This window comes from Prunus dulcis, chromosome 1 (assembly GCF_902201215.1).
Source record: "Prunus dulcis chromosome 1, ALMONDv2, whole genome shotgun sequence".
Taxonomy (NCBI): Eukaryota; Viridiplantae; Streptophyta; class Magnoliopsida; order Rosales; family Rosaceae; genus Prunus; species Prunus dulcis.
The window spans coordinates 17130945-17197509 of NC_047650.1; the positions used below are offsets into that span (position 1 = coordinate 17130945).

Genomic DNA, 66565 nt, shown 5'->3' on the forward strand with positions numbered 1-66565 from the left:
AGAAGACGAAGGAATCTTTTGGCGAATATTCTTTTGGGGGAAATTTACTCCCACAAATTGGTGCTTTCATTGAGAGCGCGAGATATATTCAAAGCGTGCTCCAAATCCATCTTTCACACATTTTTTCAAACAACCATGGTTGATACAAGACGTACGACAAGTAACGCCACCACGATGGGCCCATCTCATGGTTTCGTGGTGGAAACCTCAATGCAACAGCACGGAATCGTAGCTGCCAACGCCTTGCAGTCATCCTCTAGTGCTTTGCAGCCGCCCTCAGCTGCCGGAATTGCAGAACAGCCGCCACATGACCCTGGGACCTCCACAGCCTTGCAGTTGCCAGCGCCGATTACCGGAGCTGCTTTGCCTCGCTGTCCTACCGTCGGAGCACAGCAGCAGCCACACCACTCAACTACTAGATTTGCTGCGCAACCCCATGGCTACTCCGACGTCGTCCCAGTCTTGGAGCAGATCCATTCTCTCCCTCCTCTGCGATCACACTTGGCATATGCACCTGTGTACGCCTCTAATGGAGCCCTAGCCCATATGTCGTTGGGCCCGATGCACAACACTCTACTTGACCCGCGCAGTCAGGTGGACCTTAACTCACGGGTCGATCAACTCACACAGAAGGACGATGATCAGAACAACCTGATCGGCCAGCTACTCAGGCAGATCAACTTGAATCAAGGCCCAAACCTTGGACCCAGGGACGAGGAGAGAAGGGCACACCAGCACGCCGGCGAGCAGTTCGAGAGGTCTCAAGCTGGTCAGACAAGAGCAAACCGGCAGAGGAGAGATCGAGATCGAGCAGATGAGATGCAGACAGCCGCAAGCCGTACTCTGAGCCGTTCGGGGCTCAGACCAAGGACCAGTGTGCTCGAGAGGCTAGGCCCCCGACCTAATGTCCACGCCCGCTTGGGCCCACAAGGAGCTCGAGTTCGTGAGCAGTCGCATGACGAGCGTAACGACCGACGCCCACCGACCCGTTCGAGGGCCAACACACGGTGGCAAGCTGTAGAAGAATCCTCACAAGCTCAATCTCCTCATCTGCCCCTTGGGCAGGGTACCCAAGGGGATCGACCCTTGGGAACCGAGGAAGGAGTTAGCCAGTCACGCTCGAGACGCCAAAGACGTCGACCTGAGCGACCCTCCTTGCAGGCAGAAGATGATGATCGACGCCCACCAACCCGCTCGAGGACCAACACGAGGCGCCAAGATGTAGAGGAATCCTCACAAGCTCAATCTCCTAATCTACCCCACGGGCAGAACACCCAAGGGGATCGACCCTTGGGAACCGAGGAAGAAGTCAGCCAGTCACGCTCGAGACGCCGAAGACATAATCTACCCCACGGGCGGAACACCCAAGGGGATCGACCCTTGGGAACCGAGGAAGAAGTCAGCCAATCACGCTCGAGACGCCGAAGACATAATCTACCCTACGGGCGGAACACCCAAGGGGATCGACCCTTGGGAACCGAGGAAGGAGTTAGCCAGTCGTGCTCGAGACGCCGAAGACGTCAGCCCGAGACTCCAGTCCTGCGAGCAGAGGACGTCGAGAAGCTAGTGAATGACCGACTCAAAGCTCTCCAACTTAAAGGAAGCATGGAAGAAGCCCTGCACAAGGAAATTGATCGAGTTGACTGCTCGCCTTTTACCGACAAAGTGGAACGAGCTCCTCCACCGAAGCGGTTCACAACGCCATCCATCACTCCATTCAAGGGAGACTTTGACCCTGAGAGCCATTTGAGGCACTTCAAGAGCGCCATGATCCTGTACAAGGCAGACGATGCCCTGATGTGCAAAGTGTTCGCGATGACCCTGCGAGGAGCAGCTCAAGACTGGTTCCACACTCTACCGTCCGCGTCGATAGGAAACTTCAAGGAGTTGGCCCTCATCTTCACAAAGGAGTATACCTCCTACAAGACGGTCAGAAAGCATGCGGACCATCTATTCAACCTGCGCAAGAAGCCAGATGAATCTCTACGAGACTACCTAAGACGGTTTAAAGCTGAAAAGGCTAACATCATAGGATGCAATGACCAAGTTGCATCCTCAGCTTTCAAGAAGGGCTTGCCAACCGAGCATGAGCTATACCGGGAGCTGGCCATAACACCAAGTCAAACCTTGGCAGAAGTGTTCGCGACGGCAGAACGCTACGCACTTTGGGACGATGATCGAATCGCCGCAAAGAAAGCTAGCAAGCACGTTGATCCCCCGACGAAGCAGGCAAGCCAAAAGAGCAACCAGTTCGAGCAAAGAGCCCGAGATAAGCGCAGATCGTGGCCCCAAGAGGGAAGCTCAGAAATAGGGACCTTCACTGAGTTCGCTATCCCAATTCATCAGATCCTGGCTCAAGTGAAGGACAAGCCGTGGGTGAGGAGACCGCCACCCATGAAGGGAGACCCCTCTAAGAGGGACACCAGTAAATACTGCGCATTCCACGGGGAGCACGGACATTACACCAACAACTGCAATGCTTGGAAAAGGCATCTTGAGGAGCTGGTCAGAGAAGGTCATTGCACAGAATTCGTCGCAAAGAGGGCCATTCAGCAGATCGAGGATCGTGATGCGGCTGCCAAGGAGCCTCCCCAAAAGGTCATTCGAATCAACACCATTCTAGCTGACTCCCGGGAGCCGGGCTGACCACCAAGGAGCGCAAGAGGAAGATCGCGCAGGCGACTTATGTCTCCCAAGTCACAACAGGAGTACCAGTCATTGTGGATACACCCATCATTGGTTTCCAGAAGAAGGACTTGATCGGGCTTGACCTACCGCATAATGACGCGCTAGTCATCTGCATTCAAATTGAACAAGCTGTGATCGAGCGAATTCATGTGGATGAGGGCAGCGCAGCTAACATCCTGCAACTATCTGTCATCCAATAGATGGGATTGGAGCCCAAGATTAGCAAACTTGCCAGGTCGCTTACCGGCTTCAATGGGGCCACATCAATCACTGTCGGAACGATCGACCTTGACGTCCACTCCCCCCCAGTGCTCTGCTCGCAAACCTTCATGGTCATCAACGAGATCTCCCCCTACAATGGAATCTTGGGCCGACCGTGGATCAGCAAGATCGAGGCCATCACATCTGCTCTGCACCAGAAGATTCGATATCCCATCCCTGGAGGCGGAATCGGGCAGATCAATAGTGACCAAGCCATGGCAAGAAGATGCACAGCCCAAGGGCTCAAGAAGAGCAAGCAGTTGCAGTTCACACCAGTAATGCAAGCTGCTAACGAGGCACGAAGCGTTCCCAGCAAACAAGCAAGCTCGAGCGAGAAGGGAGCTGTTACCCCACAATAGCAATTAATGAGCCAGGATCAAGGCGAGGGAATCCGCCCGGAAGACTCCCCTGAAAAGGGTTGGAAGCCTGAGGATGACGTCGAGTTAGTACCCCCTGATCTTGGCCAGCCAGACAAAGAAGCGCAGATCGGCTCGTGCCAGAATCCAAACAAGAAGGATCGAGAAGAGGGAATCCGCCCGGAAGGCTCCCTTGAAGAAGGTTGGAAGCCTGAGGAAGACGTTGAGTTAGTACCCCTCGATCCTAACCAGCCAGACAAGAAAGCGAGGATCGGCTCGCGCCTAAGCCCAGACGAGAAGGTGGAGTTGACCATCTTCCTCCAAAACAACAAAGACATGTTCGCGTGGTCACCATCTGACATGCCCGGCATCGACCCAGACATCATCTGCCACCGTCTCCATGTCAATCCTGCCCGCAAGCCCGTGGTGCAGAAGAGACGCAACTTCGCTCCCGAGCGAGTCGCGATCATTGAGGCCGAGATCGACAAGCTTCTAGCTGCCGGATTTATTGAAGAAGTCTCCTACTCAGAATGGCTGGCCAACGTCGTTTTGGTGGCAAAACAAGAAAAGGGCAAATGGAGAGTGTGCGTCGATTATACCGACCTCAACAAAGCATGCCCTAAAGACAACTTCCCATTGCCAAGGATCGACCAGCTCGTGGATTCAACTTCCGGCAACCAGCTGCTCAGCTTCATGGATGCCTACTCCGACTATAATCAAATTATGATGTACGACGATGACAAGGCGAAGACCTCTTTCATCATCGAGAGAGGGACCTACTGCTACAAGGTCATGCCCTTTGGGTTGAAGAACGCTGGAGCAACATACCAAAGGCTCGTGAATAAGATTTTCAAGGAGCAGATCGGCAGAACCATGGAAGTCTACGTGGATGATATGCTGGTCAAAGCCCCCAAGCGTGGAGACCACCTCAAAAACCTCACCGAGGCATTCAGCCTGCTCCGCCAATACCGCATGAAGCTGAATCCAAGTAAATGCACGTTCGGTGTATCATCCGGCCGATTCCTGGGGTACTTAGTCACACAAAGAGGTATCGAGGCACACCCACGCCAAATTAAAGCCATCCTCGAGATGAAGTCACCTTCCACAGTGAAAGAAATACAAAGTCTGACGGGCAGAGCAGCAGCTCTCAACCGATTCCTCTCGAAGTCTACCGACAAATGCAGACCATTCTTCAAAGCTTTGAAGAAGGGGCAAAAAGACAAGTGGGACGAGGAGTGTGAAGTAGCTTTCCAGAGTCTAAAGACCTACCTTACTTCACCTCCCTTGCTCTCGAAGCCAATTCCTGGTGAAGACTTGTTCGTGTACCTGGCAGTGTCCGACTCAGCCATCAGCTCAGCTCTCATCAGAGAAGAACTTGGGGCCCAACATCCGATATTCTATACGTCAAAAGCTCTCCTCGATGCAGAGACTCGCTACCCAAAATTGGAGAAGCTCATTTTGGCCCTTGTCGTTTCCGCGCGAAAGCTGCGGCCTTATTACCAAGCTCACTGAGTCATCGTTATGACTGACTTTCCTTTGAGATCAATCCTCCACAGCCCTGATGCTTCTCAGCGGCTTATGAAGTGGGCAATAGAACTAAGCCAATACGACCTCCTCTACCGGCCAAAGACTGCTATAAAAGCCCAGGCCTTAGCAGACTTTGTTGCAAAGTTCACACCATCAGCCGAAGAAGAGAAGCTGGTCAGCAAAAAGAAGTAAAGTTCGAGAGCAGACAAGACCTCCGCGGAACCTGACCAACCCAGAGACATGTGGCAGCTACGCGTAGATGGAGCGTCGAACCAGAAAGGAGCTGGAGCAGGCGTCGTCATCGTCCCTCCAGATGGAACCCTGTTAGAGCAAGCTATCACACTTGGCTTCCCAGCTTCAAATAACGAGGCAGAGTACGAGGCATTGCTCGCTGGCTTGCGCCTGGCAAAGGAGCTATCAATCAAGAAGCTGGCCATCTACTCGGATTCCCAGTTGATCACAAGTCAAGCCTCAGGAGAATACATGGCGAAGCACCCAAGGATGATCTTGTACCTTGACAAAGTCCAAGAGCTGTTGAAGGCGTTTCCCACCTTCACCATCCAGCAGGTACCCCGAGCAGAGAACGCGCACGCAGATGCGCTGGCAAGCTTAGGATCAGCACTGGATACCCAATTCAGACGCTCCATCCCTGTCGAACACCTTGATCAGCCTAGCATAGAAGAGGCAGAACAACCAGACCTGATGCAGATCGACGAGGATCCTAGCTGGCAAGAACCCATCATCGACTACCTAGTGAATGAAAACTTGCCCCAAGACAAATCCGAGGCCAGAAAAATCAAGCAGAAGGCTGCAAGATATTACATGAAAGGCGACATGCTTATCCGCAGATCATACTACGGGCCTCATCTCACTTGCATCAAGTACCAGCAAACGCTCGAGGTTCTCTGCAAAATACACGACGGCGAATGCGGAAATCACGCTGGAGGCAGGTCGCTTGCTCAGAAGGCTCTCAGCATCGGCTATTTTCGGCCTACCATGCGTAAAGATTCCACGGAGTATGCTCGAAGATGTGATCGATGCCAACGGTACAAGCCAGTCCCTGGTTTGCCAGCTGAGGAATACCATCCGCAGAACAGCCCATGGCCGTTCATGCAGTGGGCCATTGACTTGGTGGGACCTATGCCGATAGCACCTGCCAATAAGGAGATGATGATCGTTGCCACTGATTACTTCACTAAGTGGATCGAGGCCGAGGCTTTGTCTTCTACCAAGGAAGCTGACGTTGAACGTTTCATCTGGAAGAACATCATCTGCAGATTCGGTTGTCCGCAATCGATAGTTACTGACAATGGTACACAGTTCGTGGGCAGGCAGATCACTGCATTTTTTACGAAGTATGGCATCAAGCAACACCTGTCAACTCCCAGATACCCGCAAGGCAATGGTCAAGCAGAGGCATCCAACAAGATCGTGCTGGACTGCCTAAAGAAAAGATTGGAAGGCGCAGAAGGAAAATGGGTCGACGAGCTGCCAGGAGTTCTATGGGCTTATCGCACAACCAAAAGGAGATCGACCGGAGAAACACCATTTTCCTTGGCCTATGGGACGGAGGCAATCATTCCCCCACACATCACAGTCCCTTCCATGAGCATTGAAGTGGGCAGTCTTGACCAAAACTGCAGGCAGATGAGAGTCAACCTTGACCTGCTCAAAGAAGAACGAGAAAAGGCCATTGTTCGAGTTGCCGCCTACCAGCAGCAGTTGGCATCCTACTACAATAAGAAGGCCAAGATCAGACAGTTTCGGCCTGGAGACCTTGTGCTCAGAAAGACTTTTATCACATCACCAAGGCAAGGATCAAAGAAGATGAAGCCAAATTGGGAAGGCCCCTACATGATCAGCCGATCTGGGGGCAGAGGAAGTTACACCCTCGACACTCTAGAAGGGAAGGAAATTCCAAGACAATGGAATGCCCACCCCCTTCGGAGATACTATCCATAAAGCTCTTCGCTTACCAGCTCGACTCCTAGCAGACGACGAGCCTCCCGTACTTCTATTAAAGGCAAACTGCTTTTGATGTTACCTATGTTATTAATTTCCTTTATTCAATAAAGCGATGTATTCACCCCAACATCAATACAAGAGCAAGCTTTTCAATAAAGTACTTTTTTCAAGCTTTATGTCCCACAAACATATACACAAAGGCGACAAGCCTTACCTCCATTGCAGACAAGCTGCTCCCCGGAGCACGAACTCAATGGAGTTCTTTTTAAGAGCTATGTCCCCGACATATGCTCACAGGCACCAAGCCTTACCAACATTGCAGACAAGCTGCTCCCCGGAGCACGAACTCAATGGAGTCCTTTTTAAGAGCTATGTCCCCGACATACGCTCACAGGCACCAAGCCTTACCTCCATTGCAGACAAGCTGCTCCCCGGAGCACAAACTCAATGGAGTCTTTTTTAAGAGCTATGTCCCCGACATACGCTCGTAGGCGACAAGCCTTACCTCCATTGCAGACAAGCTGCTCCCCGGAGCACGAACTCAATGGAGTCTTTTTTTAAGAGCTATGTCCCCGACATACGCTCGTAGGCGACAAGCCTTACCTCCATTGCAGACAAGCTGCTCCCCGGAGCACGAACTCAATGGAGTCCTTTTTAAGAGCTATGTCCCCGACATGCGCTCACAGGCGACAAGCCTTACCTCCATTACAGACAAGCTGCTCCCCGGAGCACAAACTCAATGGAGTCTTTTTTCAAAGTGCTATGTCTCCGGACGCACACTTACAAGATACAAAGAGAACTGAAGTTTGAAAAACAACTGAAAATTCAATAACAAAGCGGCCAATCAGCCAAGTTCAACAAGAAGTAAGATGGTCAACCAAAGACCACTTATTGAAAGAAAATAACAAAGTTAAAAAATAGCAAAAATGGACTACAACTACTAGGGAACTTCAGCAGGTGACCCTTAGCCGATCACATCCTCAACTGCGCTGGCAACAGCCTCATTCTGCCCAACTGGCACAACTTGCTCAACCGCCTCGGCTGCCTGTTCCTTCGCATCCGCCTTAGCCTCATCAGTTGACCCACCTTGGCGTTTGTCTTCCTCAGTTGCAGCTTCATCTGCTATCTGCTCTTCAACTGCTTCTGCATCCACAACATCCACCTGCTCACTCTGAGCTGGGGGCAGGTCAAGACCAGACTGCTCACGGTCATCGTCTTCGAAAGGGCAGCAAGGAGAAGCACCATTCTGGCAATCCAGGTATCCCAGCTTGTACGCGTTAGCAGCAATCTCCAGTTGGATGCCTCCGTGGCTTCCACATGGGTGTCAAACTTGACCAGCAGTTTGTCACGATCCTGGGCCAAAGCAGCATGCTTATGTTCGAGGCAGAAGTAGGCTTCCTTGCGTTCGAGCAGGGTAGCCATAAGAGACTTGAGTTCACCATCCTTTGGGCCAATAGAACTCTTGAGCACGGACAAACTCTCCTTCATCTTGGAAATCCTCGCGTCATGGCGAATCCGCTCGTTCGAGAGCTTGTCAGTCAGGTCGGCATTTTTCTTCACCAGCTCGTCAAGCAAGGCAGAAGAGGGGGCAACATCACGCGAGTTCCGCATGGCCCCAATAGCAAAAACCACTCATTTTTGAAGATGATACATGGTAGCTTCTTCTTGCTTATCCAAAGGAAGGTTCGAGAAAGCACAAAGGTCGCCGGCTCGATACACGTGATCAGCTAGCTTAGCGCAAACAGACGAACTTGACAGAAAGCCTGTTTTCAGCAGATCAGACACGGGCTCGCCCCCAGTAGAGCTATCACCAATTCCCAGACCAGCAGTTCGCGCGATTGGAGGACTCTTCGCTCGAGCAGACGACTCCTTAGCTCTTTTGGCTGCAACTTGCAACATTGAGTTAGCCCCGCGCTTGACTGTTCGTGGCCCCGCAGATGAGTCATGCTTGCAAGGCAGAGGTACGGTCATCTCAGCTTGATTCCCAGATCGGCACAGACGACCCAAACCTTGCTTCCCAGCAGCTTCTTTACATGGCAGATCACGGGTCTTAGGCAGTTCGGGCAGAGACTTGAGCAGAATATCCCAGACCTTATGCATTCTATTGACTTTCTTGTTGTTCGCGTTGACGAGGCGCTTGATCTCGGCAGATGAAAAAGGAGCAACTCCCATGGGGATCTTCTCAGCACATTAGACCCCCCATTAAAGAAGACTTGCTAGTGGCAGAAGGAGGAAGTTCGGTCGAGGACTCCACCTGCTCAGCTAGCAGATCATCTAGGCCCGAGCCATACAGCTTCCATCTTCCAACATCTCCGACAGGGGGCAGACCACCAACCTCCTTTCGATGTTTGCTCAGCAACCAGCGCCATTCAAGGAACCTGATAGGGATGTTCAGAGCTTACTGAACCTTGGTCATGTTCGGGCTGAGATCGAGTTTCTTGCATATGTCATTCTCTGCAAGCAGAAGATGGAAGTTAGTCAGATACACAACAAAGAATTCCATGGCAACTGTAGCATATCAAAAGGATGCAACTTACCATCACAGTTGGTGAGAAGAACGAGCGGACCGTCGCCAACCTTCTCTTCCTATCTGCTGCTGACTTTCAACACGTTCGTGCTTCGCACATGATCGCCTTGACTCATATTGATCCTAGTTCATGGCACAAAAAAAAGAAGGAATTGAAGCAATTTGGATCAGCCACAAAAAAGACGACCCAAACTGCCACCTGCTCCAGCAGCAGATCGCGCACCTCCAGCCCAGTTACAGCTGGACAGCCCGAGTAAAAAGCCTCCTCCACGCAGGAGCCCAATTCAAAGAAGGAAGCCCAGTTGCAGTTGGATGGCCCAACGGGTAATTCACATCTCCTACATGCCGCCACGCGCCATGCAGAAGCTGGGGGGCATTTGTGGGAACCTAATTAAATCAAAACCCTAGGTCAATTAATTAGGCTAATTAATTTGGGAATTATTTGACCTAATTAGGAGTTACCTAACCTAATTGGGAATTACCTAATCAAATTGGGGGTTACTTGATCCCCAATTTAATTAGGGATTTGGTTAAATCCATAATCCCTAAATGCACCAACCCCACCAACCACACCAACCTCACCAACTACACCAACCACACCAACCTCACCAACTACACCAACCCCACCAACCTCTCCAAGGCCACTATAAATACCTGGTTACGCACAAGGATGAGGTACGTCAGAATTCCTACTCAAACTCTGCATAAGTTGTTTCTTAAAAACCCTAGCAACCTCCTCTCTTTCTCTCTCTCACACAAGGCTCCGGCCACCACACACGGCTCCGGCCAACCGGTTTTCCTTGAATTACCCTACCTAACTTAGGCATCGGAGGGCCTTTGGCCAACACCCCCCGGGTGTGGTCTTTTACTCCGATCTGTTTTGCAGGGAGAAAGAGAGGCGGAGAAGACGAAGGAATCTTTGGCGAATATTCTTTTGGGGGAAATTTGCTCCCACATTCTTTTGGGGGAAATTTGCTCCCACAATGAGGATAATACATTTTGCCAAGCTTTATAATTTTTACTAAAATTAGTAGGGTCCTAATTCTGTTAGTTGACTATTTTTTCAAAAAATACATTCCATCTCTTAGTTCCAACTTCTCTTCAGAAACTAGACCCGTTAAGAAACTTTGCAGCTGTTGGAGAGTTTTGTCATAAGGAGGATCGGCTATGCAGAACATCTGCAGGAATGAATGTGTTAAGAAATCTATTTTAAACAGTAACTTTCTTACCAGATATCATGTTACTTGGCAGAAACCAAATATCACAGGGAGTGTTAAAATCATCCTTACCTTGAGAGTATTATGAGTTCAATCTAATGCCATGCTTCCAAAGTTTGTGAGCATCCCCAAGATAAATTTCTGCAAAAAACCAAATACCATTTGAAAAGCTGAGAACACAATGGCACCATGCATTTTTATCTGTTGACATATTTGAGATTGATACTCAAGACTGGACAAACTTAACATGGTTATTATAATTGGCAAGCTATGAATTATGTGTTTCCCTTCCCCTCCCCTTAGTGGGAAAAGAAGGGAGTTAAATTTCTACTTTACTTGATTATTTCAGCTATTGACAAGTTGGTAAAATGTGGAAGATAGTGTCATGAGCAGCAATTTTGTTCCTCCCTTTTGGTCTTTATAAAGAATATCCAGTATGAAAATGAAGATCCAGAGATGGAAAACTAGAACTTAAGGCCGTAGTACCTAGAGATGGAAATATACTAAAAGCAAAAGAAGATCCAGTATGAAAATGAATTGGTAGATCCTTACCAAACAACTCAAGCCATTGGGATGGATTTAAACGTATACAAGATGTGGTCAATCTTGCACACATCACATACCTCATACACAGTCATTTCCTTGTGCAGTTGATCCTCCACAGAGGCTACAGAGCTCTCCCCCTTTTCATCAGCAACTATAAGATCCTCGATGCTTCCATTCGTACCACCCTTTTTACCACTGTCAACCATACCTTCCATTAGTGGAAACACGTGGTCTTCAGAGTCCGCCCCAAATGATTCTGCAAGAATTCCCTTCAATAGTAAAAAAGAGGCAAACATATGAGTTTTCCTCTTGACTTCCAAAGCTTAAAACTTCAATAAATAACAAGAACCCATTTAAAAAACATTTAGCTCGTGGGGAACGTTTGACGTGAAATGACCTATTGTAAGCATCTTACCTTGACCGTACCAAGACTTTTCTTCCATAGCAGTTTACGAGGGGTCTTGATTTCATTAAACCTCTTTGCATAATCAGATAGTAGTTGGTCAACAGGTCCAGGTACATTAGGGCACTCATCCTGAAATTTGGTTTAAAGGTTAATCAACGTTTACTGAAATTTTGTTACAAATAGAATAGAAAATGTAGTTCTAATGACAATAACAAATGCTAATGAGATGTATACAGTATAACGGACAAAAGACATCAGTTTATGCACAAGGTTTAGAATGAGTCAAACATAAGTTGCCTAGATACTCATGCAGAGAATACGTCACCAACTGACTAATAAGTTTGGGGAAAGAAACAGTGGGCGAGGAAAATGCTGAAGTTAAGTGAATCAATAGGATAGGTGGGAAATTTTAAAAGAACTAAATTAAATTAAAATGCTGGCAAGAAATCATAACTAATGGGGGCCTCAAGGAGCATTAAGCTATTAAAGCCGCTCCTAAATGCAGAAGAAACAACTAAAGTCCAAGCGATTACATTTAAAACATAATCATGTTCATATGTGTTAGGGGTTACGTGAGTTACCATAGTTAAGGGTCTTCAATGACAATACATTAGTGTTTTAGCTGTTATGTTGCTAGTAGCCTTTATTAGAATATAATGGATTTTCCGTTTCATTGTAACCACTAGAAAGATATCTTATAGTTTGTGTATAAATATTGGTTGTAATATCTCAAGTATCATAAGCGAATATACAGTTTCTACATGGTATCAGAGCTAATGGCTAACGCCAACTAGCCATCCTCCAGTTGCCAACATTGAGAGTCGTTAGCGCTTCTCACTCCTCACCCATAAGGGTGTTTGTATGCATAGTGTTTTTTTTCCTCTCTTCTTCTCAAAGATGAATATGTTTTTTCTTTCCACCTTAGCTGTAGCCGTACCTTTATTTTACCACTACAACCCTTTCTTCTGTTAGCTCATTATTTTTGTGTCTCCACTGCACCGTCTTCATTGTGGATCGTCTCCTCCATCGAGCTCTCTTGTGGCAACACATGGTAGCTCCATTTATCTCCCTTGGCCATGATGGCCAGATTTCTGTTTCCTCTGCTAGCCTTGTTACCGCTCACCGAGTCTTCTCCTCACCGGCTTTTATCCCTCTCATGTCATGCTATCTTGCCGTTGTTGTTCTCTGACACAGCCATTGCATGTCCCTCTTTTGGCTTGCTAGCCCCTTGTTATCTATCAATGTTGGGCCACTTCTCTCTGTTGAAACAGAGCAAAAAAAAACTTTTCCTTTCCCTCAAAGATCACACCTCTCTATCGTTGGTTTCTCTACTTGAAATCTCTCTCCACTTCTTCGTCTCTCTCACTGAGCTGTCTCTCTTCCCTCCACGAGCCTTATCCTAGTCTGCAATCGTGGGTTCTCTCTCTCTCCTGTATTTATGATGGTTTCTCTTTCATGGTGTCCATACTTTCCCCTTCTTTGTTGATATTGTCTATCATTGCTCACCAAGCCGTCTCTCTTTCCTCCGTGAGCCTCATCAACGCTCGCCGAGCCTTCTCTGTCGTGCTACACTGCCGGTGTTCCCTTTGCACAACCCCTGTTTCTTCCTCTGTGTTGCGGACTTGGTATCGGCCAGTCAAGCCCTATCACTGTGTCGATGCCTTGGTATCAGCCTCTCACGCTCTATCTATGCTCAACCTTTGTTCTCCTCTCTTTCTTTCTCTCCTTTTTCCATCTTTTTTTGGAAAAAAATTTTAACTCTGTGTTTTGCCCACACTCTCTTTTCCTTTCTCTGTCTCACTTGGTTTCCTCCTTTATTTCTTATTATTGTTTTTTGGGTTCAATCATCCATATTTATTTTAATCTATATGGGCCTCTATCCTCTTGTGATAATCTTTTCTTTGTTGCTTCTCTGTTTCCTGGTGGTTTATAGTGCTTTGAAATTCAAACTTGCCCATGCTCTCGTTTTCTTTTCTTTGTGCCCCAAGTTGGTTTCACCTCCTATCCTCTACGGTTGTGCTGCACCCTCTCTTAACCCCTTTATTCCCTTCAAATATTCCTTATTTTCTCTCTATACACATCCCTTTCTGCTTTTCATGTGATGAATTTTCTTTTGTTTCCATTCCTCATCTTTATTATATTTCTTCTTTTCACATCTTATTTCCAAACTTGTCACCTCTCTGACGTCAAGTTTGCGGGGGAGTGTTAGGGGTTACGTGAGTTACCATAGTTAAGGGTCTTCAATGACAATACATTAGTGTTTTAGCTGTTATGTTGCTAGTAGCCTTTATTAGAATATAATGGATTTTCCGTTTCATTGTAACCACTAGAAAGATATCTTATAGTTTGTGTATAAATATTGGTTGTAATATCTCAAGTATCATAAGCGAATATACAGTTTCTACAATATGCATGGTATCACAGATTGCAGAGAAGTGTGCCAAGGAGATATTTCAAATTATGAGAATGTAAATCCTCGATCCGTCTTTTCCCTCTAACAGAAATTTCGAAATAAATGACATTACCACTGGCAACAATTCATTACCTGGATTTGGGGCCAGAAATTTGAAGAGATGATTGTTGCATCAAAAACATCCATGGAAACCCCGTTATCGCCCAGCTCAGAACCTAAGACATCCACCCCACGTTAGTGGAATAAAATAAAATAATTAGTCTTCTGGTAATGCTGGAGAGAATAGCCCAAAAGATCATTCAGCATAATTTCACATTTCTGCATGCTTCTCTCTCCAAAATGTATCTGAAAAATGATTGCAAACTATGAACATTAAGTTAGACAGTTTGAAGACTACATGAACAACCATTACACCCAACTGAACAAAGAAACCGCAAGCTTAAATAAATAAAAACTGCTTGCCTTGAGGATTTCGAGAGTGCGTATCTCTGTATCGATGTCATAGTCAGATTTGTTGGGAAGCTTTTCAGCCAGCATAACACGGTATTCATAAACTCCATCATGAAGATTAGAAATTCGGTTTCCTGTGGAAAAATTGAATTTGAAGAGCTTATGCTCGTAGATCGTGAAGAAGCTTACGCCCGTAGATCATTTCGAAGAGGCTAAGCTCAATTCCTTCGCGTTCCACAATATTTTGTAGCTGGCTCTGCTTTTCCACAGTCATCTTCTATGTGTTCGACAAAAGTTTCATGAGAGACAGCGGTTGATTTTAAAGAATAGAGACACAGTGGGAGTAAGAGAAGAGAGATCTACATATATTTATGAGTGATGCTACACTTACCACATTTTTATCGCACATTTCTATATCATATGATGTGGCCACGTCAATTAAATGAATGAAGTATATTTTAATAAATAAAATTAGAAAAACAGAAATTATTATTTTACTTGATGTGGTATGTACACATCAGCTGCCACATCATATGGTATAAAAATGTGGTAAGACTAGTATTATTCTATATTTATACTTACACAGAGAGAGTGAGATTAAATTTTAGAGGAATGTCAATAGATTTTGAAGAGTGGAAATGGAAGCTTGCCCACTACGATGTGAATTATTGGACGTTGCTGGGTATTGTGCTAAAATGTTAATATAGTTTGAATGTATTAGGTTAATTTTATTCTTCTCCATAAGGAGATATATATAAGAGTTTACAGAAGGAATGGGTGCAGTCCGATTCGGTCCAGTTCTCATCTCAAACCGAAATTGGAACCGGTATTATTTAACCTGTCTGGTTTAGGCAAAAAAAACTTCAAAAACCGGCCGGTTCGGTTTTGACCGGTTCTGATTTTGAACCGAATTATTAATTTATTATTTTAAAATTTTTTCCCCAAAAAAATTATAATAAATAACTTATTTTTTTGGCTTAAAAATTAACAAATAATCCAATTCATACATTTAGAAATTTTTTGAAGTTGAACTTGGAAAAATGGTGATTATTAAATTTAAAATATGGCATAGATTTTAAAATTTTGTAAAAATAAATATATATATATATATATATGACTGGTTCCGGTGCGGTGAGGTGTAAAATCGGAACCGAACCAAAAATTTTGTAAAAATAAAATATATATATATATATATATATGATCGATCTGGTCTGGTCTGGTTCCGGTGTAGTGAGGTGTAAAATCGAAACCGAAAACAGTTGGAATCGATTCTGTCCAATTTGTTGACTTTTTTGGTCAACTGATTTTTTTCCCATTTTTATTCACCGGTTCAGTTCGGTGTTCCGATTTTTCGGTCCCGATGCCCACCCCTAGTTTACAGGGTGCTATATAAGGAATTAGATACAGTAAAGAATTAGGAAAGTATCTCCTAATTAAACAATAATTATCAACTATATAAAAATAGGAAAGTAAATCCCTTAATTAATCAAGGAATTAAATCTCCTAGATTAATTAAGAGACTCACGTCAACACTCCTCCTCAAGCTTGTGCATATATGTCACCAATGCCCAACTTGGTAAGTGAGTCATAAAATACTCTTCCACAAATAGCTTTGGTTAAGATATCTGCCAACTGATTTTCTGATTTTACGAATGGTAGGCGAATGATCTTCTTCTCAAGTTTTTCTTTGATAAAATGTTTATCTACCTCAACATGTTTAGTTCGTTCATGTTGAACTGGATTATGGGCAATATCGATGGCTGACTTATTATCACAATGTAACTCCATTGGATTTTCTGGCTTGAACCCCAATTCTGTCAATAGTCTTCTGATCCATAGTAATTCACAAACTCCAATCGCTACTCTACTTCAGCACTAGATTTAGAAACCGCATTTTGTTTCTTACTCTGCCACGTGACTAAGTTACCTCCCACAAAAGTGAAGTAACCTGAAGTAGAGCGTCTGTCAGTAACGGAGCCAGCCCAATCAGCATCTGTATATCCAACAACTTCGAGATCTCTATTTTTGGAGAACGTCAACCCTTTCCCAAGTACTGACTTTAAGTATCTTAAGATTTGATCAACTGCATTCCTATGAGACACACTGGGTGAATGCATAAACTGACTAACCACACTCACAACATATGCAATATCTGGTCTTGTGTGAGTTAAATATATCAATCTTCCAACAAGGCGTTGGTACTGTTCCTTATTGGTTGGTTCTTGATCTATGTCTTCACATAACTTGTGATTCATCTCGATGGGTGTATCAACAGGTTTGCATCCAAGCATTCCTGTTTCAGTGAGCAGATCTAATACATACTTCCTTTGAGATAGAAATATACCAGTTGTGGATCTGGCTACTTCAATTCCTAGAAAGTACTTCAGATCACCTAAATCCTTCTTTTCAAATTCCTGAGACAAATACTCCTGCAGTTTCAGTTGCTCTCCTGTGTTGTTTCCAGTTACGACTATGTCATCCACATAAACAATCAATGCAGTAAGTCTTCTTCCATCGCGCTTTAAGAACAAAGTGTGATCTGCATTACTCTGTATATATCCAAAATTCTTCATGGATTTAGTCAACCTGCCAACCCATGCCCTGGGGGATTGCTTTAACCCATGCAATGACTTTCTGAGCTTGCAAACTTGATTCTCCTTGTCACGAGCTAAGTTACATCCTGGTGGTAAATCCATATATACTTCTTCTTCCAAGTCTCCATGTAAGAAAGCATTTTTGACATCAAACTGATGTAATGGCCAATCAAGATTTGCTGCTAGAGACAGAAGGACTCTGATAGTTTTAATCTTGGCTTCTGGGGCAAAGGTCTCTTGGTAGTCTATCTCATATCTTTGTGTGTACCCCTTCGCCACCAATCTAGCTTTATATCTTTCAATGAATCCATCTACTTTGAGTTTCACAGTATAAATCCACATACATCCCATTGTCTTCTTTCCATGAGGTAATGGCATGAGTTCCCATGTGCCATTCTTCTGGAGAGCTCGCATTTCTTCATTCATGGCTTCTTTCCATTTTGAGTCTTCTAGTGCTTCAGTTACACTGTTGGGAATGAGTATGTCTGCCAACTGCTTTACAAAGTGTGCCCATGACTCTGATAGTCTGCTGATGGATACACAATTGTTGATGGGTTTCCTTTTTGCATTAAGATCTGCTTCGTAGTGAACTGGAAGTTTTCCACGGTTCTTCCGTTTTGGAATCTGATATGCAGGCTCTGTGCCTTCTGAAATTAAATCATCATTGGCTATTTCATTAATGTTATCAGTTTCAGGAAAAGATGTTACCTGAATGACGTCCTTAGCAAGTGATTGGTGTGGAACTGAAGCTGAAGAATTCTCCTGAGCGGGCAAAAACTCTTCAATATTCTCCTCCTGCGTTTGACAGCAGGGAGATGACCGGTCGCTGTCCTCTGGTGATCGGTCGTTTTGAAGCAGATTTGAATTTTCGAGGGCGACCGGTCACTTTCAAGCAGAGTCTCGGGCGACCGGTCGTTTTCAGATAGAGAGTGACCAATCATTTTCAAGGAAAAAATCTTGAAATTTGAGAAGTGTTGGCATCGCGATGCTCCTCCTGTATGGCTGAAAAATATATGTCGTGTTCCCGGAACACAACATCCATAGAAGTCTGACTAAGAGGATGATAACACCGGTAACCTTTCTGATGAGGTGCGAACCAATAAAAACACACTTTTCGAAGCGGGGATCCAATTTGCTCCGTTGGTGATCATGTAAGTTGACAAAGACCACACAGCCAAAAATCCGTGGTTCTAGGTTTTTGGGAGGAGGTATTTGGATATGGTGGTAGAGTGTTTGAAGGGGGGTTTGGAAATTAAGGATACTAGAGGGAATCGAATTGATAAGGTATGCAGCAGAGAGGACGGCTTCTCCCCAAAAGGACCAAAGCATATTGGCACCAAAGAGAGAGGCACGAACCACTTCCAATAAATGTCTATTCTTTCGTTCAGCCACACCATTCTGTTGGGGAGTGTAAGGGCATGACTGTTGATGTATGATGCCATGATCTTGTAAGAACTGATTAAGATCATAGTTGAGAAATTTTCCGCCATTGTCAGAACGAAGAATCTGAATTCTGGTATGAAATTGTGTCTCCACCATTTGATAAAACTATTGAAACTTGGAACTGACTTCCCTTTTTGTTTGGAGAAGGAAAACCCAGGTCATACGTGTGTAATCATCGATAAACGTGACAAACCATCTAGCTTCCCCTAGAGTGGTAATTTTAGCCGGGCCCCAAACATCAGAATAAACAAGAGAAAAGGAAACCAAACTTTTATGGGAACTTAAGGGAAAAGGAACACGATGGCTCTTGCCTAGTTCACAGATGTCACACGGAAAACTGGAGATATATAACTGGGAAAATAAGGAAGAAAATAGCTTCCGTAAATATCCAAACGAAGCATGTCCAAGACGGCGATGCCATAACCATACTTCAGAAGTTTGCTTCTCAACACTAGTACCCCTAATTTTGTAAGCGTGACTGAGGCTGGCTTCACTGTCAGATGCCAAGTCCAGATAGTAGAGTTTGCCCCTCCTAATACCACAACCAATCGTTTTGCTGGTGAGAATGTCCTAAAAAACACAATGAGTAGGCCAAAAAGTTACAGTGCAATTCAAAGAAGTAGTAATTTGGGCAACGGACAAGAGATTATGATGTAAGGATGGAACAATCAATACAGAATCCAAACTGAGGGAGTCAAAAAGAGAAAGGGAACTGGGGAGGGGCTACCATTGTCATTAGACACCACCAATTGAGAAGACAGTGTATGAGAGGAAATTTGTCCAGGATCAAAGGTCATGTGATTAGTGGCTCCAGTGTCAATGAACCAGATGTGTTTCTTTGCAGAACTATGTAAAACATAATTGTGGGAACCTGTTGTGGTAATTTTGGAGGATGGGGAACTTGAGGCAGTGGTTTGGGAAGATGAGACGATATTCATGGCAGCGGAAGGATTTAAGAATAAGAGGAAAAAGATGTGTTTAGGGTTTTGTGTTAAGAGAAAAAATTTGTGTTTAGGGTTTTGTGATAAGAGGATATGAGGATTCAGGTATGAAGATTTGAATCTGAAGCTGTAAATATGAGGAATCTAATTTAGCGTTTGGGTGTGAAGGAATTTAATATGAGGATTTAGGGTTTGTGTTTGAAGAAAATTTGATATGAGAATTTAGAGACAACATAGGATCGATTGCTTTGATACCATGCTAAAATGTGAATATGGTTTGAAGGTATTAGGTTAACTTTATTCTTCTCCATAAGGAGGTATATATAAGAGTTTACAGGGTGTTATACAAGGAATTAAATACAGTAAAGAATTAGGAAAGTATCTCCTAATTAAACAATGATTTATCAACTATATAAAAATAGGAAAGTAAATCCCTTAATTAATCAAGGAAGTAAATCTCCTAGATTAATTAGGAGACTCACGTCAACATATTGCACCTCATCCAGATGAATCAGAACATTTATCGGACGTTGCAGAGCATGTACTCGATATGGAATGAAGTGAATTCAACTGAACCGAGCACTCACCATATGATGTGCTCCTTTCTGTTGGAGAGGTAAATTAAGCATGGTCTTGATCACTCTTTGCTGTTGAATAGGAGAGAAATATAGAGCTGAGCGAGGATGAGAATAAGGCAATGGACCTAGTACTTTTCCTGCCCGCTGAGCTAAGGTTCGCCGAGAGGTTGCTAACACCCAAAAGGCTAAAGAAAGTCAGATTGTTGACTATGTCTTCAAGTAAGTGATGTATCGTAATCGTGAGTGTGTTGTTTTCGCTGTTTTTTTTTTTTTTTTTTTAACATATCTAACCAAATTGCGTGTCGAGGATGAGGCCTATTTGTAATGACCTCGAGGCTCGGCCCAGGCTGAAAAGGATGGCATGTATGAAACTCATCCCCTCGTGACTGAGCAGATTTGAAGTGGTGGATTGGACCGATAAAGTGGCATATGACAAGCCTCTAGGTCCTAGTGGTGGGTTTGACTTCCAAGCATTCACTCAAAGGGATAAAAATGCAGTGGCCGACCTTCCCTATCGTCGAGAGAGGGCTAAGAGGCGATCCCAAGACCATTTGGGTCAGGGTTCGGGGAAGAGGGGGAGTTAAGTACTTTGGCGGCCCGACGGCCATAACATGGATGTGGGGGACAACAAAGCCTTGAGAGCTTTTAAGGGGGCTTGTCGTGTCAAGTTCCTAAACGTGTTAAGATTGCTCAACCCAAACTTGACCAGTTTAATAAAGGTGTCATGTCAAGTTGACCCGCTAATTTCCAGTATGGGTTTTGAGTCGTGTATCAGGTTGACCCGCAAAGCAGTAGCAAATAGTAACTATCGAGGTAAAAAATGTAGACAAAAAAAGAAGTAGGGAAAGAGATGACTATTCAAAGAATTTTCCATTATCACAATAATGTGAGAATTGGTTATGATGAAAAAGATATATGTGTAAATTACTAAAGACAAATAATAATTAAAAAAACAAATATCCACATCTCAAATTTACAAGATCATAAAAAAAACAAAAAAAACAAAAACAAAAACCCTAAATTTTGATAATTTAATCGACTTTTTTATATATATAAAAATAGGGATTACATTTTGCCTCTATGTATGTATGAGATTGAGAAAGATAAATAAAAAAATTAGAAAAATGAAGAAAATGAAGAAGAAATAAAGTAACGGGTTAACAGGTTGGCAGGTATTACAAGGGTTGACATGACCCATTTAATAAACATGTTACATAAGCATTTTAGTAGGTTGGCCGGTTGACCCGAAATTCAACCGTTTCTTAAACAGGTAATGGCGGGTTGATTCAAAAATTTAATCGTGCGGGTTGACCTGCTAATTTGCCATGTGAATTTCGAGTCTTGTAACGGGCCGTATCAGAAATTACCACCCCTAGCGACTTTTGACCCAAAAGCAAGAAACATTATAATTTTCATGATCGCCAACGAAGTTAACTCATATTCACAACCCGGAGCAGGACCACTTGGGCTAGCAGCAAAGAAGAAGAATTAAAAGAAATGGTAAAAAGAATGGTAAAAATGGAAGGCAAACATGATATTCATATAGTCCTTCACTTTACCACACAAGAGTAATGGACTGGACACACCATCGTACCATAAAAATGCAAACACGCACATTGCCACATTTCACTTAGATGAAATCAATAGCACAATGTTTGATTACTGAAAAACACAAACATTACTAATTTTCTCAAGAAGCAAACATACAACAGATCATTACCAGAAATTTTCATCTACATCTCAAAATTGATTCCGAAATGTACAAATAAATAAAGATAAAAAATTCTTATATACTTGGGTTGTCAACCATTTACAACTGGTTAATGCAATTACTCATGTTACAAGCAAGAGTAATTGCATTCATGTGTGAGATGACACTTGCCATTACTTGGACAATAGAAAAAAACTTTAGCAGAAATTAAAGAGTTTGTACATACAAAATTAATACTGATCAACCAGTGAGTCATTTGACTGTTCACCAACTCCAAAATAGCATCTTAAATTCTAAAATTAAAACAAAATTACGTACATAACAACGACACAATCTGCCGTACAAAACTCTGGTGTATCCTGTAGTGAGGAAACCAGACGGAGAGGGGGAAGTCAAACTCAAAGGAAGCTTGAGATGGCAGAGGAGCTCACCGGAGTGAAACGTTATGCTGGAAAGCGATTACGACGTCAATCCCATAAAGTCAGCAGCAGGAGATTCTGGAACACCGAACTTGGAAAACTCAGGTTTGGCATTCTGGCCTTGGATAAGTAGATTGTGGAAAGTGAATGGGACTTTGGTGAAAGGGCCTATTGGTAATAGCGCATGAGTTGGATGCCACTGTAGTCTAAGCTCGTTACCTGGTTGGGGTTTGTGAGGGTTATGTTGAGGGTAAGGTTGTAGGTCAAAGTATAGTTGGTTTTAGTGTAAAAGAATTGGTAAGCGAAGCACCGTTGACGCTGAATTGGGTTGCCTGTAGTCTTCCCAGTAGGTGGTGCATATATAGTAATAGTACACATACAGGCAGGAAGATATCAATATCATGCTAAATACGCAGAGAAAGCGCCAAGGGCACTCTACCTCCTCCTCTATCATCCTTAGTGATGAAGATGCTGGGAAGATGATGGCTGCAGGGTACTTTTGTGATTTCTCCTTTTGTCTTTGGGCCTTGCCCATGCCTCTGCATCCCCCATCCCATGCCTATAGCTGTATCTAGACAAGAGCAAGACTGAGAAAAAAGCAAGCAAGAAATTTTAGTTTGACAGATTAATTTTTAGTTAGAAAATAAGGAATTAGTTTGACAGCCTCTAACACACACACAGAGAACAACAGGAGAAAGAAATTATAGAATAGTACAGTAGGGTAAATATTATACTGCGAAGTAAGCATGCAGTGCAGCTGCGAAAGAGAAGTTTGTGGAGATGAAACTGCACAAGAAGCAAACACCAAGAGCAAAGATTCCTCTCTCTCTCTCTCTCTCTCTCTCTCTCTCTCTCTCTCAGAGTCTACAGGCCTTATGCACTCCTAAGCTTTATATTTTGTAGGTGAGAGCCTCGAGGTTTCTTACCCATAAAGAAAAATCCTAAAGCATATTTTTATCACTTCCATGAATCCATAACAAAATAGGATAGTCTTTGATTTGATCTTTTCTTTGAGTTTTTATTATAAATAGCCAAAATTTACCTTATACTTTCATAAATGTTCCTTTTTATAAAAAATTTCAAATATAACAGAAATCTCACTTTGATAGACTCAAATGTCCTAAACACTAAAAACCACCTAAAACTCAAAAGCCTTTTAAATCTTCTGGGTTGTGGTTCAAACAGGGATATGGGATCGTACCTTTTGTTTTAATCATTGCTGGTATTGTTACAGGGATTCTGGAGCATTTTAGGATTGTATGTTTAACAAAAGAAGCATAGCTTGATTGTAATTCTCTAATAAAGTTTTGAGAAAGTCATGTTTAATTTGTGAAGCTATCCCAAATTCTGGGCCTCTTCGACAAACTCATGCTTGTTAAAATTTAACGTTCCATTGAAATTTTTATGACAAAGAATTATATGGTGTTGACGCTCAGCACACACCGAGCTCATCTGCCCAATAAATACACTACACGTAGACCTCGTGCACCGCACCGGAAGAAACGAGCAAATCGCCCTTGGCCTTTAACTCCGAGCTGCCTTAGAAAATTCAAGAGGATGCAAATCAGTCACGTCGATGACAAGACCTCCTCTGACCGCCAACCCGCCGTACGTCATAAAGCGTGCCCACGTCCCTTCAAAAACCAAGTGTGAACCGCTCGAATCACCACCTCATTAGATGGGACTGCCCCTGTGCGCAACAGGCTACTCTGCCCACGCTCGCCCCCTAGTAGAAGTATGAAAGGGTCATCATGAACAGAGGACGTGGACGAACCCCGACCACCCATCATCTGACAAATATGATATCATGTGACATAAACGGCTCGACTCCAAACCGAAGTGGCGGACTTGTAAATTTGTTCATTTGGTTTCCCCTATAAATAGAGCAGAAGTTTTTGTAGAAAGGGACGACAAATTGAGATCCCTTCCAGAAAGAGAGGAATGAGAAGAAAAGCCTTACCTCTTGCCATACTTTATTTTCATCGTTAATTACGCTTCTTTTTTACTGGAATCACTTTAGAATAATTGTATCCCTATATGTTAACCACTTGAATATATGTGGTTCAAACATATGGTATGTTATTCGAAGGAGACAATTAGATATTGAATTGTCACTGGTAGGCTAGTTTGAATATTTTGGTCATATTCTTCGAGAGTGGTTCATGTTCTCAATGGACTATTTATTGGGAATTTGGGATTTAATGCTCGGACTTTAGAGAGGTGCAAGTGCAAGGACCTTGACTTTCAGGGTTTATTTTGATTTTGTAAAAGAAAAGAAAAGCTTTTAGGATTTATTCAGAACACGATTTGTATGAAATTTCATGGGTATTTTAAAAATGAAAAAATTATTATAAAAAATTTATATATCTTTTAAACAAGAAAGAGGTTGGATTTTGAGAAGAAAGTTTAAATAATTTTAAATCAAGTATCTGAAAATTCTAGACATGCTTAATGAATATCATAAAAAAAATTTATACATGCTGAGAGAGAGAGAGAGAGAGAGAGAGAGAGAGAGAGAGAGAAGAGGGGGAGGAAGGGGAGGGGTCCTGTGCGATGTGTTTTGGGGGCAAGTGGGGTTGGGTTGGGGGAGAAAGAGAGAGATGTCTCTTTTTCTCTCTTTGTTTTTTCTTAAAAATGGAAAGACTAAAATACCCTTTAAAATATATGAAAATTGGATGGTGTTATAGTCATATAACAAATCATGGATTTTGAAAAATTAAGATGACATTGCTCTTAAATTTTTTTTTAAGATGACAAATTGAAATTGAGGTATAAGTTCAGGTGATATTTCTACAAAAATCCCTTGATTTTATAAAAACTAACATTTATGAAAGTATATGATAAATTTTGACTATTTGTGATAAAAACTCATTTTCCTCACTTAGAAGCAACTGGCTCATCAAGTGAAAAACTTCTCTTTTATTCTCAACAAATTTGGTACCTTAAATGGATGCAAACTCAATAACGTTCTTACACTTTGTTGTCGAAACTAGCATTGTGAATATTGTCGAACCTAGCACTGTATTTTCTTGGTTCACAGTCCTCGCCCAATTGTCTTTTGTGAGCAATGCAATGCCTGTCACTAACTAAGACAAAACCCTAGAGAGTGCTTCAGCAGGATGACATCAAATATAGTTACTTAAATTTGTGCTATGTATACATTCACACAAGTTACAGTCCTTATTAAGTTCCCAGTAACTTGAGATATGAGCAAATTCGACTTTGGGTAGTCGCGCGTGATTTTGTATGAGATTTTGAAACTGGAATTTTAAATTGCAAGCTTTGTTTATTAGTTCTTCATTTTAAAATTTGAAGAACATGAATTTCTTCTTGCCATAAAGTTCATTCCTTTTCCTGCGCCCTTCCCAGTAAGACAACTAAAATTGAGTCATTCGATTCTTTTTTTTTTTCTTTTTTTTTTTGGCGAAAATAAAATTATTTTGATGCAACAATGTTGGAGGAAGAATTAAACAAAAGACCATCTATAGTTAAATATTGAGCTATACAAGTTCTTTGTAATTAACTGAAACTAAAAGCCTTGTTCGATAAATGAATTACCAGGAGAAGAATTTCAGTAACATAAGTTCCAGGTGATCGCAGCACTGGGTCTAGATTTTTCTCCATTCCGTTTTCTAACTTATTTCTTCTACGATCTTCCTCAGGATGAGGTCCACAAGCTGAAAGAATTCCATTTACATCCCAGAACAAATCTCTGTCAACACTACTACTATATTCCCTTCTTCGGGTCGTGTTTTTGCACTCTCTCCCCCACCATGAGCCGAAAGTGGGAGAGAGGTTCATTTGACCCTCTCTTCCTACCGGTAGTTTCATTTACAAGATGGCATAGATCACCGTCGAGTGTGTCCCCCACCCTAATAGGGGGAGATTTTTGGGAAAAATCAAAGGCGGGTACAAGAATACCTGAATTTTATAAATCCCCAGTCGGGACGGGGAAATATCAAAGTGACTTTTGAATCAGGAAAAGGCGAGGGCGGTCATGCTGATAAGAAGGGTTTGAACATTGGGGATGTTTCATAGTGACTAGGCCATAATTTTGAGTAATTAGAGTTCAATTGCTGTAGCATTAAGGCTGGATTTTATTTATGTTCCTCTTGTGGCAGTCACGGTGACATGCAGCTGTTAAATGAGAACAATTTTGAGGGCAGTTATGATGATGAGTTTGAGCATGAAAATACTGTAAGACGTTGAAGCCAGATGGGTTGATGATGATGACACGACTTTGGCGAATTATGAATCAATTAGTCAACCTTACCTTCTTGACTTGGATTACTTTTTTCATGATTCAGTTGTATCATGTTACCATCTAAAGGTCAAGCTATTAAATCTTCTGGTTTTCGACAATTTTGCTGAATTGGGACAGAGAGAAGAATTAAGGTTTCAAAGGGAATGCAGAGAGCTGGGTAGGTCGTTTTAGAGGACCATTTCAAAAATTACTTCCACCAGTTTCGTTTGGTTTTCTTACCAAAACTAAAAAATAAAACAGAAAAAACCGCACCCAGCCGGACTGGACAATAAGGTTCGGCTCGGTTTTCTGGTTTTGCAGTTCAAATTGTCCAACCCTACCTTCAAATAGACTGCCTTCACCTAGTGTGCCGCAAGGTTGGTTCAAGAATAGATCCAAACAAAAACATTATTAAATTTGATACTACAGTATGACAAATGAGCATATTTGCATTCACAATAGACAACTATAATATATGATAATCAAACAATAGGTAACAAAAGCAGGTCATAGAACCCCGAATTCGTAAGGACATCGATATTATATACAGTGAACAATAATCACATGTTTCCACCAAAACACAAGAATACCAAGAGGCAAACCTACTTTTTCCCCTAACAAATCTGTCTTCATTTTTTTCCCTTTGATTTTACATCTTTTAATTTTCATACCAAGAGAGCCACTTCCATTATACTCTTGTTCTCAACTTGCCTGCAGTTAATTTTAACTACAAGGACAGAGATCAGGAAGCAAAGAATATTCACCGTCGCTGGTGGTGGCACATGTGGCATGTGGTGGAATGCTTCGAATTTGCATATGTACAGTACTCACAGGTCCACATACCTGTGCTGTCTACATTTTTGCTGGAGCCACCAGCTCGACTAGTTCCCTTTCCCTTTCCACCTTTCGCTTTGCTGCTTCCTCCATTTTTTGAGCTTGATCCACTGCAAGTTGCTTGAGAATCCACATCTGATAGGCCGTTCTCTAATGCGCTTACCAGGTTCTCAAAGTAATTTTTAGTCACCCTGTCACAGTAGAGCAAATGGATGAGAAGATTCAATCAGGCACTGCATTGAACTCAACTGACTCGAAGGCCCAGACTGGTAATTGCACATCACAAGAAAAGGGTATATGGATGAGCGTGTCTGTGAAACATTCCTAGTATAACTTAATCACATTGCTAGAATGTCAATGGTGCAACACAATTACAGATCTATTCTAGAAAACTAAAAATCCCACAAATTAATACTTGATAAATAACCTGATTTACTATTTTGTAATCACAGGCTTACAGCCAAAAAGAAAGTGCACTTTTAAGGTCAAGTCAGTAAAATACGTTCTTCCACGCTTACTCCTGTCCTTTTCTCATCCCCCAAATGGAGATTTGTTTTCTTTGCAGTTCCTATACTAACGAACCATTCACTCTATTTTCCTTCACTGCATTTTCTTTACTTATCATTTTGCATTCAGTGGTAAAAGCAAACTTTGGAAGTGATCAAGGAAACTTCACACACACACACACACACATATATATGTACACACAAACATACACAGGAAATATCAAGTGTGGACTATGAGGCCTTCGCACTGCCTGCCGTCTGGCAGTGTCTGTGAGAGTCAACAAGCAGTGCAATACAGACACAGCCACACTGCAAAAGTTCATAGCATATGTGGGTACATATACATGTATATGTATGTATATATATAAATGGTTAACCACACGTGTGGTTAACTGTATCAGAGAGTTGCTCTATATTTATTAAGTGTTTACCCGGTCAGTCCAGCTAGCTTTGTGTGGAAATCAATAAATTCTTTCGATGGGCCATCCGCACTAAGGAATTGCTGTAGCTCCTTCTCTGCACACTGATGAAGCCTTTCCAAACCAGATTCAGCCTCACCTGAATAAAAAAGCCGAATTGCATATTTCAGAAAACACAAAAGACAATTCCTAACTAGTTGCCACTAATATACACACAGAGTTTATACCTTGCAAGTACTCAAAAAATTGCCTCTTTGCATGCTCATGCTCAGGCAGGTAATACCCATAAGCATAAGTCCATTTCAGCACTCTCCTACACTCAACAATCTACAAACACGGAAGACAGGCAAAACATAATTTGTCAGCATGTCATAGCAAAACAATAATTTGATGTTCACTAGAATAAGTCCTTCCATATCTTTCAAAGAAAATAAATCTTTATATATCTCACAAAAATGATAGTAGTTCACCTGCTGCCAGGCATCAGTTATGAACTTGAGCTGAGACTCAGGTTCACGCTGTATGTCACTAAGCTTCTCCATCTGAGAAAAAAATAGCCAGTATATCATTAAGGTAAATACAGAGCACTTCATACAATTCCATGATAGCCAGGAAAGTAACACAGGTACGATGAAAACAGACAATCCTACCAAACATCTTGTAGCAATCACACTATTTTTATTTCAATAACACAAACATTTTTTTTTTTTTTTTGGGAACTGATGAAACACAAGAAGTAAAAGTTTCTTGGACAAGAAGTCCATAAAATAATCCACCCAAAACTTCCCCAAATCAAGATAAAATACAAAAAAAAGGGCTTAGAAATCCTAGTCAGATGAGGCTTGTAAGCCACAGCCTATTCTCTATTGATAAACAAAAAGAAACACACGAGTAGATAGCCGAACGAGTGATAGAGATCTAAAACTAGGGTGTGTGGATTAGCATAGGGATTTATAAAATGATGCCTTTGCTAACTTCTTATAAAGACTAGTAACGGTATGCTTGTTGGTACACAAATTTTTTGTGAGGGCAATTTTTTAATTGACTCCGTCAAGGCTATCAGTTCACATGATGGGGTTACCGTACAACCACAACTACACCTCTATATTCTGAAATCTAAAGGTCAAAAGTGATAACACATAAAACCTTTTGTTCGTGTTGTTAACGCTAAACTAAAGTTAATTTGTAGCATTGCATCTATTTATAGTATTCCAAATCTGCAAAAGTTTTAAATATGGTTTTAGTTCTACAATACGGTAGAAAGATGAGTACTAAGATCATATATGTTTTGAACACATTTGTTATCAGCAACTCCATTGAAGAATGAACATAGCAAACACATGAACCCGTCTCTATGTATAAAGAATATGTATGTACGTGAGCATGTACGAATTTCTGTAAGTACAGATACTTACATGCACAGTACGCATTTGATGCAAATCCGCAAGAGCTTTTTGCCTCGACTGCCAAGGAAGTACAAAAAGATTTTAGTGAATAATTAAAGAAGAATAATATAGCTCCACCAAAAGCAACATTAAGGCTTAGACAATTAAATCCAAGAAACAGAAGACCAATGCACAGAAAAATCTTGACTACAAATTCTGGAGGCTTCCAGCCTTTCTTTCAATGCAAACCATGCAAAAAGTCATGCACAGGTGTCGTCCACCTGCCTATTACTGTTTACACAACATATTCTATGAAAATTGTAATAAAGGCCAGCGAGTATTGAAAGAAATTGTCAAGAACTAAGCTTTCAGAAAATTAGGCTCTTCATTGGTCATTGGCCAGCCAGATATAAAGACACGAGATAAAGAGTTCACTGAAAAAAAAAAAATTACATGCCAGGGAACTATAACAGTATGAAAAAAAATGCATGAATTCAAAGCATAGCAGAACAAACACAGAGGAAAATTTGAAAAGAGAATTCTGAATACCAATTGATTGCTAGCCCAACGTTCATAATAATGAGTGTATCTCTCCAGAGAATTCTTTGCCATTTCTCTTCTTCTCTCAGTTTCATCATACTACAAACAACAATACAAACTCTTAGAACAGAAGAAAAAGAAAACTAGTCTTCCAAAAGGCAAATAAGAAGAACAAATTCTCAGAATCAGCAAAAAGAAACAGTAAAATCCTTACAACTCCCTCTTGCTTAGCTGCTTCATAGCGGTTACAAGCATAGAAACCACCTGTCCTCTCACCATGATCTGACCATGCACCAAGGCACAGCCTGCATGATACATATAATTCATTTAGAACCAGATAACCAAACTTAACAGTATAAGAACATAAGCAAAAGAAAAGTTCCCTCCAACAATATTTCTATTCTCAATCAGAATGATACAATGCTATTCTTCATTAATCAGATATGTTTTCAAACAGCTATCAATTTCCATGAAAGGAAATAAAAAAAATGGAAGCAGAAAGCATACCAGCAAAATTCAAATTTGCAAGGTGGTGTGCACGTCATGTGCATGCACCCTTGGTTTTTTTCAATAGGTCGCTTACACTTTGGACATGGCTTGGAATTGGCTAGTATCCTGAGTGCCATCAACAAAAGTTAGGACAGAACAACAGATATATGAAGTAACAAGAATCCACTCAATTCCCATAAATATGTTAAGAAACGGTTGTCTTTAAGAGTGTATCACAAATTACTGGACACCAATCATGCTTGCACTTTGCACCACTTGATTCAACATTATTCATGAATATACATTCGTATTTATGAATGCAATTTTTTTTTTTTAAAAGCCACCAAGAAAAAGATTACTGGACACTGATCATGCTTGCACTTTGCACCACTCAATTCAACATCATTAATGAATATACATTCGTACTTTTTCATATAACCTATTAATGCAATTCAAAAAATATATATATATTCCACCAAGAAAAAGATTACTAATACTAATAAATAAAAATAACGATAATAATAAATCTGTTACCTTGAAAAAAAAATAAAAATATTAATATGAATATGAATAATAGCTAAAGAATGAGTACTCTAATTTCAAATCCTATTAACAAGCTAGTTTACTTTAATCTGCCGCAACCTGCCATAACCAAATAGTCAAATACTTCTCAGTGGCCTTTACATGCATATCCAATATTTCAAAAAAGAATCCAAATCTTCAAAATAAAATTTCAATGTACACCTTAAAAAAAGACGGAATCAGTCCACTGACTGTAACAGTCTGTTCAAAGACTCGACAAAAATAAATTATGTTCAAATGGGCCCCAATTCTCAACATGCAAACACTGCATGGATCGGTTTTACAAAGTTGTTTCATGTGCCACTAGTCAAAGACCATGCAGGAAGACTTAATGATAGATATGACAAAACCCGTAGGAACAAACTCTAAGAGAAAAACTTTGATAGGTCTTCAGATGCTAGACACACTAACCTATGTAAACATATGTACCTCACACCATGTGATAAAGCCTATTTTTTATCAAAGAAAATAGTCTGAAGAAGTGAAATAAAGAAACCACTACGGTAGCTAATAGGGTTCATGCAAACATCCTTTTCCAAATGCAACAAAAGGTAGGTTTTCCACCATATTGCATTCCCAAAAATTTCAGGCACATGGTTTACTTCCTTAACTTTACCCCAGGAATAATGAAAGAGTTCACTTGAAAAGATATATAGAAGATAATCACATCAATATCATTGCATGTCAAAAGCAGTTGCAGTGATCAACACAGTACACCAAAATAAATAAAAATATAAGGATGTAGTTGATGAATACGAAGGTTAGAGAGACTTCATGGAAAAAAATAACAGTACACCCTAATTGATAGGCACATAATAAAGCAGTACGCTAGTCAGTTACCAACTATAAACTGTTTAAAAGAATGCAGCATAAAACATACCATGCAAACAATCAGAAAGCCAATACATATATCAAAAGAGAAATCCACGATGTGAACCCACAAGATAGAATTTTAGATGCTAAAAGAAAATACAAACCAGTTCATGTTTTCAGACTCAGCACTGTTCTTCATAATCCACTTTGACACAGTGCTACAGTCCACAGGACGATGAGCTTCCTCCGTACACTGCAGATTCAAAACAAACCGTGACTCATCTGGTATATACAAGTTTTCGCTAAGGCATCAATCAAATACTAAAAATTACAATAAATAACTTACATTCCAGCAAAAGCCATAGGAGCAGAGGCAAGAAACATCATAATTTTCATCATCACCAACAAAATTAACAGCATATTCACAACCCGGAGCAGGACACCACTTGGTCTAGCAACAAGAAGAAGAATTAAAAGAAAAGGTGAGAAGAATGGTAAATATCAAAGGAAAACATGATATTCATATAGTTCTTCACTCCACCACACATGACTAATGGACTGGACACACCATCGTACCATAAAAATGCAAGCGTAATAGACAGAACATGCAGACGCGCACACGGCCAAACATACACAAGGAGTAATTGAAAGGAAAGAAAACATTAATTCGTTTCTCAAATTGAGTTTGAGTATAAGAATTGAAATCATCAATCTTCACACATACTGAGAACCACACACAGGTATCACCATTTTTAATATGACTCTTTTATCATGATAACAAAGTATTCCAAGCCAAAAGGCAGTAATAATTAGAGATAAAAATTTCAAAAAGTTGATCTATTAAGATGTACTCGATGATACTATTATGAAAAATATAATCTTGCAAGGACGTTTATGAATGTTTATATTGTCAACAATCAAAATTATTTCAAATCTTGCATAAAAGAAAACAGTTTCAGATTTATTGTACAACTTTAGGTTTTCATTATCTGTTCATCTCTATATACACAAATGAAAAACTGCTTTTGAAACTTTTATAAACTTAAAACTACAGCTAAAGAAGTGAAAGAACACAGGCAAGACAATACAAAAACTCCACATCACTCCTCTAGACTTACGAAATTTCAAAGAATATACAAAAGTACTCCAACTTTTGGTCGTCTAATACTGGTAATATGAAGTCCACAGAATTAAAGGCTGATTAATGCTCCATATATAATAATCAATTGCAACATATACCTTCTTGTTGTTTTCTATATAAGACCGAAGAAGGTACCGAGAGTACTTCCGGTTATCTTCATCAGAGACCAACATAGTGATCATATCTTGACCGACAGCAGCACCACATGATGGATCAGGACATCTCAGTATTAAACATCCAGGACCATCGCCAATGGACGTTCTAATGTAGCCTATGAGAAGAACAAAAAAGAAAAAAATCATATCCTGAAAACCATAAAGCATGGCAATGGAAAGAAAGAAAGATAATCATAACAAGAAATACATTAGCATGGGATTAAAAAACTATGGATGTTCAGAAAATGGTGGAAAGAATGGCAAAAAAGTAGTTGTAAGAAATAATTTTTTTATACAAATAATCAGTGTTACTTTTTGTGGAGGGGAAGAGGGGTTAAGGGAAATTTTCTAAAACTAAACAAATAAAGGCAGCTTAAAACATGAAGGAGACTTGCAATTCCAAGGTCACATTCTACATATTCAGAGCTTAAGATGCAAGTTTCTTGTATCTCAGTCAGAAACTAGGTTTTTTTAAAAATAGCATATGTAACAAACCTTCCCAGCATGCACAACAAAAAGGATGACCACATGCAGCTGATCTGATGCTACTGCGGTGAAAGGCTTCAAAACAGATCCCACAGGTAAGCTGCACAACAAGATTTTTAGTTATATGATGGTGTACAAAGACATGAACAGATCAAAAACAAAACAGTTACCAGAAAACCAATAAAACTCTAATTTCCAAATGCATATATTACAGCTTACTTCTCTTGAACTGGTGAGCTGAATCACTGGCTTTTTTAACAAGCCAAAAGTTTTTCGCACTTTATCTTCATCAGCAAACCATGCTTCATGCACTTCACTAACACTCCTGCCATACAAAACCTTTTTCAGATAAATAACTTACAAAAGAGGGGGAGAAGGTGACATCAATGGTCCTATCAATTTCAGAAACTCTTATTTTCTTTTCCACCAAAGAGTGATGATGTGCCATATAGAATGGGACGAAGTTTTACCCTCCTCTTTTGGAGAGAGGGTGCCAATTGGCTAGGATCCCCAGTAATAGCTCACATGTTACTGTATTCAATCCGAACACAACATAAAGTTCTAAAGAACTGTTCAATTAAAAATTACAACTCTACATATCATGAGAAACTAAGCATATCAAAAGAGATAAATGAGTAAAAAAATGTAATACCAATTATAGTAACGAAGTAAAATGCTTGAAGCAGCTCTTGATATGGAAAGCACAGTAGATACACTTGTAATATCTTCTTCCTGACGCTGCTTTATATCTGATTCCTTCAAGATGATAAAATTATTCTGGAGGAAAAAAAAAAAGGACAAACATTTCACTTGGATGAAATCAATAAGAGCACTATAAATAAGCAACAGAACCACAGCTCCACCACAACTTGATTTCAAGTTTACATGATATGCATATAAAAGCTCCTCAAATTGAATGGACAAATCTCTTCCAACTACAAGATTTTATATTCAATTTCATATTGCATACATACACATCTGAAAAAGTGGTTCCTTGGAAACAATGAAGTAAGAATTCAGTTCATCAAGAATGCCTCTTGTTCAGAGACAAAAGGCTTCAGCATGAGGCGGACAAAGTGGATTCAAGAATGCTTAAAATCTGTAAATCTCCCAGTAATGATCTTAAGACAAGGCAGCCACTTTTTGATCTCTTTACTGGCGTTGCAGGGTTAAATGGTATCAAGTGGTGAGGATGAGCCGATATTCTTTAATTGGCTATTAGTAGTGAAAATCATTTTGTGTTTTATCAGGATTGGAGGTTAACCGGCTAAGAGTTCAATTGCGTGGATTATTCACAAGATAATAAATTGGAATAGTCAGCAAATAGTTCGGGTGTAGAGTAGGGGTCTGGCCTTTAAATTATGTGTCTATCACTGGGTGGAGAGCCTCGAGTGGTGGGAAGCTTACAATAGTGCAGTCTATTTTGGAAAGCTTATCAACTTATTATTCGTCTCTTTCTAAAATCATGGAGGGGTAGGATTGATTATTAATTTTTCCTTTGTCCTAATATTTAAGTTATCGGCTTCCTTTCTACTTGCCGGTTATTTAAAGGGGCAAGAGAACCAATTCTTAAAGGAGAAACAGCAATAGCGCTACAACCTCAAATTGCTCAACTAAATCATTGGCAACACTAAAGAATACTGTGTCTTACCATGTTATCAAAAAGCTGCAACCAACTTAAAGATAAGCAACCAGATAAAACTACATACACTAGCTACTTGTCAAGCAAAGGTTTCTCTACTATGTTGGTAACACAAACCTATGTATAGATTGATAGCAGAAACTAGACAAGTTATGACAATAAATCATTCACATTCTCTCAAGCTATAATACAAAAACCAGTAAAACTGACATAGACAATTATATGCAATTTTGGAGGACAAAAAAAACCAAAATTATTATTATATCTACTGCAAGCGATGGAGCACAAATGCAGCTCCCCGATCTTTCTTTTTTCCTTGATGAGAAACAATACTTTCATTGAAAAACAATATTTGAAATTACACAGAAAGGGGACAAAAGCAGCTCCCAAATCAGAATGAAGGACCAAATGAAAAGAATTATATTTAAATTTAGCAATTAGTGAAGCCCAAACAATAAAACCCTGCAACCTAAACATTCAGATAAGACCTATGCTAAATCCCCCTCATCCCTATTCCATCAAAGCCAACTGCTCAGTGTCCTGCTAGGTCCAAAGTCAGAATTAAATCTGTATCAACTACCTAAGCCCAAACAATGAAAAGTACACACCACTTGCTGGAAAGGAAGAAGGCAGTCAGAAATTGCTATCAATATTACTCAGTCGTATGACAACCTGAAGGATAGCGACCAAGAGAATCATATACGTAATTTTTTTCAGCTTTCCTCTACTACTCTACAAAGCCAACCGACAGACAAAAGTATCCTTACTCAAGCTCAGAAGTACAAACACAGGTTACTTCAGCTCAATTGGGCAAAAGTTATCACAGTTTAGTCAAGGGTAAAACAGGCAAGACTAATCTTTTAGTTTATATTGTTAGCTTAACAAAGCTGCGGACTCCAACTTTAAACAAAAAGAAAGAAAATTCAGAACCCAATTCCCATTAGTTTCCTATATTCACAAAACCCAAACGATCAAAGCATCTAATTTTCTTACCTAACCATTCCAAAGCTTTCTCAGCTCGCAAACAGAGCAAAAGGCAAACAAATTTCAATAAATTCACAAATTTTGCGAGAACATTAAGACAGAAAACGATGTAGTCGGACAAACCTCAGCTCGACTAGCCTCGATCCTCTTGATTCCCTCATTATCCTCGCCGAAATCGACATCGACGTCGTCGTCGCTGCCGTAGTAGTCCATGCCCATCTCGTCGCTGTAAAAGCCCTCGTCGTCATCCATGGACTCGACGTCGTTGGCGTCGTGCATATCGTCCTCGGAGTCCATCGTCCCAAACAAACCCTAAGGGCGGGAGGAGTGTTTGGCTGGCGAGAAAGCGACGAGAGTCGGTGCAAAACTGAACAGGAAATCGGAGAATCACAGGGTAATTTGCCGGTTTTAAGTTACTAATTGATCAAATAAAAAAGATATTTTTTTCTCCACCCTTTTCTCTCTCTATATCTATCTGTCTGCCTGCCTTGCTTTGGATATTTATATAAAAATATTTTTAAAGCAAAACTACAGAAGAAGAAGGAGAGCGAGACGGAGTTGAAGAAGGAAAGCGTTGAGTGCGTAAGTCTGACGTCAGAACAGAGTTGTGTTGAGAGAGAGAGAGAGAGAGAGAGAGAGAGAGAGAGATAATGGGACTAGAAAGGGGGCGTTCTATTATCAACCCTCAATTTGCTAACTACACCTCATTCTGCACGTAAATTCTATACCGACCCTTTATTTGACGACGACTACACACCCATCAAGGCACGCACCATCCAATTCGAGAGGAAGATTTGGTTTCCTCTCGAATTGGAACATAAACTGGAACTTACATATAATCTAGTTCGGTTCAATTTTTATAGAAAGTGTCTAAAAGAATCATATTAAACTGGACTTATGCGATTTCAGTTCAGTTGGAAAGAAAAATATAAAGATGTGAAGAAGAATAAAATATGATGTATAGAAAAATAGAAAGAAGAGAAAAACATATACAATTGATAAAATAAGAGAGAAAGAGGGGAAGAGATAAATATGAAGTGAAATAAAAAGAAATATGTGGAACAAAGAGAAAGACGGAAGTGCAAGAAGAACGGATATTGTTCACTTAAAAGAAAAAGAAATTGGGTTGTAGTTATTTAGATGAGTATAAATTGGAACTAAGCCAATTGGGTTGGGTTAAAATATCTATATATTACTTGGAGTTAATAATATTTTTTAATATTAATTAGGCTTACTAATATTTTTTGGATATAAATAAATAAGTAAACTTAACATAACCGGTCTGGTTTGGTTTATATCAATTTTTCCAAGACAAGAATCGGGACAAGAACATATCCAAAGCGGTCCAATTCAGTTTTTGAGCATTGAATGACTTTTTTGATCAACATAAAAACCTACCTCTAATCATGCTCCCTATCTAGCTCCTAAAATAGGAAGATCTCTAGGAGCTCATAAATCTGAGAAGAGAGGAAAGGCTTCTAGTGACTCCCTATAATTAAATGTTACTATATTTTATTATTATTTTAAACATTTATTTAATGATGTCTTTAATTTTATCATTTTTTTCCTGCATTTTATTTAATGATAATCAATATTCAACGGATGACATGCCCAATCAATCTATAAACAAAGAGTTGCAAACTCAATTAACCAACAACAACAACAAAAAGCAACGATCTCGCAACTTCACTACGAAAGAAGACAATCTTCTTGTATCAGCTTGGCTCAACTAGGAGTGGCAATTTCGGGCAAGACCCATTACACGACTCGAAACCCGCACGAGAATTTAGCGAGTTCAACCCGCACGATTAAAATTCGGGTCATTTTTGGGTCAACCCGCCATGACCCGTTTAATAAACGGGTGGGTTTCGAGTCAACCTGCCAACATGCTAAAATACCTATTTAACTCGTTTAACAAAACAGGTCATGGCGGGTCAACCCACCAACCAGCTAAAATACCTATTAACCCGCTAAAATACATATGTAACCCGCCAACCCGCTAAAATATATGTGTAACTCGCCAACCCACTAACTCGTTTATGTTTTTATTCTTCATTTTTCTAATTATTTTTAATGTCTTTTAGTTGTTACTACTTAGTAGGTCAACCCGACACGACCCAAAACCCGCACGAGAACTTAATGGGTCAACCCGTACATGACACATTTATTAAACGGGTTGGGTTTGGGTTGAGCATTCCTAACACGTATATAATCTTGGCACGATACGACCCATTGTCAACCCTAAGCTCAACGTCAGCTTGGATGCGGTACAAGAAAATGAGCAAAAAAGTGGAACATATTGGAAGAGAATTTGGGAATACATCCATGAATGCAAAAGCTTTTTAGGTGACCGGACTGCCAATTCTTTAATGCACCATCGGTCAACAATTCAACTTGCTGTGAATAAGTTTTGTGGATGGTATGCTCAAATTGAACAAAGACAGCAGAGTGGTCTCAATGAACAAGATATATATATTTTATTTAATTATTTATTTATTGTTTCATTTTATAATTCAGTTAGTTTTTTTTATTTTATATACTTTTGCAGATCTTACAAGCCAAGAAAATGTATGAGAAAATAGTTGATCAATCATTCACATTTCTGCATTGTTGACATGAATTGAAGCACCATCCTAAATGGTTGGTAGATTATTCCAAGAGAAAGAAAGTGCTGCAACAACTTCTCCATCCACTCCAATATTAGTAGAAGAAGACAATTTGACTTCAAAACCTTTGTCGATTTGGAGAGGCCTTTAGGTAAAATGGCTGAAAAGGAACGATTGAAAAAAGAAAAAGGGAAAAGACCAAATTTATGACAATATGACTACGCCTACTTTATTGCTCTTAGAAAAATACATAGAAGAGAAAAAAGAAATGGAGAGCAAGAGAATGGAATTTCAAGAATGGATTATTATTCAAGAGCAAGAAAAGATTACCATTGAGCAAGCTAAAATTTGACAAAGAGATGAGCAAATGGAAGAAAGGATAATGTCACAACATACAACTGGGATGCCTCAAATGCTAGAAAATTATTATAAGGGACGTCAAATGGAAATTCTTGCAAAATGAATGGGGAATTAAATTTAAAGAAAAATTAGGTATTCGATACAAAAATCTTTACAAATTAGGATTTGAGACATATAGTATTTCTGTTTGGGTTTTGATACATAGGAATCAAATTTTGTTTTAGATTTGGCCACAAAGGAAGCCCAGATTCATTGTGCCTGTCTAAATTATAAAGAATTAGCAAATGCCCCACTAGTGTAGTGGTTTGGAGTAATTACTCCATCAGGCAAGGTCCTGGGTTCAAGTCCTAGCATCCGTGTTGTGTGTGTGAGTTTAATATGTTATCGCCCCTTTCAATAGGAAAGGTCATCAAAAATATATATATATATATATAAAGAATTAAAATACAATTTTACCCCTTTTTATTTAAAAGCCCAAAATCTGATCTCTCTCTCCCTCTCTCTCTCTATAACGTCAAGCCGAAAGCTATCTGTCTTTTCTTCCTCGCTATGAAAGCAATGCAGTAAATCTTAGCATCGTCCAAAGAGCTCTCTCTCTTCTTCCTCACGTCGAGTCTACTCTAAAGTAAAGCCCCCATCATCGAAAACCAGACTAAACCAGGGACCACACTAGACTCACCGATCAAAGTGCCACCCGGTTCTTCGCTGAAAGCCTTAGCTTGGCCGTAGCAAGAAGCCTGGGCAGGGCTCATCTAGGCTCGACTTCGAAGGTAGACTCATTTTCCGGTGACGACAAAGTGCTGTGAATCCGTACGGTGCGTCATTTGTGATGGCTAGTTCCGACGAAGGAGGGTTGATTCCGGAGATCAGAGGAGGGCAATTCTCTCTGTCAGTGTAAACACCATAAAGAGCAAATATAATTCAACTCCCAATATTCAGTGGTACTTCCTATACTCTGCTTATTTTATTTTTATATCACGTTATCAACACGATAGTCTCTCCTTTTTATTTCTAAATCTTTCCCAGCTCAACACTATGTGATTATTTCTCTGTCTCCTCTCTGTCATATATCTCTTCTCACTTTACTACTACGACGACATGCAAACTTTCTTTTTTGTGTTCTCACAATTTTTATGTTGTTTCATCCATGCTTGTTTAATTTACTTTTTTGTAATGTAATTTGGAATGGTGCTGTTTTATACCCCATCCTGTTATTTTATGGTGGTGTAATTTTTATTACCCATCGCGTTGTAACACAAATTATCATAATAAAATGATGGTGTGATCTTAAAACCCATCTATTATATTTTAAACAGTGGCACAGTTATATTGCCCACAATATATAATATGTTATATACTTCATATGGTGGTGGTTTTTGACAAGACCGACCCAAATTCCACTTTGAAATCCGAGTTGAACCCTGTGCGTGTCTGACACCTGGCCGGTGCCGAGCACAAATGACCTAAATGCCCTTCTAACAAAATTTCAGTTTAATAACAAGCTTGACTTCTACTGAAAATTTGGTAGAGTCTCTCCTGTAATTTGATCAATCCACAAATTTACACCTGTCAAAATAAGCATATATATATAATACAATCCAACTTCCAGCATGCGTATAGATACATTCCAATAGTAAAATCTAAGTTCTAGGGCAAGTTATCAAAGCAACACTAAGAATTTACAAAAGAAGTCTGCTCAATTTCATGAAAGCCCTACATCAAAATGGGGGAAGCTCGGAAAGTAGGAAATGGCCCTGTGGTGGATCACTGTGCATGCCTACTGCCTAGGAGAGCAAAACATTGAAAACGTGAGTGGACCAAAAACAAAGTTCAGAAAATAGCAAATGAACGTACTAACCCCACTTGTAAAACAGTTATAAAAACTGAATCAATATCCTCATACTGAACTCATGCATTCATATTTATACATATAACAGCAAACAATATTCCTGCTGTAAGATATTGAAGTAAAACTCAACCTATCATATAGGTATACTTATTTATTCTTGCCAAAACCCTTAATTACTATTTATTCCTCGTGTCACTGTGGTGACACCCCTTCGCAGGACTCAGGTTAGCCTGATCCGCCTTTCTCGCGAGACTTAAGGGACACTAAGCCCACCTGAGCTGCATTAAGGGACACTAAGCCCACCTGAGCTGCATTTCTCGCTCCCACAGTTCGAATATCCCTAAGTCTCGTGGGACCAAAGTCAAGCATGTTGATTTAACTAAAGACTCTACTTAAACATAAATAAAACTATCTCCTCTCATCTTAAAACTCTGCCCCCATCCTAACCGATTTCTAAAGTTCTTACCTTTACTATACTCAGGTACTCTCATCTCGGCAGCAAGTAAATAAAATACTTAACCTTAGCAATACATGCCAGAAAGCCCTCGATCAAATGCATACTTCTACAGATCAAATTATGAATATAAATTGTATACAATTATTTAAAAAGCAAAGGTCCACTCACCCTTGATCCGAGCTAGTTGGACCTCTTGAAGGTCCTTCCTGCGGGTCGGTCCGTGTCCGTGTGCCTGATTAAAACATCATGAATATCTAATTAATAAAACTGCTCGGTATAATCATTTAAATAAAACATTGACCCCCTAGCTCCTAGAAGTGCGTGCACTAACTTAGAAACATTTCCTATGCCCACAAAAGCTTTCCTTACATTTAAGATGGTTGAGAAGTACCTCGGGACTCCAAAAGAGCTAAAGTCCCAAAAAGTCAACCCGGGACCCCGTGGGCCCACAACTCACAATTCTGATCCGAAAGCTCCTAGAGGTTTTAATATACCTAGGACACAAGTCCCGAGAGTTTGATCTCGATCGGACGGTTGTAATGACCACGATCGTACTATTGGATAATTATTGTAAACCTAACCCTAGGGTTGGCTTTTTGGGAGTATCCGGGACTTTGATTTACGATATGTCGACTCCTATATGATCTTGAAATTATCTAGATCAACATATCTGAGAATGACTTCGATCCAAGAGCTCCAACGTATCGAACCCAGAAATCGCACAATAGGCAAGATCCGTTCGGGGTTCAAACGTTATTCGAATTGAAACCCGCAAGTACCTACGCGCTCGTGATGACCAAAGGATTGTTCTAGGACTGAATGTGGTCCCCACCACATTGCCCACGAGCTTGATAAATTCCTGGCGGCCGAAAAAACTCCAAACCGTAGGCCCAAACTCCTATCCTAGGTAAAACACCCTATTTGGAATCACTTTTGTTCTTGGACCTACCCTAAAAATTGGTCAGAATTACTATCCCAAAACCGGCCGAACCCTAACTCGAAAATTAACATGCCAAACCTAGAAATTTCTCAAATCCTACCCAACCATCAGCTAGAACATGAAAAATAGTCAAAAATTCATACCTAAATCGACTGATTTGGTGGCCGAAGGAGAGAGAAATCGCCGACAATAAACCTGTTGAAAATGCGATGGTTTTCGGCTCGTTCCGGCTAGATTCGACGGATGAGAGGGCGGAAGCTGGCCGGAAAAGGAAGGGGAAGAGGTGGCGGTGCTATCCGGTCTGGTCCGGTGGGCTAAGTTGCGGTGTGGTGGCGGCTGGGTGGTGAGGTAGTGATCGGCTGGTGGCTTTTTGAAGGGGGTTTGGCGATCAGGAGGAGAGAGAGAGAGAGAGAGAGAGAGAGAGAAGAGAATCATATTTTAAAATATGATTTTTCTGGCAATTTACGATGTTACCCCTCATCGTATTTCCTACAATACGACTCAGATTTGAGTCCACTACGTGTCTACGAACTCATTTCATCGCGCTCCACGTAACGGTGCAAGCAAAAATCCCAAATTTCCTCCCGGTCAAAAAGTCAACTTTTCCTTACTAATTTATTATAGGGGCAAAATTTTGTCTCCCTAATAAATTAATAATTAAATATTATTTTAAGGACCAGGTTGTTACAGTTTTATCCCCACATTTATTTTATTTAAGGTATGGAGTAGGTTTATTACCCATACGGCAATATTTATTTAAAAGTGTGGCGCAGGTTTATCGTTTACGCAACTATATTTACTTTTCATTTAAAAGTATGGAGTAGAATTAGTGCCTATACCAGTATGTTTACTTTATCGCACATTTACTTTTACTTAAAGTATGATGTGGAATTAACCCTCATAATTTATGAATTTACTTTACCGCACATTTACTTTTATTTAAAGTATGATGCATAGTTAACATCCATACAACAAGCAATTTGCTTTACGAATTTACTTTACCGCACATTTACTTTTATTTAAAGTATGGTGCGGAATTAATGTCCATACAACAAGCAATTTACTTTATGAATTTACTTTATCGCACATTTACTTTTATTTAAAGTATGGTGCGGAATTAACGTCCATACAACAAGCAATTTACTTTATGAATTTACTTTACTGCACATTTACTTTCATTTAAAGTATTGTGCGGGAAATTTTTAGCACTTTATTTTTATCATTAATTAATATACATGAATAATGAGGGCCTAAAGTTTCTCAAACAATTATAGGGCATGAAGTTCCTATTAATAAATGGCTTATGTCCCGGATCCCAAGCCTAAAGTTTCGGGTAAAATATGCAAGATATTTTTGGCATGAAGTTTAAAAATATATTAAGCCAGAAGATTATTGCAAATTCTAAAGCATCTCCTTTTTTTTTTGTTTTTTTTGTTTTTGTTTTTGTAGATGGCAAAGTTAGCAAAACTGGAGTTTGCTGCCTTGGACATTTCTGGAGACAACTATTTATCATGGGTCCTGGATGCCAAACTCCATCTACGTGCCAATGACCTTAAAAAAATAATTGTAGATGAGAGCGATGCTTCACCCGAAGAAAATGCAAAAGCCGTGATTTTTCTTCATCGCCACATCCATGAGGCACTAGAAAGCGAATATGTGGTGGTTGATGAACCGTTGGTTCTATGGAAAGCTCTAGGTGAAAGATACGATCACCAGAATTTGGTGACCCTCCCAAGAGCTAGATACGAATGGACTCACTTGAGACTTGAGATTTCAAGATTTCAAGACAGTGGCCGAGTACAACTCCGATATGCACAGAATTACCTCCTTGATGAGGCTATGTGGTGAAAGTATATCTGAGGAGGATATGCTCGAAAAAAAAACTTTTTCATGCTTCAAATGTCCTCCTGTAGCAACAATACAGTCATAGTGGTTTCAAGAAGTACTCGGAACTTGTATCTTGCCTCTTTCTAGCTGAGCAGTATAATGAGCTCTTATTGAAGAACCATCAATCTCGCCCAACGGGCTCAACACCACTTCCTGAAGTAAATGCTGCATCTCGGGAAGTGAATGCCACTTCATCTTTTAGCAGTGTCCACAAACGTGGGTGAGGAGGCAAGCGTGGCCGCTGGCAAGGGAGCAGGAGAGATCGTGGTGTTTACTCATATGGTTTGGGTCCAAGGGGCAATCCATCTACGAATGGCAAAAATGCATCCCGTAATAAGGGGAAGACACAAACAAGCCATGCGCCTAGAAATGTTGAAAGCACTTGTCACAGATGTGGTGCAAAGGGACATTGGGTGAGTACATGTCGTACGCCGAAGCATTTGGAGGATCTTTATCAAGCTTCACTTAAGAACAAGAAAGTGGAGACAAATTACATTGATCATGCTCAACCAAATTCGCCAGCCACAGATGGCTCATCAGAATTATCGCGTCAGTTAGACAAGACGCATTTGGATGTTTCTGATTTTGTTACCGAAAGAGGGAATAAAGCTTATGGGTCCAAATTAGATTAGATTTCTTAATGTACCATTTGTATTACCCGAAGTTTTGTTTTTAGTTTTCGTTTCAATCCAATAAAAGTGGCAATGTTTTCTTATTTATTGATTCAGCTTATTTTGTTTATTTGAAGGCATGGATGTAAATTATGGATGCCCTCAAAACAAAGGCTATGGAAAAGATATTTGTTTCGCAGACAGCGCGACTACTCATACAATCCTTGGAGATTGAAAGTATTTCTCAAAATTAATGCTTACAAAAGCAAAGGTAACAACCATATCAGGTCCTGCAGATCTTATTGAAGGCTCAGGAATAGCCCAAATTAGTTACCAAATGGAACAATACTGTCCATTCAAGATGCTTTGTATTCATCTAACTCCAGAAGAAATCTGTTGAGTTTCAAATATATACGTTTGAATGGCTACCATGTTGAAACAAAGAATGAGAAAAACATGGAATATCTTTGCATTACCTCTAGTGATGCCCAAAAGCGTATACTGGAGAAGCTTTGTGCGCTCTCACCAGGGTTGTACTATACAGCCATACAAACAATTGAGGCACATAGTGTCATGGACCAAGAGTCCATTGACTCAAATGCTTTTAAGCTTTGGCATGACCGGTTGGGTCATCCTGGATCCACCATGATGCGTAGGATCATCACCAACTCTAAAAGACATCCCTTATTGACAAAACACATTATGGTATCAAGTGACAGCTTTTCCCAAGCTTGTTCACAAGGGAAGTTGGTGATTAGACCATCACAACCAAAGGTTGATGTTGAGTCCCCATCATTTTTGCAAAGAATTCAAGGGGACATTTATGGGCCTATTCATCGTCCTTGTGGACCATTTCCGTACTTTATGGTCTTAGTGGATGCATTTACCCGATGGTCGCATGTTTACCTTTTGTCCACTTAAAATATGGCATTTGCTAGGCTCTTGGCTCAAATAATTAAATTACGAGCCCAATTCCCAGATTATCCCATTAAGTCAATCAGACTTGATAATGCTGGTGAATTTACATCTCAGACTTTTGATGATTACTGTATGTCACTAAGCATTGACATTGAATATCATGTTCCCCATGTTCATACTCAAAATGGCTTGGCAGAAGCTTTAATTAAGCATCTTCAATTGATAGCACGCACTTTGCTAATGAAAACAAAGTTGCCAGTTTCTGCTTGGGGATATGCCATTTTACATGCAACATAACTGGTGCAGTTGAGGCCCGTAGCCAACAATCAATATTCTCCAATACAACTCGTGTATAGTAATCAACCAAACATTTCCCATTTATGAGTTTGGGTGTGCGGTATATGTGCCCATTGCACCACCACAACGTACTAAGATGGGCCCTTAACGCAGATTGGGAATTTATGTTGGTTTTAATTCGCCATCTATCATCAGATATCTAGAGCCCCTGATGCGTGATATCTTTACCGCCCGATTTGGAGATTGTCATTTTGATGAGACAATCTTCCCACCATTAGGGGGAGAAAAATATGTTCATAAAGAACAACAAGGCAAACTCATCCTGAAGAACGACGTGAATTATCGTGGGACGTACCCACTTTGTCTCATCTCGATCCTCGTACCGCCTAATGCGAAAATGAAGTGAGAAGGATCATTCACCTCCAAAGTATTGCAAACCAGATGCCATATGCATTTAATGATGCAACAAAGGTGATGAAATCACATATCCCCGCTGCAAATGCACCTGCAAGGATTGATGTCCATAATAGACAAAGCAATGTGCCAGCAAATGGTTCATCTATTTCATGCTTGAAGCGTGGCAGACCACTAGGCTCAAAGGATTCAGTTCCCCGAAAAAGAAAGTTGATGGCAAAAATGAATCCAAATGAAATAAATGGAGAGCCCACAATTCATAATTCAAATGCCCCCCAAAAGGGACAGGTACTTCCTGAAAAGGAAAATGTCCTTGGTGAGACAAGTGCCCCTAGAGTGGCAACTGTACCTGAAAGTCAAGAAATCTTCTTAAATTATACGTCCACTGATAAATTGTGGAATAGAAATGAGATGATCATCGATGATATATTTGCATTCTCAGTGGCTACTGAGATCATAAAAGATGATGATATTGAGCCTTGATCCATTGATGAATGCACACAGAGACAAGATTGGCCTAAATGGAAAGATGCAATCTAAGCAGAATTGAATTCTTTGGAAAAAAAGGAATGTCTTTGGACCTATTGTTCCAACTCCACCCAATGTGAACCCTGTAGGTTACAAGTGGGTATTTACAAGAAAGCGCAATGAGAAAAATGAGATCGCAAGGTATAAAGCACGACTTGTTGTACAAGGTTTTTCATAAAGGCCTAGAATTGATTATACGGAAACATATTCTCCCGTAATGGATGCAATTATGTTCCGTTACTTAATGAGTTTGGTGGTTTCAGAAAAACTTGAAATGAGACTTATGGATATCATTACCGCATATCTGTATAGAGAATTGGATACATATATATATATATATATATATACATGAAAGTCCCAGAATGACTTAAGCTGCCTGAAGCAGCTAAGAATAAACCACGGGGCATGTTCTCAATTAAATTGAGAAGATCATTATATGAACTAAAACAATCTGGGCGAATGTGGTACAATCGTCTCAGTAAGTATTTACTGAAGGAAGGATACACAAATGATCCTATTTGCCCATGTGTGTTCATTAAAAAATCAGAGTCTGAATTTGCAATAATGACAGAATATGTCGACGACATGAATCTAATTGGAACTCCTGAAGAGCTCCAAAAGACTGCTGATTATTTCAAACGTAAGTTTGAAATAAAAAACCTTGGAAAGACAAAATATTGCTTGAACTTACAGATTGAGCACAGTGCTAATGAGATTTTGGTTCATCAATCAACTTATATTGAAAGAGTATTAAAGCGATTTGGCATTGGAAATGACTGCAACCAATTTGGGGATGCACATTTTTGGACCTATATCAAATTAGGTATCTCCCCGTGCCCGACCCGTTTTCCAACTCTCATCCGGGTTTTTAACTCTTTTACTAGTCCAGAAAGGAAGGCTCAACGATACATCTCTCTCCCCCCGTCTCTCTCTCTCTCTCTCTCTCTCTCTCTCTCTCTTCATCGACTCAAAGGAAAGGAAGAAGCTACGGGAGAGATGGACTCGGACGAAGAACAAGAGTGGGTCCCGTTGAATAATAGACCGGAGTGGTCGGACGTCGTTCCGGTTGAGCAAGACGACGGCCCGAACCCGGTCGTCCCCATAGCCTACAAGGAAGAGTTCACAGAGACCATGAACTACTTCCGAGCCCTCTACAGAGCCGATGAGCGATCCCCTCGTGCCCTTCAGCTCACCACGGAAGCCATCAAATTGAACTCAGGAAACTACACTGTGAGCTTCGTCTTTGAATCCCAATCTCTGCATCTTTTTCCGCTTTCCAGTTTTTTGAGATTTGTTTGGGTGGGGCAGGGAAGGGTTACTCTGTTTGGTTGCTCAGAAAATCTGGGAAAGTGAGATTTTGTGTATGCTGACATTAATAGTGTTAGTTTCTCTACTTGAAAGTCTATCTTGAAGTACCCAAAAACTTTTACTGAGGATTTTTCTTTTCTACTTTAAATCGTTGGAGGTTTTCTTTTTCTTTTTCCTTTTATGCTTTGTTTGGTTGCTGATAAATACTAGGAAAGTGTGAAAGGAAGGTACTTATTGAGGTTTATTATCTTGTCATTCATTAGGAGTTGATCATAATTCAAAATCCCATAGTTTTAGTGGGTTTTTTCATTTTTGTTTCTTTGGTTGATGAGAAAATCTGGAAACTGAAAAAGATAACTCTATTAAGTAGTTTGGCATAAGGGGATGTTGGGTAGTCTCGAAATACGGACAAAATTCGTAGTGCAGTGTTCAAATTGTCTTTTTCTTCTGTGCAGGTTTGGCATTTCAGGCGTTTAATACTGAAGGCGCTTAGTGCTGATTTACAGAATGAACTTGATTTCACTGAAGATATTGCAAGGGCTAACTCAAAAAATTATCAGTTATGGTGAGCTACAAGTCTTTCTATACTTTGTTGCCATTGAATTTCAGCTGGATATTTGTTCTATCTCCAATATGTGTGTCTGTGTGCATATGGCGTTCGAGTTTTCAACTATACTTCTGTTTCAAGTTTACATGGGTATGATATTGATCTTTAATAAAGTCTATTTGGCATATGCATGAGCCCTCCAACAGGCCAGAGATTTCTGGCAAAGAGCCTTGGTTACATTGATGTTGGACAGTTTAGGTTGTAACTTTAAGCAATTTGAACTTACTATTGCAGTTGCTTGTAGCTGCTGATTATGAAATTCTCAAGGAATATGGACAACGATTATTGTCATGTTTCATACCTCAGTATTTAGTAGTTTCTGATGTCAGTATTTTTATTTTCTTTCTTTACAGCTTCTATTAAGTTATGTAGTCATCAAATATTTCCTTAAAACATCTATGAGTTTACTAGTACTCCATTAATTTATGAAAGATACTTGTAGGCATCATAGACGGTGGGTTGCTGAGCTGTTGGGAACTAATGCTACAAGCCAGGAACTTGAGTTCACCAAGAAGATACTTTCCCATGATGCTAAACATTATCATGCTTGGTCTCATAGGCAGGTATGTTTCTTCCTTTGACCCCATTGTGCTGAATGCAAGACATCAGGATCTTCCTTGTATTTGTTTTTAGACCTGATTCTTGTTAACGGATGAGCACTTTGAGCACCATTGCTCTTAGTGTATACTTGGCATTTGGGTTTTACAAACAGGATTTTATTTTCATTTTGTTTGTTTGTTATACAGTGGGTTCTTCAGGAGCTTGGAGGGTGGGAGGATGAACTTGACTATTGTCATGAGCTCCTTGAAGAAGACGTCTTTAACAATTCTGCTTGGAATCAGGTATGCACAGATTATAGATATTCTTTACCTGCCATTTGGTTCTAAGCCTCTAACCATGTAAACACAGAAAATCAAGTTATAGCCTTGCTAGAATGTGGAGCGTTATGATAACTGCACATATATGCATGTTAGATCTATATTTTTTTTTAAAGAAGAAACAGAGAAGTGTTAAAAAACCCAACAAACTAATCAGTCAACAGCAGGCTGCTGGTCAAGTAGAATGGATGGTAAAGGAACATCCCTAAATTCTGATGAAATTGATGACCAAAGAGAAGAAAGAGCCGTCACTCTTTCCCAGAGCTCCTCAATGTCCACACCCCTATAACCATCAAAATTCCTTTTGTTTCTCCCTGACCAAATTACCTGCAAAGAGCGAACCTACAACACCCCCACTACAGTCTAGACTTTTTCCCTTTGCCAAAAGCTTCAGTGTTCTCGCTCAGTAAAGAGTAACAGTCTGCAGGGATCTCCCAACTTAACCTTGCTTCCCGAAATAAAGCATACCACAACTGTAATGGTATTGGACAATGAACAAAAAGATGATCAGCAGTCTCCCCCTTCAATATTTGATGATTGATCCATTGCATTGTTACGTTCTTCATTAGGAGATACTGCAGGCATCGAAGGGTGTAATCTAGAACCTTCTAATCTTTTCAGATTTTCTTAAAAAAAAAAAAAAAAAAAAAGAGCTTGTGGCCAATATAGTCATTAGTCTAACTAGAAACAGCATTGCTATGCATCTTCCCACTGGAATTTGCTACTCGAAAACAGTAAAGAAATGCCTTCATGTAACCGACGAAATGCCCCTTCTAAGTCTTATAAATACTGCATTATGGCCTTCTGCTCTTGTTCAAGTGCTTTTGAGGTTTGAACAGTAATTATCTGTATGTTCACTTTGCTTTGTGTGTATTTGTGCATGTTTCTTCTTTGACCCGGATATGCTTGTCTATAACAGAGAAATTTTGTCATTACAAGATCTCCATTCCTGGGAGGCCTAAAAGCTATGAGAGAATCTGAAGTGTCTTATACTCTGAAGGCCATTGTAGCCCACCCTGAGAATGAAAGTTCATGGAGATACCTTCGGGGGCTTTACAAAAATGACAATCAGTCTTGGATGAAGAATACTCAAATATCTTCAGTATGCTTGAAGATTTTAATTGCCAAAACCGACTGTATCTTTGCTTTAAGCACACTTTTGGATCTCATATGCCATGGTTTCCAAGCAAGCCAAGAGTTCAGAGATGCTGTGGATGCCCTAAGAAATTCAGACTTGGAACAAGCAGAATCTGAGTTGGCCAAAACTATCTGCTCTCTCTTGGAAACGGTCGATCCAATAAGAGTCAACTATTGGAAGTGGCGTAAGAGCATGCTTTGCCAAGATGCTAATTAATAGAATTGTAACGGAATAACGCGACTTTTGCAGCACATCCATCCATTAATTAAAGATTCTAGTCGAAGTTGAGTGCAATCTCATGTGTTTTCATGGATTTATATGTTGTAATAGTAGAAAAACCTTGTGTTGCAATCTGATCTTCTTTTGACACCAAAATCTAATTTTAAATTGGGGAATGATTGTGATAATGTACATTATGCATATTTATCCCAATGGGAGCTTATTTGTATCGATAAGGTGTCTATATCATTGTGAATATTGATACATTCCAATAGCTACCATGATAGGAATCGATAAGGTGTCTATGTCATTGTGAATATTGATATTCTAATAGCTACCATGATAGGAATCGCTACGGAAGCCAAAAGTAGACTTTTTTTCTTTTCTTTTTACATAGACTCCAAACTAAGACCTGCTATTTTCCCGCAATCCAAGCCAATGTTACTGGAGCAATAATTCATGAGCATAATTGAGGATCAATAAGAGAAAAATGAGGGATAAATAATGTCGTCAAATTTTTCTAAGAGGGAATAATTGAGCGCTTTCTTATGAAGTTTACAATATCGATCTAAATTCTAATGGCAAATGACAGAAGTTGAAAATAAATTCCTGTGAAGCCTTTGGACTCATTTAAGAGCCACTCCAGCGGTGAAGCCCAGCCCGAGGCGAGGGCAGGCCAAGAAGAAAAAGTGGCTCCAGCGTTGCGCCCAGGCCTGGGTTTGGTGTGGGACCCACCAACTCGGGCCAGCCCGAAGGCCAAACTAGCCCCAGGTCCAAAACGAGGTTGCTGACGTCACGCTGACGTCAGCTAGCTACAGTACCCGCTACAGTACACTAAAAGTCCACGTGTCGCACTCTGAGCTCTCCGATCAGATTTTTTTTCTCCAATTCAACGGCAGCCAATTTTTGTGCAATAAAAAAATGAAAAAAATTGAATTTTTTTAAAAAAAAATACCAAAAAAATACTCTTTTTTTTTCTATAAATACCAAAAAAATTTCCGATTGAGATATGAATTTTATAATAAATATTGATATGTATGAACCCAAAAATATTATCCGAAAATATTATCTAAATTAATTATTTTTATTAAAACATTTGTGAAAAAAACAAAAAAATGAATAGTAATTGCCATGGCTAAGGGCAACGGGTGGAGACACAATTTACTATTTGCAAGGGCAAGCACTATTCACGTGAATAGTGCTCGCCCTAGCTCCACCCTTGCCATGGCTAAGGGCAAACGGGTGGAGTTGCTCTAACAGGAAAAATTGCTCCAACTGAAACAGTTATAAATCCATATCATTTCACATCTCTAGGTTTGATGTCAACTTTGCCGTCAGAAAAGTGTGCCTTCAATGATTTTTTAAAATAATATTTCATATGTCGTCCCCATTTAGGTTTGAAGAACTAGACATTAGTATTAATTATTTTTTATTATACTTTTTTTTTAAAAAGTTTTAATTATTAAAATAATACTTTTTTCCAGTACGAGTTAAGCATATTATTAAATTGCCACGTAAACCTTCAAATTTTATATTTGACGTGACAGGACCCGATCCTAATTCCACTTTGGAATTCGAACCAAGCCCTGTGCGTGTCCGACATCTGGCAACTGTCGGGCACAAATGACCATTTTACCCCCTCCTGCTACAGTTACTAGGAAAACTTTCGTTGGACCGCTGCCGAAAATTCGGCAGAGTCTCCTCTGTATTTTGACCAAACCCAAATTTTTATATCTGTCAAACAATCAAATATATCCACACCAACTGCCAGAATAGAATAACCAAGTATTCACTAGCTCCAGTTTTCTGCTAAAACTAGATATCAGAGCATTTTCTAAAGATTATAGGGTTTCAAGGATTTTTCCACAAACTCTACCTTGCTTGGTGACGCGGAAACTAGGAACAGCCCGGTGGTGGATCCTGCCGGGCCTCTGGTGCCTGATTACCCATAAAGATTAAATTAATAAATTGCTCAATAAAAGAATTTAAATTAAACACCCTGCCCCCGGCTCCTAGAAATGCGTATACTTATTCCAAGTTATTCCTATGCCCACTTTAACTTTTCAGATAGTTAAAACGGTCGTGGAAGACCTGAAGCTTTACCAAGCGATCAACCACCAGACCGGCCGATCCGGGACCCGTGGGGTCCACGGTCTCCGATGGTCAATCTGGGCTTATCTGAAGGTTCCTCATAGAGAAGGAACCATGTTCCGCGAGTTTGGTCCGAAACGGACGGTCGGATTGGCCAAAATCGCGTTATCGCTTAAAATCCAAACCCTAGCCCCAGGGTTCGCTATTTCGGAGTATCTGGGACTCCGATTCGCAATCCGTCGAATCCTACACGATCCTGGAATCATGTAGTACGACATATCCAAAATTCAGTGCGATCCAACGATTTGACGACACTGCACCCAAGGATCGCACGATATGAAAAATCCGTTTTGGTTCAAACGGACTCCGAATCGAGATCCGTGAAATCCTACGCGCTCGTGATGACACGAGGATCGCAAAGCTACATAGAATTACTTCACCACCCTCGCCCATGCTCCGCCACACGCGCGGGCAGATTTGGGTGTCCAAAGCGATTTTGGGTTGCCGGAAAATCTCGGAACCAAGACTCCAAATTCCTATCCTAGATAAAACACCCCATTTGGAGTCACTTTTGTTCTTGGACATACCCCAAAAAGTGACCGGAAACAGCCGATCACGGCAGCCGAAGTTTCGGCCAATTTTCAAGTCGAAAATCGAACGTTCTAGAGCCAAAATCGATCGAAACCCATACATCCATCAGTTAGAACACGAAAAATAGCTGAGAAACCATACCTTACTCGATCGATTTAGTGGAGAATTGAGGGAGAACGAAGAGCTCAAAGTTCAAACTGGAAAATTGGCAAAAATGGCGGATTCCGGCGAGCTCTGGCCACGGCAACGGCGGCGACGGGTCAGGAAATGATGGCGGTCGAGCGGTGATTCGTTTGGTACCAACGGCAGAGATCGGCTCCAACTGTGGCTGCCGGGGCGACATCGGAAGCGAGCGGAGGTCGGGCTGGCGCGCGATCGGGAGGAGAGAGAGAGAGAGAGAGAGAAGAGAGAGAAATGAGGAGAGAGAAGGGAGAAAGAGATAAAAATCTGACTTTTTGACCAAATTACCATTTTGCCCTTCGCGGTATTTTGATCATATTTTCTTCGTTACAACTCCGATTCGGGTCTACTCCATGTCTACAGACTCGTTTCGCCGTGCTCTACGCAATGGCGCAAGCGGAACTGCCAAATTCTTTCTCGATCAAAAAGTCAACTTTTTCCCTATTAAATAATGCGAGGGCAAAATTGTCTTTTTACTAGAAGATATTAATCCTACTTTTTAGATATTTTGTTACTTTTTTCGATATTTTGTTTTGGGTTATTACATGACGTCTCCCCTATAGATGCCACACGTCAACAAGTGTGTTTTTTTTCCTAGCTTATTGTCTTTTGCCATTGCTGAGTGCTGAGAAGCAGGTTTCAATTTGATCCTTGAATATAGATTTGTAGGGCAAAGCTCAGGTGTCTGTTTTCTGTTTGAAAACCCTCCATCTGTTTAAATAATGCTTTTTAGCAAGACTGGAAATGATATAGGCATCTTACTTCTGCTACCAAAATCACTTATCATGATCTTCCAATTATACTTCAATGAGAATTATATAGATCTTGACCACCTGAATTTGTTATACAATGCCCCAAAAACTATGCCACAAAAACTCTCCCAATTGACACCCTTTCCCAATTTGCTTTCCCCTTTTGCCTAAGTACATGAGGTGGTAAGACACAAAATTTTACCATGGCAATCCAGGAATCCATGAAATTGTTTAGGGTTGAGATATATGTACAAAAGGCAGACAGAAGAAGACATAAACTGATTCCCCTCTGAGATTCAATTTGTCAAAGCTTCTTGCTCAAACCAGACTTCTTTGACTTGGATGATGGGCTTGAGGCCTCTTTGAATGCAGATGGGCAAAACTTGCTCACATTGCACACGCCACAATGAGGTCTGAGCGGAGTGCAAACTGTCTGTCCAAATCCCACCTGTTGATATTAAAATAAAGAAGAAAATGCATTATTGTATAATATAACTACCCGTCAATGGTGCATATTTGTGACGATAGAATAGAAGAACAAAGAACCAAAAGGTTATAGATAGACAGCATTCAGTTAACTGGAAATGGTTTATTGCTCAGCATAAAAGCACTAGTAAAAAATGGTGAAGTAATAACTTCACATCAAAGACTCAGGAATGACCCCTTCTTAACCCATTTCTAGCAGAGGGTATGCTGTGGTACAGGAAGGGATGCCACCAGTTCAACAAATGCAAACACGCGTTCACACATCAACACACATGCAGTCAACATGTATGTATCATGAGTACAAACATGTGTGTGTGCCCACACTAGTATTAAGGGGAAGTAATTTGTAAAATTTGTGTTTAAACATGTCATGGTATTGAGAAGTGAGCTATGCATACCAAAAGAGGGTTTATGGGGTCCCATTCTTCCTTCGGAAGCCACAATTGCAATGCCTCTCTTGTTTCCTCAGGATTTGAAGTTTTCTAGAAAAGAGATTAAAAATTATACATTGATGCAGTGTATTTCAGTATAGAAAACAATATGCAAAATTTTGGAAGATCTTATTTATGAGAATGAATAAAGTTCAGTACACATGTGTGATGCTATCACAAAAGATGCATAGTACCTGTTTTCTGCCTTCCCGTGACACCCACCCAAGCCGATTGCTAATGCGGTGCACATGAGTATCTACACAAATTCCTTGGACATTGTTCCAACCCACATTCATAACCTAAGCACCCCACATCAGAAAACTTAAGAACCGAAGATGGCAAGCTAATTTAAATAAGTACAAACCAGCCCTACCAAATGAGCCATCTTAGGACCTATTCCTGGTAGTGAGAGTAGTTCGTCCAACGAGCTAGGTATATCTCCATCATACATTGTGAGACAAATTTTTGCAATTTTCTTTAAGTTAGTAGCCTTTCTGGTATAAAACCCAACCTGCATTTAAGAATTTTAATGACATGGTGAAAATTTCATAAAATCGTTGAGCAAATTGAAAAAATTAAAATTTGACTTTGCGAAGGTAGTAATTATGGTGGTTCACCCCCAATTTTGGACTAATTCTGGCCAAATGCGAAGGTTTCTTTCTACACCATTTGCTCAACGGAATTGAAAGAACATACCGGGTAAATCAAGCTTTTAATGGTTGCTTCATCAGCTTTGTCAATGGAATCAGCAGCAAGCAGATTATTTTGAAGTAGACGCTGAATTGCTCCTACACCCCAAAGAGACCATATAGTGGCAGAAATATAACTGTAAGTAAGATGCAGAGCAACAACAACTGAGAAGACTCTGCTGAGCAGAAGATGAGTAACATGCACACTTTTGGGACCAATAGATTATAAAGTTCTATAACATTTAGATTCCCAAGTTATGCTTGATAGATTCAGTACTAGCTATTAGTCAACTATGTCATGTAAAAGTGAAAATGGAAAAGCTTTCCAGGCAGTCAGATAGAACATGTGTCAGCATGAAAACAAACAGTGGCGTAAAATAAGATATCTATTATTTTTTTATTTTTTTATTTGTTTATTCTTTGTAGCAAGAATGTGACACCTTTCACCTTTTTTCCTCCCGTCCACATACAAAATTTGTTCATCAAGGCTTTTTGTCAATGACAATGAACTTAAAATTGCAAAGAACTTGCATATCAAAAGACAAAAGTGTACAAACCTACCATGAGTAACATGATCCTTTGTTTGGCTTGATAAGAGAGAAGACACCAAGACAGCAAATCTTCTTTCCTGATTTTATATTGTTTTTCATAGCATAACATAAATATTTCATGGAATAAAAAAGCAATGATAATACGAAATCTATCAGAGGGCATTTTATCATGAAGTAAATGTTTGAAACAATCAAGATTAGGAATTGACAAGGGTAGCTCTGGACTTTGCTAGATGTTAGGATCATGGCTATCAAGGGGTTACTTTATCAATACCTTCTTTAATATTATTTGAAGCCAATATGTATCACCATGAAATAGAAAGAAAGATTTTAATCCAGTAAGTTGAAATCTTCCATAACCCTACCCAACCTGATTTCATTCAAATTTTTATGTACGGAAGTGAGGAGAGTTATACCTTAGGAGGAAGAGCACTTCCAGCTTTCTCACAACCCATACTGTCTACTGGTGCATCTTCAGAAGACCTCATTTTGCGGATCCCTTCAAGGACTTTCTCCCAGTTAGCAGGTGGTTTACCTGTGTCAACTGAAATGAACTTAAGCTTATTTACACTGACATGTAAGAAAGATATTTAAATCAGAAAACCAGTTGATTGATAGTTCATCTTCCTCCTACTAGAGGCAGACATTGTCCTTCTCTTCTACAATTAGGTTAGCTTTATGTGAAATTATTCAAATTCAAAAATCCTCTTCATCATATGCCATTCTTGGAAAGTATACATAATATATTTTGATGGTAAACCTATTTAGCATGACCAAAGGAGGTTATCAAAAAGAAAAGAGTAATAAATGTCCCACTCAAATCATTCGTCATCAATCCTAACTTTAACAACTAGTGACAATTTTTTTTTTTTTTTTGGGTGAGAGAGCCACTAGTCACTGTTTGTTAATCCTGAGATATAGTTGTGATTTCATGCTTCATCAATACATACAAGTCAGCATTTAGTAAGAGTGTTGGCCCAAATAAAAGATGTTGCACATATGTATACTGCATGCCAAACTTCCGAAAAACGGCAAACATATTTTTACTAGTGCAAAAAGGAATAAAAGAGATTGTCTCAAAATCTAACATGGCAAAAACATAATTGACGTTCTTTTTATCTTAAAAGGGTGGTGGAGGGAGAAGTAAATTTGTACCAAGGCCCAAGTTTTTACCTATATAGTTTCTTTCACTTATCCAAAGAAAAGGTTCTTTGTGTACCTTTGTAATTATTGTCATTATAGGGAGAGCCCCCTCACAACCAATCATACAGCATACTTCACAGTTAATTCTTTATTTCTTTCATGATACAAAAGATTAAAACTGAAAGAATAAAAGAACCACTGGGTTAAATTTGCAGATGTATTTCTTAAGATGAAACCTCATCATGAAAGGTGCAAAGAGATTCCCACTAGTAAGAAATTCTGACAGACACATAAAGTTCTTCCTTAACAAAAAAAAAAAAAAAATAGAGTGCTAAAAATTCGTCAAAGTACTTAGTCCTGTAATAACGAAGGCAAGACGAGATGAAATGCTCAAGAAAGAAGAGAACACATGCAATAAGCAACGCATTCAGTGTATCAATTTGAAATGATAAATGCACAAGGACTGCTAAAAAAATAACAATATTTTTTAGCTAGGACAGAGTTTAATTCATAAACTATTTCTTAATGAATGGAATCCACTGGTATGAACGGAAGGTACTTCATAACTATTTTCATCTTGTCATCTATAAGCAAGAGCTCATTTCACCAGGAAACTAAATACACCTAATCATGTGTCGTCAAAAGAGGTACTTACTTGAATTTGTAGATGCACTCACTTTTGTATATGCGAATTCTTCAATGTCAGGTGGGGCAGCGAGCTGCATGGAAGGAACTGATGATGTGAATTATGACTACTCCTTGCTTAAAAACTACGCAAGATTAGCTTCAAGGTTGCGCCATACATCATTGATCCAATTAATGCTACTCAACCTTAAGCAGTTGGTTATGGTTTTAGTTTAGCTCCACATTTTCTATATTGACTAAAAGTAAGTTTATTTAGTCCAACTAGACGCAAGATGAAACCAATTAGCCAGTAACATGTGCATTAACTCACATACCATTTCATACAAAATGTAATAATTTATAGCTTAAACTTCATTACTATAAAGTGAGGCCTTTTCCGGATGCAGAATATCACAGTCAAAATAAAATGGTTATTAGGTGTAAATAAATTGAAACCAAGTGTCAAAAGAAGAGAGAGGAGAAAATGAGGAAATGAACTTGTGGAGTGGGAGAACTGTATGCATTGCACATATATGTATCCATCTAAAATCAGAATCCATGTAACTGCTAGTATCAACTTTCAAGTAATAAATCAAGGATACAAACAATTAACACTTTCTAAAATGAAAGAACCCATGTATCCAGATAACGTTATTATATATGGAGCAATTAAAGAAAACCCATTTCTTGATTTATTAAAAAGTAAAAATTCTCACTTTTGGGGCATGAGGTTGTACTTCAAGATGTATTTTTTGAACTTCTTCTGTCTTTTTAAATCTCTTTCTCCTTGCAAATACACGAAGCTCGGGAGCTGAACCATCGTTGGAACCTTCAGAACCTGAAATTTTCACAAATAAAAGAATCCAACATTAAAACAAAAAGAAATGAAATTGGAATAACCCAAAACTAGTATTAAAAGGTAGACAATGAAAGCAATGGAGGGCAGCAGAGAGAGAATGTGAGGAAACTGCAGTTTGGTCTGACCTGGGTTTGGCTCTGAGGTGGGTATCTCTGTTTTCGATTGAATGGCAGAGAATCTTGTTTTGGGCATTCTGTTGAATTGGATTCGACCAATTGCAAAAGCAACCGTGGAGGGATTACTCACACGAATTTGGAACATTTTGGACGTGGAAGGACTATGGAGGATGTCATTAAGTAATTTTGTTTTTCTTTCAATTTCATTACGGACTTGGAACTGGAAAGGTTTACCTTGGATTTCAAATGATAGATTTCCACCTGAATTTTTAGGCATATAATAGATTCCTACCTGAATTTTTAAGTTTTATTATTAACTACTTAATTATATAAAGTGTTGCAATTTACTACATGCGTCAACTTCCCAATGAGGAACCAAGGATCTGAATCTCATAGGGTTATAGTGTAAATGTTCTAAACAAAATTTAAGAATGGGTTATTTTTCTTATCTATTTTTTATCTTCCAAATTTTATTTCTTTCTTGGAAAAATATACTTTGAATGATTTCAATTTGTCATTTTTTTTTGGTATGTTTTTGAGTGATTTCAATTCGTAAAATTTCAAAGCAAACCTATGTCAATTAACCAAAAAACAAAAAAATCACAACCACCTAATCGACAAATAAGCAAAAACTTCATCCAACAAATCAAACCAATACATATAAATCATAAATTTCATCCAAGCAATTAGAAATTTGATTTCCATTAAATTAAAAACATCATACATCATCCTTATTTTGATTTTAAGATTTAGAACTTACTATAAATGAGAAATATCACAATAATAGTAGGTGGGGATTGGGGAGCTTGGGGTTAGGATTTAAGAAAAGAATAATAGCAATTGGGAGATGCAGTTTAAGGGTTTTTGGGATTGGAAGATTGGCTGGGTCGGGTGGGAGAGTGGAGGGATACGGAAGGGTTTTTTATTTTCAAAATTTGCCTGGGCCAAAACGACGTCGTTTTGCCCAGGGTGTTAAAAAAACAAAACACAGAAGCACGTTGCGCTACTTCTTCTTCCTCATGCGCGGGGCTTTCTCCCTTTTCTTGTCAGGCAAAACATCAAGCACTTGGAGAGAAATCCAAGGGGTCTCACAGCCAGCTCAAGTGGACCTCCAAGCCTATTTCCATAGCTTCCATAGGGTCATTTGACCCCAATGACCCCACAGTGGGTCTGTCCCTGCACGTGCCTCTCTTGCATGGAGGGATATTTTAATCCATTTACATATTAGGTCTAAGAGCTCGTTTAGTCCTAAAATATCCCTTCACATAAGGAGTACGTGATACATTCTGATCAAAAATTGTAGTTTAGTATTATTGTTATTATTTTTAAAAAAAATTGTTATGGCAATGCACTGATAGTGAGCGAAAGATATCTCTCCCAGAGTGGTTAACATATGTACGTGTTACAAATATTCGTAACATATTTCTCACTTATTTTGTTGAACATTGAAATTCATTTTCTACATATTTCATAGTTTTGCAATTTTAAGTGAAAATGACAAAAATGCCCATGTATGTTTCATTATTTATCTATTCTCAAAAATAATAGTTTTATGCTCTAAATGCTAATAAAACATGTTTCTCATATATTTGTGAATGTAGAATTAACACGTGCAAGATTTGCACAACATCTAACCATCAAGTCACCCAAATTTTTTCCCCTAACTAGTACTTAGAAAATGCAAACCTAGTTCAAATGAAACCAAATCCTAGCCTATAAATACAGCCTTTTGCTCTCAGACTTTCTAAGCATTCACACAAAGCTTATGCTCACAAATCTGTTATAAGTTAAAAAGAGAGACTTAGCACAAGTACCATTTTTTTTTTATAATCACAAACACTTTCTTACACTTTCATACTTTGGAGATCCAACTGAGGTTCCAAAACTCTTCAATTCACATCCAACACATTTGTCGTAAGTGTATGAATACCTTTTTATAGTTCTTTGCCTTAAGAATTAGATTAAACAAGAAGAACCCAGAAATGCTTTTCAACATCATGTATGTAACTCAAGTAATTTCATATGTATTTTCTATGATATTGCTTAAACCAGTTGTACTATCACAATCTACATGAGAAATGCTTCAATTTAGGTTTTTGAATCACACCCAAAAAAAAAAAAATTTGTTTAGAAATGATAAAGTTATAGCTAAAACAAAATTGATACAAAATATGGAAAATCCCAAATTACAAGAAGTTCTTGAGTTGTTCTTATGAAATTCTTAGTACTTTAAAGCTTATGGGATTAACTTGAATTTTTGGAGATTTTGGTGAATATATGAGTAACATGCTGAGAAATAGTGCACTATTATACTCAATAGAGGTTTGGTGATGACTCATATATTTCTGTAACTTGTACTTATTGGTCTAGTATGACTCATGATGCTACACCTTTGCTATTTTCAAGTAATGAGTATATGCATGGGGATTGGGATGGTCTCTACTTAATATCAATGCAATTAAGTTTTAGTACTTTATCTTTACCTTTAAAAAATACAAGTGACTTGCACTATCATTTCGGTACTGTAAAAGTTTATGTATGAATAATTCGTTCTTGATCATGAATAAAAGTTTGTATTTACAAATAACTACAATGATTTTTTGTTTTAAATGGGAAAATTTGGAAGGGGGGGGGGGGGGGGGGGGGGAGGGGAGAGAGAAAAGGAGGAGGAAGAAGCGTCACTGCCCCTCATCTCTTCTCTTCTTCTTTTTTCCTTTTGGGTTAGTGAATTAGTTCACTGAGGCGATTAGTGATGGAAAGGCTACACAACTTCTTCATTCTTACAAACTGGTTGCTTTATGTATAGGGGTCGCTTTCTCACACGCACGTGAGGAGAGCTTAGCAATATTTTTTAGGGTTAGGGTTTCTTCTTACTTCGTGGTGTTGTTGTTGTCACGACTCTCTCATGCCTACATCAGACTCCAAGCACTAGTCTCCTATCTCACCAATGGTCGTCGGTGCCTCTTCATCCCCCTTCATGTCTCATCCTGTTAAGGTTTGCCTCGTTGTGGTTTTGGTTCGCTCGCATGGAGAGCCAAAAGTGTCAACTAGGTTTTCTTGGTTCATGTTTTATTTTATCTATAAGGCTATCTGAGAGCAGGTCTAATATGCCTAGGGTCTTCTGTGGCATTCTACAGTTTCGATACTTGGACAAGAGGGTTGTGGAAGACAAATTTTTGGTGGCTGGTAGTGGTGGTCGTTGGCTCCTGGGTTTTTGTGGGGTCATATGGATCTCTTGCTACATCGGATCTCTGTTTTCAATCCTCCTATTCTCGGCGTTGGGCATGGCTTGAAGGAAACATTAAAATTTTAGTTATATTTAGGCAAAGGATGCTTTAAAATTAAATTTTTGAGCTTTAACACAACTAACCCCAAGTATCTTTAGGCTTGGTTTAGATTGTTCCTCTCCTAGACATTCTAGACTAAGAGAAAGAGAGAGTAGAAACTTTACCCTTGAAACACCTTATGTGTTTCACCTTATGGAAAATAGTTGACATCCTTTGAGTTGATCAACTTATGGAAGGCCTTCTTGATTCATCAAATCACTAATGGAGATGCTCTCTAACTTTTCCACACAGGATAAAGGATATGATGCAACCTATGAAGGAGAGGATGCTAGTACTCACTTCCTCGGGTGACCGATTTTGGCTGGTGGAAAGAGCTTGATGGTGTTCTTACTCCTCTCTTAGAAACTAGCTCAAAAACCCTAACTCGTCTTCAAGAGACAAAGTTGTCTTATAAAGACACACAAGGAGACCAAAGTCTTCCCTTGGTAAAACTGGCCATGGGGTGTTACTTGGGCTTGTTGGACTTAAGTGGTTATCCTACTATGCCCGCACCGCATGTCTTAACTAACCCAATGGGTCCAAAGGCAATGAGCCTTGAACCCGATTTTATGGTTTAGGCCCAAACTACCCCTTTTCGCATTCTCTTAATTAATTCAATCTCTATTAAATTAATAAGTCTATGCACATCATATTTATTTCCTTTCATTTAAATTTATTGGTGTGTGATCCATTAGGTTTTAATTGGCAAGGTAGTGGGCAATCCAAAACTCTTTATTGATCTATTGTGAATTAAAACTCCATTTTAATTCTCCCTTTATGAGAACTCGATTATATCTTGCTCTCAAGGTGCCCTCAAATCATGAGTGACGGCTATCAACATGTCACGGTTACCCAAGTCAATATAGAATGAGGTTGTGAACTTATTCAATTGAAATTGTCATGTAGTACAGTCATTCTCTAATTCAATGCTCATGTCAAGCCCTTAGTGATTCATTAGAACATGATCATAATCTCTATTATGATTTAGTTAATTGCTTTGGCCAAAGACTTTTGAGTCACATATTCTTAGCAATCTTCTCCTTTACTAAAGGTAGAGATCCCTTGTTGTACACTCATATATCTCCATGAATTAATCATGAACCCTAGCCATATCTTTGAGTTATGCCCAAAGGAACACAACGCTTGAACATATCTAAGGGCCCACGACACTTCCATGAGACAACTTGACAACTTGTGGTGCCTCAGGTCAAGGACTAATTTATGTTATTCCAATTTGAGATATCATGATTGACATGTAAGTCAAACTTCCATTCAAGTTCCCTATATTAATCACGTTCAGTGAATTCATTCTTAATTGAACACTCATACACTTATCTTAATGTCTCCACATGAATGACTCAAGACCAATCTGTTAGATATATGCCCTAGAAGCCAATATAAAATGGATAATTCTAAGAAAATAATATATAATAATCTAAGGGCAAAAACATTGCTTTAGGTACATAATGTACACAAAGTAACAAGTCCATGGATTAAGATATAAATGGAAAGTAGTCTAAAGAAGTTAGATGCACGAGACCTTTCCATACATATAAATATCGTATCCTAAAATGTTCCTGGTCATAAGATCACCAATTAGACAATGGTGACTCACAAAGACTGGTACATATTTAATTGGGAGGATGACTAGTCTCAAGTCATTTGTGTAGAGACACTGAGGCAGATGTGTATGTGCTCTATAGAAGATGGAGTCCACTGAATGAGATCAACTTTAGAATACTTGTATGGAATTCTTACTCACAAGTGTCAAACAAAGAATTCTAAGTTGTGATAATGCAAATTAATCCTTAGACCTGAAACATCACAGTTGTCTTGTGTATATGTTGTTTCTCTTTGAGAGCACTATACGGTCGTATCAAAATAATATGACTTAAAGCTGTTCCTCAGGATTCTCAGCGTATACTTAGAGACAGGTGAATGTAAAATAAGGAATCTCTGCTTTTAGTAAGAAGAGAGAATACTCTAAAGATATGATTCATGAATCTTTGGCCAAAGTATTGGATGGAAATAAACAAGAACGTTTGCAATTTCATCAAATTGAATCATATAATCTAGAGATGTCATATTAGGGATTTTGACACAAGTTTACCATATCCGAGAATATGACATAGAGTACTGAATTAGAGAAAGATTGAATTGCATTGTAATCACAAACTGACTAGGTTCTCTAAATGAATTCTTTTTAGCTTGGTAACCATAACATACTGCTAGGTGTCACTCATGGCTTGTGGAAACCCTGTAAGGACTAATTATAATTGGCCTTCACCAAGAAAGGAGAATTGTATGGAGGGATACAATTCACACTTGATTCGGAGTGAATCATTCATACCCACTGCCTTGCTAATTAGAACATATAAGATTGTACACCGAAAATGAATCAATTGGGAAATTATGAAGAGAATGAATAATTTTGTAACTTGGTCAAAGTCAATGTGATAGTGAAAGGTCAAAGTCAAAAGTCAAAGGTCAAAGGTCAAATGATTGACCCAACAATTGACACGGTCAACTAAGGAAGACTGGGACCAACGGTCGTTAGACAAGTGAGTCATTGAATTAGTCAAGTCACTAGAGTAATTAAATTGATTAGATTAATTAAATTATTCAATTAAAGTTATGAAACTTTAATTAAAGGTCACATATGACTTGGAAATTCAAAAGAGATTTGACCATATGGACTTAGACACATATGTGACACATTATATGATTAATGCGTTTGACCAAAATAGCAAAAGATGACACACAAAGGGAGGGAGGTGTGGCCACACTAGGGTTTATGGGCATTTTTGTCACTCTTGTGACATTTCTTATTGTATAAGTGTGTAGCGATGGAATCCTATCATCTTAGGGTTTTCAAGTTGGTGAAATTGAAAGAGAGAAAACATCATATGGTAGCCATAAGCTCTCTCTCCCTAACCCCTTCAATCTATCACATCTAGTGAAGGTGCTAGCACCACTCTTCACTTGTTGTCTACTCATTCTCTCATCCCATTCAATCCTTTGTGAAGATCTTTGGGGAGGTGCATATCTTTGTACCTATTTGGAGAGCTACAAGGTGGAGAATCAACATCAAAGGGAGAGACAACAATAAAGGGACCACTCCCTCTACTTGAACACCATTCTTGGTTTCAAGATTCGCTCCAAGGGTTTCAAGATTCGTTCCAAGGGTATGAACATCTTACATTTCTCTCGAATAGGATTTAGAAAGTCTTTGGGGCACACTTTCATAGACTTATAAGGATTGAGACCAAATAAGACTTGCATGAATCCCTAGTTTATTTAATGCTTCCGCTCTTACTTTGATTTCATATTAGATATGGCTAGCTAGGTGATTTATACTCTCAAAGTTTGGTTGTAGAGTTTTTAGAAATCTCTACACAACACCATTCCCATAATATTCCCTTCACCGTCATCCTCCTGGTTGAGTAGA

General features: G+C 39.6%; 3 protein-coding genes and 1 pseudogene across 4 annotated transcripts; 1 reads left to right on the forward strand and 3 right to left on the reverse strand.

Moving 5' to 3' along the window:
* Positions 1-10317: 10317 nt before the first annotated feature.
* On the reverse strand, positions 10318-14666 carry LOC117613902 (annotated as a pseudogene).
* Positions 14667-26731: 12065 nt separating this feature from the next.
* LOC117629202 (probable E3 ubiquitin-protein ligase ARI7) lies at positions 26732-36897 on the reverse strand. Its single transcript, XM_034361716.1, has 15 exons — positions 36385-36897; positions 34288-34412; positions 33855-33960; positions 33645-33735; positions 33093-33265; positions 32200-32304; positions 32018-32106; positions 30477-30584; positions 30184-30274; positions 29979-30068; positions 29460-29507; positions 28515-28586; positions 28272-28371; positions 28057-28183; positions 26732-27310 (listed from the first exon to the last, which is right to left on the reverse strand). Exons 1-15 carry the CDS (start codon positions 36556-36558, stop codon positions 27046-27048), a joined length of 1764 nt encoding a protein of 587 aa, XP_034217607.1. The 5' UTR covers positions 36559-36897; the 3' UTR covers positions 26732-27045.
* Positions 36898-48038: 11141 nt separating this feature from the next.
* LOC117615559 (protein farnesyltransferase/geranylgeranyltransferase type-1 subunit alpha) lies at positions 48039-51509 on the forward strand. The gene is made up of 5 exons (XM_034344660.1): positions 48039-48358; positions 48892-49001; positions 49486-49606; positions 49790-49885; positions 50841-51509. The coding sequence occupies exons 1-5, from the start codon at positions 48125-48127 to the stop codon at positions 51273-51275; spliced, it is 996 nt and encodes a 331-aa protein (XP_034200551.1). The 5' UTR covers positions 48039-48124; the 3' UTR covers positions 51276-51509.
* A 3396-nt stretch (positions 51510-54905) lies between these two features.
* Positions 54906-60069, reverse strand: LOC117616800 (endonuclease III homolog 1, chloroplastic-like). 2 transcript variants are annotated; one of them, XM_034346222.1, is made up of 10 exons: positions 59801-60069; positions 59533-59654; positions 58848-58911; positions 57466-57584; positions 57060-57126; positions 56506-56597; positions 56183-56320; positions 56004-56108; positions 55777-55860; positions 54906-55340 (listed from the first exon to the last, which is right to left on the reverse strand). In XM_034346222.1, exons 1-10 carry the CDS (start codon positions 60066-60068, stop codon positions 55197-55199), a joined length of 1203 nt encoding a protein of 400 aa, XP_034202113.1. In that variant the 5' UTR covers position 60069; the 3' UTR covers positions 54906-55196. The 2 variants fall into 2 exon arrangements, with proteins under 2 accessions (XP_034202113.1, XP_034202112.1); XM_034346221.1 differs by having other exon boundaries at positions 57466-57593.
* Positions 60070-66565: the final 6496 nt, after the last annotated feature.

What these genes read in the sequence shown, in the direction of transcription:
- LOC117629202 (XM_034361716.1), bottom strand. Translation starts at nt 36,558, where the DNA reads ATGGACTCCGAGGACGATATGCACGACGCCAACGACGTCGAGTCCATG. An exon ending in ATATAGAAAACAACAAGAAG is followed by an intron (nt 32,305 to 33,092) that starts GTATATGTTGCA and finishes TCTTGTTGCTAG; the next exon opens with ACCAAGTGGTGTCCTGCTCC. An exon ending in AAGCTAGCTGGACTGACCGG is followed by an intron (nt 27,311 to 28,056) that starts GTAAACACTTAA and finishes CTACTGTGACAG; the next exon opens with GGTGACTAAAAATTACTTTG.
- LOC117616800 (XM_034346221.1), bottom strand. Translation starts at nt 60,068, where the DNA reads ATGCCTAAAAATTCAGGTGGAAATCTATCATTTGAAATCCAAGGTAAA. An exon ending in CACCTCAGAGCCAAACCCAG is followed by an intron (nt 59,655 to 59,800) that starts GTCAGACCAAAC and finishes TGAAAATTTCAG; the next exon opens with GTTCTGAAGGTTCCAACGAT. An exon ending in AAAGGATCATGTTACTCATG is followed by an intron (nt 56,598 to 57,059) that starts GTAGGTTTGTAC and finishes TTTGGGGTGTAG; the next exon opens with GAGCAATTCAGCGTCTACTT.
- LOC117615559 (XM_034344660.1), top strand. Translation starts at nt 48,125, where the DNA reads ATGGACTCGGACGAAGAACAAGAGTGGGTCCCGTTGAATAATAGACCG. An exon ending in ATGCTTGGTCTCATAGGCAG is followed by an intron (nt 49,607 to 49,789) that starts GTATGTTTCTTC and finishes TTTGTTATACAG; the next exon opens with TGGGTTCTTCAGGAGCTTGG. An exon ending in ACAATTCTGCTTGGAATCAG is followed by an intron (nt 49,886 to 50,840) that starts GTATGCACAGAT and finishes TGTCTATAACAG; the next exon opens with AGAAATTTTGTCATTACAAG.